At 44.6% G+C, this 72,089-nt stretch overlaps 4 protein-coding genes across 4 annotated transcripts in view; 2 read left to right on the forward strand and 2 right to left on the reverse strand.

Annotated features, from left to right (window-relative positions):
* The window catches only part of LOC139380098 (filamin A-interacting protein 1-like), a 9,851-nt gene extending 9,827 nt beyond the window's left edge, over positions 1–24 (reverse strand). The window contains exon 1 of the mRNA XM_071122556.1: positions 1–24. This exon is cut by the window's left edge and continues 147 nt beyond it. Coding sequence (XP_070978657.1) covers positions 1–24 — 24 coding nt within the window.
* Positions 25–19,672: 19,648 nt separating this feature from the next.
* Positions 19,673–24,865, forward strand: LOC139380099 (protein CMSS1-like). The gene is made up of 7 exons (XM_071122557.1): positions 19,673–19,730; positions 21,886–21,960; positions 23,800–23,923; positions 24,018–24,078; positions 24,200–24,297; positions 24,390–24,474; positions 24,617–24,865. The coding sequence occupies exons 1-7, from the start codon at positions 19,673–19,675 to the stop codon at positions 24,698–24,700; spliced, it is 585 nt and encodes a 194-aa protein (XP_070978658.1). The 3' UTR covers positions 24,701–24,865.
* Positions 24,866–27,500: 2,635 nt separating this feature from the next.
* On the forward strand, positions 27,501–30,426 carry LOC139380100 (transmembrane protein 30C). Its single transcript, XM_071122558.1, has 5 exons — positions 27,501–27,608; positions 27,947–28,159; positions 28,476–28,690; positions 29,071–29,224; positions 29,378–30,426. Exons 1-3 carry the CDS (start codon positions 27,501–27,503, stop codon positions 28,530–28,532), a joined length of 378 nt encoding a protein of 125 aa, XP_070978659.1. The 3' UTR covers positions 28,533–28,690; positions 29,071–29,224; positions 29,378–30,426.
* An 871-nt stretch (positions 30,427–31,297) lies between these two features.
* Positions 31,298–57,301, reverse strand: LOC139380622 (discoidin, CUB and LCCL domain containing 2). The gene is made up of 13 exons (XM_071123505.1): positions 56,679–57,301; positions 54,986–55,210; positions 54,687–54,824; positions 45,641–45,765; positions 36,190–36,323; positions 36,067–36,107; positions 35,571–35,911; positions 34,789–34,936; positions 34,513–34,638; positions 34,322–34,415; positions 33,892–33,941; positions 33,669–33,803; positions 31,298–33,561 (listed from the first exon to the last, which is right to left on the reverse strand). The coding sequence occupies exons 1-13, from the start codon at positions 56,782–56,784 to the stop codon at positions 33,143–33,145; spliced, it is 2,082 nt and encodes a 693-aa protein (XP_070979606.1). The 5' UTR covers positions 56,785–57,301; the 3' UTR covers positions 31,298–33,142.
* Between the last annotated feature and the right edge of the window lie 14,788 nt (positions 57,302–72,089).

Below are 72,089 nucleotides of genomic sequence, written 5' to 3' on the forward strand. Positions count from 1 at the left end.
GCCATTACTGTTCCAGGCAGCCATGTTGGGGCTGTTGCTACGGGAATGTATCTGTGGATCCACCTGGGAAGAAGAGTGAGGGAGAGATTTATGGACAGGTAGTACAAGAGTGGGGAAGGAGAATAGGGAGGCAGTAAAGGGAGGTTAGTGCCGTGACAATAGATGGTGATATAATTTGAAGCTGAGCACTCAAGTAAGCCTATTTCTTGTTTGAATCAATGAACGAGTGCTTTGTGTGTATCAGTTACATGTTTGATGACTCTATTACAACTAATGTAAAGTGTTAGGCACCTTGTCATAACCAGCCGCCCAGGGCAAAAAAAAATAGCTTTAGCATGTTTGCTTATGTTGCTTATGTCACCCTTATGTCATCTCATAGTTTCTCTGTTAGCACATAATTGACTGGGAGGTCTGGCTGACGGCTTGGCAGGCATAAGGAGTGTGCCAGAGACCAAGGGCTTAATTACTGACCATATGAGGAGATGAACCATGTGTGTGTGCGTCTATGTGTAGTGTGTATGTGTTCTCAACGCTGACTCCCAACAGGTTACAGCAACAGCAAACAATGCTGGTCCAACCGCAAATTATATTAAGTCGTATATCCAGGCCTAATAGTATCTCTGCAGATCCCAATCTATAAGAGAATAATTTGAATACCCAGCCAAAGCGTTAACTATATTCAGGATTTTAAAGGCTCACACACACACAGCTGTGTGTCCCAAACCTAGCCAGTAGGTGGGCGCATACACAGAAAGCACACGTATGCATTATGCACACATGATAGGCCTGCTAACACACATGCATGTACACAAACAAAAATTACACTAGAAACAGGACAGGTTTTTTCAAAGTTCTACAACAGTGAGAGATGAGTCAGATGTTCCAACACAAGAGTGGGGGAGTGAGGATTTAGGCAACAGCTGGATGTTGTCATCAAAACAGCCCATCTTTCTAAACAAGAGAAACAAACAGAATGGCTTATAGGAAAAGTGGATTATAGGTTATAGGAAAGGTGATTGTGCATGTGTGTGTGTGTGTGTGTGCGAGAGCTGTCTGCCTATCTGAGTTGTGATCCTCTCCGTATCAATTACTAAGACAGATGGTGCTATCTGGACAGAAAAGTCTAAATGGAATCTTTGGAACGTCCCAAGTCTGACATCACCCCATTGAAATTGAAATGTAAAAGGTTTAGGGTTAGATAAGGGTTATGGTTAAGGTTAGGGTTATGGTTAAGGTTAGGTAAGGGTTATGGTTAAGGTTAGGGTTAGGTAAGGGTTATGCTTAAAGTTAGGGTAAGGGTTAGGGTTAGGGCTATGGTTTATGGCAGGGACGTCCCAAGGATCTCGGATAGCAGAAGCTCAATCTGGACTCCCTTTCCTTTCTGGCATTCATCCCTCCACTCGTTTACTGGGATGGAAGGAATGATAAAGTAACACAGAGGCCTTTTATGAGGTCCCATTCTTACAGCAGGTACTTCCAACCTACGACTCACAGCCACACAGGTATCATCTTGGAGGACACACACAGCTGAGGTCTACACACACACACACACACACACACACACACACACACACACACACACACACACACACACACACACACACACACACACACACACACACACACACACACACCACACATGCCTACATTGTGAGCAGACATATTTTGAGGTTTTGAGCTGAACACTTTTACAGGGTATGATGATATTATATTATATCTTTAGTTTGGCTGATATTTTCTACTGACTTGATTTTTGTTTCCTTTGGACTAGATCATGCTCTCTTGCCCCGTCCATCCTGCTAGCCCACTACGTGCACTTCTCTGTTCCCTATGCCTATTGATGTCTGCATGCACACACAGCACTTAAGCTAGGCCTAAGTGCTTATCTGGACACACTCACAGATATGCACTCATGCTTATACACGTATGGACATAGGCTTAATCTCTGCAGACAAATGCAGACTAATTTGCGCATACACAACACACACCTAATTGTAAGTGCCCAGTTGAGGGCTTTCCCCTTGCAGACAGACTGGCAACGCCCATTGGCTCCTTGGTTTATTTTCTTAACCATGGAGTGCTACCCGCGTCTCGCCTGTCTGCCCCGTCTCCACGGAAGGCCACCGGCTGCACCGGGATAAAAAATAATGAACACTTTGGAATGAAAACATGGTCACAAGTGTGTACACACACCCTTTCACCACCCACCCATTAAATAGCTCCTATATTTTACATGGTGATACACTCACACACACTTTCACCGCTCGCTTGCCCTCTTATTAAATATCGCCTCAAACCCAGATGCCATTTTAAAGCTTGATTAATGTAAACATGACTTCAGTCTATGAATGCACATTTATTCACTGACATTCTGAGTCATGTTATGTAACCATTAACGCTAATAAACCATAGAGAGGATTAGTACATGTTTAATAAACCATTAATAAATGTCTGAGAAAGTGCCTGACTTGTCCAACCTGTGTCTACCCATTCACTCCCGATAGCCCGATAATATCCACCTGTTGTGGGAGGCCTAGGTTCAGATTAAGGTTCCCTCCTACTCAGGTTAGGTGGCTAGGTGCCATGGTCATTAAGGTTATGTCCTACGGTGGTCACTTCTTAGGGAGGGTGACTGGGTAGTGGGTGATTCTCAAGAAACTGGCACTAGACAAAAAACACTTTGTGAGAAAAAAAGCAACACATTTTTCACCATAATTCCTTTTGGATCACTAAGATCTGTATTGATATCTTTCCTAATTATGTTTATTTATAAGGTATTATGCAATTTCCACAACTACCAATGCAAAAATTCTCATTACCCCAAAAGTTTTCAAAGTACCAAAAAGTTATGAACAAATCAATTTATAATATTTTAACATCGCTCATTTAATGAAAAGGCCTCAGTTAAAAATAACACTGAAAACAAATATATTTTAAAGTAAACTATTCAAATGTTTTTGTAATTTCTCATTACCGCAACACACAACCTTTTCTGAATCTTGTTTTTTGTCAATTACTTGTGTATACAAGTACAGTCCAAAAAGTTGAGAATGACACAAATATTAATTTTCACAAAGTCTGCTGCCTCAGTTTGAATGATGGCAATTTGCATATACTCCAGAATGTTATGAAGAGTGATCAGATTAATTGAAATTAATTGTAAAGTTCCTCTTTGCCATGCAAATGAACTGAATCCCCAGAAAACATTTCCACTGCATTTCAGCCCTGCCACAACAGGACCAGCTTACATCATGTCAGTGAAGTGATTCTCTTGTTAACACAGGTGTGAGTGTTGACGAGAACAAGGCTGGAGATCACTCTGTCATGCTGATTGAGTTTGAATAACAGACTGGAAGCTTCAAAAGGAGGGTGGTTCTTGGAATCATTGTTCTTCCTCTGTCAATCATGGTTACCTGCAAGGAAACACGTGCCGTCATCATTGCTTTGCACAAAAAGGGCTTTACAGGCAAGGATATTGCTGCCAGTAAGATTGCACCTTAATCAACCATTTATCGGATCATCAACAACTTAAAGGAGAGCGGTTCAATTGTTGTGAAGAAGGCTTCAGGGCGCCCAAGAAAGTCAAGCAAGCACCAGGACCATCTCCTAAAGTTGATTCAGCTGCGTGATCGGGGCACCACCAGTACAGAGCTTGCTCGGAATGGCAGCAGGTAGGTGTGAGTGCATCTTCACACACAGTGAGACAAAGACCTTTGGAGGATGGCCTGGTGTCAAGAAGGGCAGCAAAGAAGCCACTTCTCTCCAGGAAAAACATCAGGGACAGACTGATATTCTGCAAAAGGTACAGGGATTGGACTGCTGAGGACTGGGGTAAAGTCATTTTCTCTGATGAATCCCCTTTCCGATTGTTTGGGGCATCTGGAAAAAAGCTTGTCCGGAGAAGACAAGGTGAGCGCTACCATCAGTCCTGTGCCATGCCAACAGTAAAGCATCCTGAGACCATTCATGTGTGGGGTTGCTTCTCAGCCAAGGGAGTGGGCTCACTCACAATTTTGCCTAACATAGCCATGAATAAAGAATGGTACCAACACATCCTCTGAGAGCAACTTCTCCCAACCATCCAGAAACAGTTTGGTGACAAAGTGGCTCGGGGAACAAAACATCAATATTTTGGGTCCATGGCCAGGAAACTCCCCAGACCTTAATCCCATTGAGAACTTGTGGTCAATCCTCAAGAGGCGGGTGGACAAACAAAAACCCACAAATTCTGACAAACGCCAAGCATTGATTATGCAAGAATGGGCTGCCATCAGTCAGGGTGTGGCCCAGAAGTTAATTGACAGCATGCCAGGGCGGATTGAAGACTTCATGTAATTGTCAATAAAAGCCTTTGACACTTATGAAATGCTTGTAATTGTCACGTTCGTCATAACGAGGAGACCAAGGCACAGTGTGATATGAATACATTCTTCTTTATTTAAACAAAGAACACTTAACAAAACGAATGTGACACTATAACACGAGTGCTGACATGAAACTACACATAGACAATAACCCACAAAACCAAAATGGAAAATGGCAACCTAAATAGGATCCCCAATCAGAGACAACGACAAACAGCTGTCTCTGATTGGGAACCAATTCAGGCCACCATAGACCTACATTTACCTAGACAAACTAAAACCCCATAGATATACAAAAAACTCTAGACAATACAAAAACACCTAGACAATACAAAAACTAAACCAACCACCCTTGTCACACCCTGACCTAACCAAAATAATAAAGAAAACAAAGATAACTAAGGTCAGGGCATGACAGTAATTATACTTCAGTATTCCATAGTAACATCTGACTAAATATCTAAAGACACTGAAGCAGCAAACTTTGTGGAAATTAATATTTGTGTCATTCTCAAAACTTTGATCCACAACTGTAATATGTACATATATTTGGATAAAGATTAAAAGGCACCCTATCAGGTTAATCTCAAATTACTTTTTTCCTAATATTTCCTAAATGTCGGTGTATTGCGGTAATGATAATTAGTGTTGCATAGTTTGTCATTGAAAAACTACTGAGCTCTATTAGAGATTTAGTAACCCAATAAATCATCAAACAGTGTCATTGGTTAATCCCAAATGCCTTGCATAAAGGCACTAACAGACAGCTTGTGGTGGGCAGGGTGGCTCATATTCAATGTGCCAGTGAAGGCCGCTCAAGCGAGGTGGAGAAAATATAAATCTGTTCTATTTCTGAAGCGGTACCGTCGTTGTTGACCAATCACCGTAGAAAGTGTAGCCAGAGTTATGATACGTCAGCACGTACTGTATGTCCATTGCCCACTCTAGCTAGCTAGCTAGACACACTCAGTTTAAAGAGCCACGTTTAACAATGTAAATAATTGTTTTCTAATCTATTTTGTGATTCATCATTTCTGTTGCATGTAAACACATTTTTATGCATGCTTATGGTGTTATGACAATTCACGTTTCAAGTGTTGATAACGTTTCTTTATTTGATCATAATGCAATTTATTAAAATAGTAAAATGCTATTTTAGCATAAGTATAAGTACTGTAATTATGTATTAACATTGTTTTGTATTAGGACATGGATATGTGTGGTTCTAATGTATTTTAGATGGTTTCTAAATTGAATGGGATCCTATGGGCAAATGGCATAACATGATATTCCTATAGAATATCTAAATATGTAGGATATGGACCAAAAACTTTCTTAGGATATCAAACGACAATATTGTTATATTCTAAAACAGGTACACATTTAAAAAATGGGGGATATCCTCCTTTACGTTCAGTGGTTGCTCCTTGCTGAAACACAAACTACAGATTGTGGTTTTAAGTAAATTAAATGGGTTTTATACACCCATATTTCTTGACAATCTCTAATTTATTTAAAAAAAACAGATGTTTTACAAAATCTAAACAATATGTGTAAGCAGTAAATATTTAACGATACCAGCACAGCACACCCATTGACTATACATTAGTATTATCTTAGTATTATTACAGAAATGAAGCTTCTCATTACCAAAACGGACTTAAAAATAATGAGAAATTGTAACGCTTGTCGTCTGGGGAAGGAGAGGAGGACCAAGGTGCAGCGTGGTAAGTGTTCATATTTTACCAACGAACAGTCCTGTAAGGTGCAACACAACACTAAACAGAAAATAACCACCCACAAAACACAATGGAAAACAGGCTACCTAAATATGGTTCTCAATCAGGGACAACGATTGACAGCTGCCTCTGATTGAGAACCATACCAGGCCCAAACACAGAAATAGAAAATCATAGTCAAACTAACATAGACAACCCACCCAACTCACACCCTGATCATACTAAACAAAAGACAAAACAAAGGAACTAAGGTCAGAACGTGACAGGACCCCTCCCCCCCAAAGGCGCGGACTCCGGCCGCAAAACCTGAACCTATAGGGGAGGGTCTGGGTGGTTGTCTGTCCACGGTGGCGGCTCTGGCGCGGGACGTGGACCCCACTCCACCATAGTCTTTCTCCGCCTCCTTAACCGCCTCCGTGGCCTCTTAAGAGCGGCGACCCTTGCCGCCGACCTCGGACTGGGGACCCTAGCCACGGGTCCCGAATGGACAGGAGATTCCGGCAGCGCCGGACAGGTGGAGCTCCGAAGTGAAGGGTGATTCCGGCATCGCCGGCATGACAGGTGGCTCTGGCAGCTCAGGACAGACGGGAGACTCTGGCAGCTCAGGACAAACGGGAAACTCTGGCAGCTCAGGACAGACGGGAGACTCTGGCAGCTCAGGACAGACGGGAGACTCTGGCAGCCCTGGGCAGGAGGAAGGCTCTGGCAGCGCTGGACAGGCGGGAGCACCTGTAGGGAGAAGACGGAGAGACAGCCTGGTGCGGGGGGCTGCCACCGGAGGGCTGGTGCGTGGAGGTGGCACCAGATAGACCGGACCGTGAAGGCGCACTGGAGCTCTTGAGCACAGAGCCTGCCCAACCTTACCTGGTTTAATGCGAACCGGGGACACCATGCATAAGGCTGGTGCCATGTACACCGGCCCGAGGAGACGCACTGGAGACCAGATGCGCTGAGCAGGCTTCATGGCACCTGGCTCGATGCCCACTCTAGCCCGGCCGATACGAGGCGCTGCAATGTACCGCACCGGGCTCCGGTAAGCACGGGGAGTTGGCTCAGGTCTCCTACCTGACTTAGCCACACTCCCCCGTGTTCCCACTCCCAATATATTTTTGGGGCTACCTCTCGGGCTTCCAACCGCGACGCCGTGTTGCCTCGTTATACCACCGCCTCTCAGCTTTCGCTGCCTCCAGCTCAGCCTTGGGGCGGTGATATTCCCCAGGCCAAACACAGAAAAATCATAGACAAACTAACATAGACAACCCACCCAACTCATGCCCTGACCATACTAAACAAAAGACAAAACAAAGGAACTAAGGTCAGAACGTGACAGAAATGTTAAAGCCCATTCATGCCTCAATATTGGTAAAGTAAAGGTTCTCTAAGTTTTTCCCAATTTGAGCTTTTTCATCATTTTGGTAATGAGAAGGTCAAGTGTAGTAAAGAGGGTGTTTCAGAATAAGTTCCTCATTCTGAAGACATATAAGTGAAGAAATTAAAGGAACTAAGGAATACTCTTCCAGATGATGCATCATGGTTGACTTGAAAACTTTTTTATTATTTATAGACAAAATATAGCAACATATTTTGTGTTTTATTCAAATAAGTTAGGTTTTTCTAAAGTAAAATGTTCTAAAATTATCTGAGAATTTAATCCGGACGCATTTCGGTAATGAGAATTTAAGGAGAACATTTTTTAAATTTAGGTGGAAATTTAGAATTTATTTCAAATAAGAAACTGTGCCATAAACTAGGTATGCGATGGCCAAGCAGCATAGGAGGTATACATGTGATATGAGTAATGTAAGATATGTAAACATTATTAAAGTGGCATTATTTAGAGTGCATTGTATAACGTGACTAGTGATCCATTTATTTAAGTGGAAGTGATTGGGTCTCAATGTAGGCAGCAGCCTCTCTCAGTTAGTGATTTCTGTTTAGCAGTCTGATGTCCTGATGGCCTGCTGAAGATACATCTTGGTTTTCTAACTCAATTTTCTACTGCCATGGTTAAACTGGTTTCATGAGAATCACCCAGGGTCCCTCTGGCAGTTTTCTGATCAACTCCTCGCGAAATGGAACAAAACTATCATCACCACCCATTCTCTTCACCTCTCTTCTGTTAGAAAATGGCTCAGTTACCTCTTTCTCAGCAGGAGAGTTCATTACTTTTTTTCTCTCTCTCTTTCTGCTTCTATGGAGAGCTAGTAAATGTGCCAGACATATTGGAACGGGTGTCCAGTAGGGCAGGGGTTCCCAATTTTTTTTACTTGGGCTCCCCTTCCAGGATTGGAGAAGAGGTTTTCTGCTGATTGTAAAACACTTATATTAGTGACACGAGTCCGAGTTACGTTTCAGACAGCGAACCATTACCACAGAGATCAAAGGCTCAAAGCAAATCTCAGCGCTGCTTTATACGCCGTGGCCTACTGAGTCAGCTCTGATGGGAAAACAAAGTAAAAGGAATTAGCTGAACCGTCGTGACCCTTATGAAGTCATATGTTTATGCCTATTAATGTGGTTTAATATTCTGATCCCGGGTCGTCTCAGGTTGAATCTCTAATACTCTATGCACATTCACTCAAGTTAGCTGACATCAAGTTAGGATTCTGCGGCCCTCAGAGAAGCAGGGTTTTATGGAATCTTGGGGGTGAGGCAGTTTTCACAGATATGACGTTTTATTGTATCCTGTTCATGGTATGGCACCAGAGGAAAAAGTCATGCGCAATGAAGTGAAAAAAAAAACATGTCCACAATCCAGGAAATGTCTATGGTGAACAGTGTGAACCTTCTCCTACCTTTGAAACTGTACGAGAGAAAATCACAATTCATAGGACTTAACAAGCTGGCTGCCATTGTGATGAGTCACCCTGCACAAGAGGTTTGCTTTGTAGGTTTTACTAGTCTAATACTGTTATATGGATCATTTGATACAATGGTTAGAGATTCTAAAGACTTTTTACCGCTTATGAATCAGTTATATGTGTAGTTTGTCTCTCTCTGTTTCTTGTCTTTGGAGAGTTCCCACTTCTGGCCTCTGGAGTTTCACACATGCGTGGTTAGTGCTTCGTTCTCCCACACTAATATAACTGATGCATATGACCTGATGCAATGTCCCTTATTTATTGTTATTATTTTGGCTAAACTGCCCTGTCAGAGGGTAATATATCTCTATACGATTCCCAATAATTTTACTGGTTATTTTCTTGGCTGGATGCAGTCTCTTGGCTTTAAACATACTTAAAATCACTCTTTCCAACTGTAGACCTCTCTTTTTCCAAGCAGAGTATGCCTGTCAATCACAACGGCGTAACATGGACTCAAGTGTGGAAAGCAAAGCAGAGTCCATTTGGATGTCAGTCTGATGTAATGAAATGTGGAGTGAGGATATAAGATGGTGTGTGAGTCCTCTCCTGCAAAATTAAGATTGTACTAAATTCTCTTGACGGAAGGTCAATCTCTGGATAGGGGGAAGCATTTGAAATTACACTGGTGTGTCTTTTTGCCTGTGTGTTTGCACGCTCACATGTGAGACTGATGTGTATTTCTGTGGGATGGATACAGTATGCTTGCAAGGTAGAGAGAAGTTTGAAGTTTACGCATATCACATTCACGTACACACACACACACCTGTGTTTGCCATCCATCCACAGCCATCAGATCCTACATTCTTCTGGCATTGCTTCAGAGTGCTACAGAGATGATTGATAGAGAGAGGATGGAGTGATCCTAAACATCAGACACACACTACCTGTCAGGGGGAGAGAGGGAAAGTTTAAAGATGCGCTTTGGCCCTCAAAGACACATGGATCTCACATGCAACCGTTCTGACATCACAGGTCAATGGTTTTATGACTCTGTACCCCTGCATTGTGAAAAACCCAAAGCTTCTTATTCTGGATGTTACCACGAGAGAGTGGAAGAGAACCAGCTGGGAAATGACAGTCCACACACACACACACACACACACACACACACACACACACACACACACACACACACACATTATTTTTTATTTAAGTAAGACATATTGGCAGTTACACAACACACACTCACGTGCACAGGAAGGGGTGAGGAAAGAATGTGATGTTCTTGTCCCAGTGGATGTTAACCTCTGTCTTTGTTTAGAGAACATTGTGTCAAGTACAGTACAGTCACCCAGGGTTGATGAATATAAAGCCTTTAATGGGACGTCAGCTTCATGCCTTTTATCTTTGGCCCTTTAAAAAAAAATATGGAATTATTGATAATGATAGTTGTAATTGTCAAATAGCTGGAGTATTTCATCTGTAAGTTCCGTTTTAATTTCTCCATCACTGTCTGGGCTATGAGGTTATGTACATGAGGAACTAGACTGGCCAGTAAGTTTTTGCTGTGTTTATATGCAGACTGTTTCTCTCCGATCCTAATGGAAAACTTTCTATACTATAATACTGTAGACCCCCAGAGTGCACTGTGGTCTTGTGTGACATGCTTGTGGCTTTGGATCAGGAAATGTAGACATTAGCGAATCGCTCCCCGGGGCAAGCACACACACACTACCACACTGGAGAGAAAGGGTCAAATTTAACAGCACTTTAGAATTATATGTGCTGGCTTAGTGGCCCTGAATTGTGCTCACTCTGCTGCCAAAATAAATGTCAATACTCTAAACTCACAAGAGTCTTATTCAGTATAATACATTGAAGTGTTTTGACACTTGCTTGAATAAAAATGCTTGGTTATTCATTACCACCTCTCTGCTTAGCATGTGAAAGCTGAAATGTGTTGGTCAATCCAATAGGGGGCAGTATTTAGCCAAATATTCTGCCGTGGTGACACCAGTGACTTGATAACTCTATCACCACAGATCTAAATAGACCATAGGCTAGTGGTTGATCCATGTCAGAGTTTGCAACCTGCGCTCCCTGCCCTTTCCTGAAACTGCTTCATTTCCTAACCCCCCATAAAATGTATTACTGCCTTTAAACCAAAGGAAAACAATCAACAAATGTGTTACCCCTTTCTACGGAAAGGAGGACGGAAATGTTCCTTGACCTCATTCTATGAGCAGAACATCTCCCCAGACACGTTTCATCAATCTGACTTCTCCCACCGACTCAGACACTAAAGTGGTCGTTAACTTTGTGCTTGTAGGAGGCTAAATTTACTATTGATTTAACAATAACATATCTTCAATAGTGGCTTTAGGAGGAAGAAACTGCAGGCCTCAACATCACCAATATATCCTTGGACTGCAAAATAGGCGGTTGCTACTTGACCTGGGATGAAGTATAGATTTTTGTACCACTTCAAGTTGATTAAAAAGTCGGCTAGAATTTCTGAAACACAGAAACATGTTATTTTGCTGACCCAAAAGGTCAAAATGAACAACAACCATAATGAAAGAAAAGATGAGAAACACAGTCTGGTCAAAATGGGCCTGAGGGGATATCATATTGGTCAGTTTTAGCCTTCATAACTATCCCTATACTAAGCTACTGACACACTAGTATCCAGGGGCGCAACTTTAGTTTTAGAAGTGGGGGGGAATAACTTTTTGTTTTTTAATCCAGTGGGATAAACACTCCAAACAGCCTACCCGACCGCTTGGAGGCGTTCGAATGGTCCTAAAGCCCACTGTTACCTCGTTTTGTATCACATTCCAATGATAAAACTGGGGGGGACAAAAATGCTATTTCAGAATGTGTGTTGGGGGGGCATGTCCCCCCTGTCCCCAGTGAAAGTTGCGCCCCTGCTAGTATCCAAGTAAGCCAGGAGAGTGGAAGACGGAATTGTGTTGATGATATGGATATTGGATACTGAATATTGGATATTGCTGTCGGACTCTTTTTTGAATGGAGACCTCGGGTGTTGTACTGTAACATCATAACATTTTGTATCTCCCTATGTTACGGTGTGAAAACAGTTTTCATGGGCACACATATCCAAAATAAAGTATGGATTGCAAAATCGTATGCTTCTAACTGAAAGAGTAACTTTAACAAGATGAATCAAGCAAAATATACTGTCATTAACAGAGTTCTTCAATAATGATGCATTATAGTTGTTTGATACACATTTGATGTTTAACTGTTTAGTTAAGTGGGGAAATTATCACACAACATCAGCTCATTCAGGAAATAACTTTTTTGAATGACAGTCAATAGATGAAAAGCTGGTGTGATACTGCACGTGACAGAACAACAGCCAAAGTACGGGAATTAATGTTGATCTGGACAATTGACAAAACATTTTGGTGTCTATGTTGTCACAGCAGTCAAGATAATTAGCCTATGTTGTGGACAACATTATGTCAAGATTCCTGAGGTAAGATTACAGTCTGTGGATGTTTTCACTGTTTGTTTTCAAATGGACCAACCAGGAACCTGAAAATGGCTTGTTCGTTTTTGAATAGAAATAGAAAAATAAAAAGTGGGTTGGTTTTAATTTTTGCATTTAAACCAAAAACAACTGCTTAATATTTAGATTTTCACATGGGGTGGGGTTAAATTTGGAATGCCTGTCATTGGTTAAGTGCACAGCCTACACTTCCTATCCGTTCAAATTAGGAGTTCACCCTTCTAACGCCATTCCATGAATCTATGAATCTATTATCAATTAATTAATCTATTAATAGCTCCCCATATTGTGCCACACTGCCAAGATAAAGTAAGATTTCGTGTGAATTGACTTAGTAATGAACTGCGGTTACTGTAAATGGTTAGCTGACTGATATATAAAACAATAGTATTTATTGCTAGACTAGAGATATGCTTGCTAGCTATAGTTAGTCAGTGGTTGCACATCTAACGAGCTGGAATAAAGCATGGGTGTGAATAGTAGACGTGTAAATATATCCTTTCATTGTTTACAGAAGGTCTTCAACTACTCAGAACTGTCTGATCAGCCTGATAGGGTGCTGTGGGTGTGTCCAGTTTACACCTGTGCAAATCCATTTGTGTATAGAAATCGAATGAAACATCCAACCAACGCCTCGAGGGTTGTGGAGTCCTGTCCAGAAGCAACCCCTAGCCCCTGCCCCTAGACACTTGTGGAGGTCTGAGAGGATTGGACAGGAGTAAACAATACCACCAAATTTCCACCAAGCCTTTTCGGTGGGGAAGGTGGAGCTCTCACCATGTCACCACCCATCAATCCCTCGCAGATCTCCACAAGTGTCTAGACTCTGGGCAGTAGGGGCTAGGGGTTGTTTCTGGACAGCCATGGGTATTATGGTAGCACAGTCAATTAGTCAGTCTGGCACTGTCTAAAAATGTTAAATGGTCAGTGCAGTTAAAAACTTGATTTCCTGTTTTTTTTATATATATTTCCACACACACACTATGAGATAGGGCCGGGATGATATCAGTGTTTTTTCCATGGCAAAAAATGTAAACACAAAGCAGACCAAACTCTTTGGTCCTTTAAAAACCTGCTGTATGTAAAATATTGTGTGCTATATCTAAATGTGACTCTGGATGACAACATAATGATGTTTGTTTCCAACATTAGGGCTGTTTTCCTAAAGAAGTTAAATCTGCTAAGTGTTTTGTTTCAGCCTGTTCAGATGTGATGGAACTTTTGGTGCACATCATGACGTCACACAATGTGACCTGATTATAATAGACCAATGACTGTTCTTCTGGGTAAGGGGGTGAGCTCCAGACAAATACTTGCTTCCTCTGTCCTTGAGAGAATCTCAATTGCATTTCCTTGATTCGTCGCAACCTCTCTTCTCGTCTCCTTCACCTCTCACCTTCTTATCCAATGGGTTTTGAGAAGGGGGCGAGGGGGGAGGATGTGAGGAATCAAGTAAATGCAATTGAGATTATCCCCTTGTTTCCCACATTCCTCACCTCCCTCTCAAAGCACATTGGGGGAGAGGAGTAAAGCCAAGTCACATAATTAGTTAAATAAAGTCCAACTGTGTGCAATCTAAGTGTCACATGATCTGTCACATGATCGCAGTATATATACATCTGTTCTGAAAGGCCCCAGAGTCTACAACACCACTAAGCAAGGGGCACCACCAAGCAAGTGGCACCATGAAGTCCAAGGAGCTCTCCAAACAGGTCAGGGACAAAGTTGTGGAGAAGTACAGATCAGGGTTGGGCTATAAAAAAATATCCAAAACTTTGAACATCCCACGGAGCAAATTCATTATTTAAACATTTAAAGAATATGGCACCACAACAAACTTGCCAATTGAGAGCCGCCCACCAAAACTCACAAACCAGGCGAGGAGGGCATTAATGAGAGAGGCAACAAAGATACCAAGATAACCCGGAAGGAGCTGCAAAGCTCCACAGCGGATATTGGAGTATCTGTCCATAGGACCACTTTAAACCGTACACGCCACAGAGCTGGGTTTAACGGAAAAGTAGCCAGAAAAAAGCCACTGCTAAAGAAAAAAATAAGCAAACACGTTTGGTGTTCGTCAAAAGGCATGTGGGAGACTCCGCAAACATATGGAAGAAGGTACTTTAGTCAGATGAGACTAAAATTGAGCTTTTTGGCCATCAAGGAAAACGCTGTCTGGCACAATCGCAACACCTCTCATCACCCCGAGAAAACCATGTTTTTCATCTGCACTGACTGGGAAACTGGTCAGAATTGAAGGAATGATGGATGGTGCTAAATACAGGGAAATTCTTGAGGGAAAACTGTTTCAGTTTCAGTCCAGAGATTTGAGACTGGGATGGAGGTTCACCTTCCAGCAGGACAATGATTCTAAGCATACTGCTAAAGCAACACTTGAGTGGTTTAATAGGAAACATTTAAATTTCTTGGCCTAGTCAAAGCCCAGACCTTAATCCGATTGGGGGGGGGGGGGGGTGAATAGTCATGAACACTTAAGTTTTCAGTTTTTTTTGTCTTATTTCTTGTTTGTTTCACCCCAACAAAATTGCATCTTCAAACTTGTAGGCATGTTGTGAAAATCAAATGAAACAACCCCCCAAAACATCTATTTTAATTCCAGGTTGTAAGGCAACAAAATAGTAAAAATGCCAGAGGGATGAATACTTTCGCAAACCATTGTATCTCAAGGCCTGTTAAACAGCCATCACTAACACAGAGAGGCTGCTGCCTACATACAGACTTCAAGCCATTGGCCACTTTAATACATTGATCAATAGTAACTTTAATAATGCCACTTTAATAGTGTTTACATATCTTGCATTACTCATCTCATATGTATATAGTGTATTTTGTACCATCTATGCCGCTCTGTTAGATACTACTGCACTGTCGGAACTAGAAGTACAAGCATTTCGCTACACTCACAATAACATCTGCTAACCCTGTGTATGTGAACAATAAAATGTGATTTGATTTGATCTTGAATCGTATTGCAATGTCTGCATCTGATTCCAAATCTGCCAGCTGAGAAACGCATTTTCTCATTCCGCTAAGGAATAATTTCTTAATTTGATCCTTGTTGGCTTTTGTAGGTATGGGTGTCATGGCAACTAGCTCAACAAATACTAGCCTCAATGACCTAAATGGAGAGAGATTTTCCAGGTGACAAGTGAAGAGCTGTCGTCGCAAGTTAACCATTTAAGAGCGTAAACTGTACATTATGTTACATGTACAGTTGAGGCCATCTTTTTATCACTAAATTGATTCGTGAAATGTAGTTTTTGTACTCTTGAATATGTTACAATGTATGAGATCTACTTTTTTTTGCCTGGCCGGTTTAAACCGTTACGGGAAATATGTCCCGTTTGTCATGTCCAGGTTGGCATGTCCAGGTTGGCATGTCCAGGTTGGCATGTCCAATCATTGAAGATGACACGCCAACTTGCGCGAGTCCACTCCCTCCATATCAGACACCCCGGTCCCTGCTCCTCTCGTGTCCCTCCTCCACCTGCCTGTGCTGAAACAACAAGTAGAGCGCCTCTCCTGAGTCACACGAGCAAGTCCCCATTGAAGTAAAAAAAATATCAAGTGTATTTCGACTATCCGCATATCCCCAAAAATGCATGATATTATTTGAATAGTGAAGTCATTTCAAATGCCCATTCCTAATTAGGGGTAATTTACCTCATCCACTACCAATGGATGTTGAACGTATGCATACACCATATATCTCAAGTAAGGATTCAGTAAGTGAGGATACGGTCTTGAGTGATTAAAAGTGAGATTAATCGTGATGAAGCAGCACACAAGCACAAACAAACAAACACACACACGGGTTGATGCTATCCTGCAGGGCTGAGTGGTATCTTTAATCAGACTAATAGAGTTAGCCCTGTTAGTGATAAAGAGCTTTTCTCAGGGCACTTAGAGCTATCTGCCCCGCAGTGATAATCACCAAGAGTGTGTGTGTGTGTGTGTGTGTGTGTGTGTGTGTGTGTGTGTGTGTGTGTGTGTGTGTGTGTGTGTGTGTGTGTGTGTGTGTGTGTGTGTGCGTGTGTGTTTTGAAAAGAGTCTACCTGGTTTTTATACGGTACTCAAAACCATTCCATGATTTTATCGTAAATTTACAACAGCAACAGGGTATGTTGTACCACAGAGACAATTTCAGTGGGTGTGTGTCAGTGACAACATGGTGCCTGTCTGAGGCAGAATCAGCTCTATCCGGAAACCAGTCAATTGATCTCCAAAACCAATCACCTCTAGATTCCCATTAAAACCAGTCATCTCCATTGATCTTAATTAAAACCAGTCATCTCCATTGATCTTAATTAAAACCAGTCAGTCACCACAATGTATTTTAGTATTGGCCCCCTCTAAGGCCATTCACTTCCATTGATCCCTGTGTCTCTCTCCTGTGAACTCATTCACCCATAAGCCTTATCTGTGTCCAGAGCAGTTTCTAACCATCTGGACTGGATGAGGGGTCAGGGGTTAGGGGTCAGAAAAAGAATGTGTCTTGTGGCAAAATTTCACCCCCCTCTGACCTTTCACCTTTTCAGGCTGTGGGCCTGCTCAGATGGAGCAAGACCAGGAGTGTGTGTGTGCGTGTTTGGTACGACTGGCTGGCCCAGTGTGTGTGGCGTACTCGTGATGTGTGTGTAGCAGGACTGGCCCAGATGTATTGTGCGTGCGGTATATACGATGTGTGTGTAGCCGAACGGACCCAAAATGTCAGTGACTTTTAGGAGTGACCTCTGTGTGATGCGTCATGGGGGGTATTTTTACTTTTCACACGTCACACATGTATAAATCAGGGATTCATGTGCAAGTACTTTGACAAGAACAGGACAGGTCAGTACATAGCAATACAGTACATAACACAGCCTAGCCTAGCAGTGTTCCGACACACAAACTAGAACACTTGTGCTGTTATGTAGGCCTACATGTGAATGTGTTTAGCATCTTTCCTTACTTTCTAGGCTACAGTAGTTGTGTGTCACGCCCTGACCATAGAGAGCTTTTTATTCTCTATATTGGTTAGGTCGGGGTGTGACTAGGGTGGGTCATCTAGGTGATTTATATGTCTATGTTGGCCTGGTATGGTTCCCAGTCAGAGACAGCTGATTATCATTGTCTCGGATTGGGGATCATATTTAGGCAGCCATTTCCCCATTGTGCTTGGTGGGATGTTGTCTATGGATAGTTGCCTGTTAGCACTATTGTTAGCGGCACGTTTTGTTTTTGAGATTTATTGTTTTTGTTTTGCTGAGAGTTTCACTTAAATAAAAAAGATGTGGAACCCAGATCACTCTGCGCTTTGGTCCAGTTATTATAACGATTGTGACATTGTGTAGGGTACTGCATGTATTTGATCATTGATAGCATTCTTGCTAGTGGCTTAAATGTAATTAGCATTAGCCTTTCCTCCCAGCGGTCCAGCTGCTCTGAGGGGGTTTCATGCTAGTATTAGCATAGTGTGTTCTTGTTCTAGCATTAGAACATTATATTAATAGAGCTCTTTTCCTAGAGTCACCTCCAGGGAAATGTGATCCATCTGCTGTTCCATGGGGGGAAACCATATCCCTTGTACCCGATGCCCTCAGTAACCCTGTGCCCATACTACACACGCACGCACCATATACACACACATACTTATACTTGTATTAGAGACCCCCACCTGACTGTTATAGTCGTTGTTCACTCAATGTAAACCCGGGCCCTGCATAATCCTAAAATCAGTCAGACACTTGCTGAATCAACTCCACACACACACACAGCTTGACAGTGGTATTTTTTCATTTGATTTAACTAGGCAAGTCAGTTAAGAACAAATTCTTATTTACAATGACGGTCTACCACAGCCAAACCCTAACCCGGACAATGCTGGGCCTATTGTGCGCCGCCCTATGAGACTCCCAATCATTGCCAGTTGTGATACAGCCTGGAATCGAACCAGTGTCTGTAGTGATGCCTTTACCACTGAGATGCACTGCCTTAGACCGCTGTGCCACTCAGGAACAAAATACTCTGGAGTATTTGTGGTCATTCATTGCACAGCATTAGTCATACAGTGCTTGGCACATCATTATACTACATATTACTGAGCGATTGATGTAGTCAACCAGGAACTGGTGTTTGGTGATTAGGTCACTGTTTCCCAGCACCAGACTGTACAGAAGAGAGGGCGTTGTTTCAGTCTCACACAGTGAGTCACACACTCAGATCCTCACGCATCTACAGTGTAGATGGAGTATGAAGTGAGTCAAACGTAAGAAGCAGAGAAACTCAATCGTACAATTTAGAATAGAACAGCAGCTAAAACTGGCTCATCCAAACCAGTCCAAAGCAACCACAGAACTGGAATTAGTTGTTATTTCTAATAGAGCAACTCCCAGTTTACAAAGCCAATGTTTACGCAGCCAGACAGGTTAACAGGCAGACAGACAGGCAGGCAGGCAGGCAAATGTACCTGCAGGACTGATGGAGCAGACAAGTGATTCTGTCCGGCTGTGCTGCTCCGTCTGAGTCTGGTACTCCTTCCCCTTATCTGTCATCCAATAAAGTCCTCCCCTACTCTTCTTCTTCTTCTGCTCTCCTCTTGTCCCCTGTTTGTCTATTCCTTGATACGCTTTTCTCTCTCTTCCCTATTTCCCCCACTTTTGTGTCCTTACATTTTCTCCAAGTGGTCCAGATAGAAGGAAAGAGAAGGGAATGTGTGTGTGAGAGAGAGTGTGTGGTTTGATCCTTATGGAAGGGATGGAGTGGGGCTTAGAGTGGAGGATGGACGGATGGAGAGAGGGAGCGATTGCCCTGACAGATGACTGTAAAGTATAGAGTGAAGGGGTGGGGCCAGGGAGTAGTGGTTGGATCAGACCTACCATGCAGAAATGAGTCGGTGCTAATTAAATGTAACATGCACCCTCTCTCACACTAGACACACACACACACACTTTCCTGCTACAACCCCCTGTGCCTAAACACACTAACCTCCTCTTTCCCCTGGACAGATGGTCATGACTGAAAAGTGTCAGAGCAGGAAAAAGAGAGGGACAGATCAAGATAGAAAAGGGATAGATGGAGAGAGATCGGTGAGATGGGAACAGAGAGGGTGACCAAGATGGAGAACAACGGGAAAGGAGATGGCTGATAACCATGCATGCACAGACACACACTCTGGTTGGTTGGCGTTGTGTTGAGTGCAGTTTGTCATTGAGGTATATTGAGCGGCTAATGTACGTCATTGTCAGCTATGCCGGACACTCAGAGAATGACCCAACCATCCTGCAAAGTATCCTGTGAGTGTACTAAGCCTAAAAAGATCAGTGGACACCCTTGTGTTATCTCCAAATATACTCCTTCATTACTCTAAATATACTCTGTAGCCACATTGATGTTACTCCACAAGTGCTTGGCAACCATAGTGATATCTACATCTCCAAGTGATTTCCAGCAACTCTTAAAGTCACAGTCTGTAAGATTTTCTCAATTAATTTCAGTTGTGCCAATTGATTAATGCATTGCGAATATAGTCTAGTGTGAATGAATGCCTACGCATACATACACTAATGTGTAAGCTCTGTCACTGTCTGGGCAGACAGACACTCATCTGTATTTTAGAAGGAGAGTTATTATCACTCCTTCACCTCATAGGCCTATGGATCCATGGGAATTGGGAATGACCTATTGCTGTTCCTATTGGTGGTATTTATGAGGATCACATGAAGAGGGAATCAGGCAATGGTGTCTTAAAAACATATTATAAATATATGAACTCCTCAGCCTACACATTCAGTCAAACACCACAGCTCGGGTTGATCTCGTAAAACCTGGTGCCACATGCCACCAGGTCCCCAATAAGCCCTGGTCACATTGCGATCATTATACACCTGGGACCGACAGACAGACAAGCAATGGAACATACATGGGCTTTAATAAGGACGTGCCACAAGGCAGCCTCAGGGGTAGATAATGTTCTCTGGGACAAGTGAGGTTCTACCACAGATATGGAATATATAGAATGAACACTATCATTAAAAGGCAGACTTGTACTGTATGACAGACAGGATGTCAATATCTCAACGTAGCCGTTCAATTCTATCACCATGTGGGTGGGTCCATGACATGATAACCTGTGGAATAGAGACCTGTGTCAGTCTGGTCTTTACAGTCTATATCTATGGTTACTTTGGCATTAGCCTGTTTAAATTAAACCAGAGGTATTTCTGAGCAGCATTCTCCTCTGTCTTCTTTTCCCATGGGACCTGAACATGATTTCACAGCATGGGGATAAGAGGTGAGGGGTGAGAGAGATGAGGGGGGAGATGGGTGGGAAGTGGTATAGAGGGGAGAGAGGGTTGTTAAAGATAGCCAGGCATTTGGTTTGGCTCTATGTTACAACATTGATATCCATGGTGACTATAATGTAGTGTTCTTGTTGACAATGCACCTTGTTGTTATGGTAACTATGCCTGTCCAGTGAGCAGAGGTTGAGGTTGCGCAAAGTCAAAATATAACAGACACTTTTTTCCTGCTTTTTCAGATGCCTCGGGGGGAGAGGAGGAGAGAGAACCGGAGAAAGGAGAAACAGCCCACAGGAGAAGAAAGGAAAGAAGAGGAAACAGGAACCCGTTCCGGCTAAGAAGAAGACTGCACTGGTATGTAAAAGTTTGTTTTAAACTTCATTGCGTTTCATTTGGTGTACGACTGTACTACTACTTTCTCAATTATTTTATTTGTCTACACAGAAATCCCAGGAGTGATTTATGGCTCAGGAGAAGAAAGTTGATGAGGGCGAGAAAAAGACCAAGAACAAGAGATAGGTAAGACTAAGGATGGAGGGGATTGAAGAGACACCTGCTGTCCTAAAAGGGAACTGCAGTTAAAATGTGCCTTAATTCAACCACATTGGTGTTAGAAGTGGGAATTATATCTCTGTTTGTATTCAGAAGAAGACGATCACAGACATCCTGGCCACGACGGAACCCAAACCGGTCTCTCTAGGCGACCTGCAGAATCTGGTTCTAAAGCACTTCAAAGATGGGGCGGCCAGGTAGCCTAGTGGTTAGAGCGTTGGACTAGTAACCAGAAGGTTGCAAATTCAAATCCCCAAGCTGACAAGGTACAAATCTGTCGTTCTGCCCCTGAACAGGCAGTTAACCCACTGTTCCTAGGCTGTCACTGAAAATAAGAATTTGTTCTTAACTGACTTGCCTGGTTAAATAAAGGTTAAAGAAAAAAAAAGATGACCACTCCGTCATCAAGCTGGAATAGTTTAAACTGCAGGGTGAGTCACCTGACCTCTGTATTCTTTTACCAGCAGGTCTAAGGCTGTCAGCCTTTCTGTCAGTCTCTCTCTCTCTCTCTTCTTTCTCTCCCTCTCACTCCCCCTCTCTCTCTTTCTCTCTCTCTCTTACTCACTCACTTTCCCTGAATAACGTAATAAGACTTTTTTTTCTCTGGTTCCTGCTTCCTGACGAGTAATGACCTCACACACAGCCTCTCCTCCTACCTGAAAGAAAGTGAGAACAGTGGGGCAAAAAAAGTGGGGAGAGTCAGCCACCAATTGTAAGTTTTCATCGAGAGGTAAACTATGACAGACAAAATTAGGAAAAAAAATCCAGAAAATCACATTGTAGGATTTTTAATGAATTTATTTGCAAATTATGGTGGAAAATAAGTATTTGGTCACCTACAAACAAGGAAGATTTCTGGTTCTCACAGATCTGTAACTTCTTCTTTAAGAGGCTCCTCTGTCCTCCACTCATTACCTGTATTAATGGCACCTGAACTTGTTATCAGTATAAAAGACACCTGTCCACAACCTCAGACAGTCACACTTCAAACTCCACTATGGCCAAGACCAAAGAGCTGTCAAAGGACACCAGAAACAAAATTGTACACCTGCACCAGGCTGGGAAGACTGAATCTGCAATAGGTAAGCAGCTTGGTTTGAAGAAATCAACTGTGGGAGCAATTATTAGGAAATGGAAGACATACAAGACCACTGATAATCTCCCCCGATCTGGGGCTCCACGCAAGATCTCACCCCGTGGGGTCAAAATGATCACAAGAACGGTGAGAAAAAATCCCAGAACCACACGGTGGGACCTAATGAATGACCTGCAGAGAGCTGGGACCAAAGTAACAAAGCCTACCATCAGTAACACACTACGCCGCCAGGGACTCAAATCCTGCAGTGCCAGACGTGTCCCCCTGCTTAAGCCATGTCCAGGCCCGTCTGAAGTTTGCTAGAGAGCATTTGGATGATCCAGAAGAAGATTGGGAGAATGTCATATGGTCAGATGAAACCAAAATAGAACTTTTTGGTACAAACTCAACTTGTCGTGTTTGGAGGACAAAGAATGCCGAGTTGCATCCAAAGAACACCTTACCTACTGTGAAGCATGGGGGTGGAAACATCATGCTTTGGGGCTGTTTTTCTGCAAAGGATGACTGATCCGTGTAAAGGAAAGAATGAATGGGGCCATGTATCATGAGATTTTGAGTGAAAACTTCCTTCCATCAGCAAAGGCATTGAAGATGAAACGTGGCTGGGTCTTTCAGCATGACAATGATCCCAAACACACCGCCCGGGCAACGAATGAGTTGCTTCGTAAGAAGCATTTCAAGGTCCTGGAGTGGCCTAGCCAGTCTCCAGATCTCAACCCCATAGAAAATCTTTGGAGAGATTTGAAAATCCGTGTTGCCCAGCAACAGCCCCAAAACATCACTGCTCTAGAGGAGATCTGCATGGAGGAATGGGCCAAAATACCAGCAACAGTGTGTGAAAACCTTGTGAAGACTTACAGAAAACATTTGACCTCTGTCATTGCCAACAAAGGGTATATAACAAAGTATAACATAGTATTGAGATAAACTTTTGTTGTTGACCATATACTTATTTTCACCCATAATTTGCAAATAAATTCATTACAAATCCTACAATGTGATTTTCTGGATTTTTTTTTCCATTTTGTATTATGTCATAGTTGAAGTGTACCTATGATGAAAATTACAGGCCTCTCTCATCGTTTTAAGTGGGAGAACTTGCACAATTGGTGGCTGACTAAATACTTTTTTGCCCCACTGTACCTACATCCCTCACCAAACCATCCCTCATTTTTAACCTCAATGTTAAACTAATTGAACTTCTGTCCCATTTGTGCTTTAAGTCTTCTGTCATGTTGCTAGACGTGTACTTGGGTATAACTTAATAGTCTGGTGTTGGCTTCCTCTCCTCATCTCCTCTTCTTCATCTGACTGATCTGTGGAGGAAGTTAAAAGAGGAAGCCACTTTAGATTATTGACATCTGTCCCTTGTATCACAGTATATGTTTTCCCTTTCTCTTTTCGCTCAGTGTGTCCCAAACGGGCTGAGGTCCAGACGCAGCACACAGAGAATAGTTCTGTAATTTTGTTCATTGTCTGTAACTCCACCCTCAGACTCATCAAGCGCAACAACTCACATCTCCTTCTTTTAAAGTTATTAATCTGATTTGTATTTCCTTTCATTTTGTATACTTTATGGTACTTCTCAGCTCAGTATAATGCTCCCTTGTTTTTATGTCTTCACCAGACAGTTGACAACATTTGAGAGAGAGGCTAAAGTGCTGAAGCTGTTTGTAAAGCACATCAATGTAACATACTTTATTGTAGAATAGATTCCTACGAATGTTTGTGTATACAGATGAGCTGTTCTGTGAGTGAGTAAAGCCAAGTGTGACTGTCCTCTGTATGTCTGTCTGTCTCTGTCCCCAGGTAGAAGAGCAGCTGAAGCTTGAGGTGACATACATTGGGGAGGGAACACCAGGGAGACTGAAAGCCCTCCTAGGGAAAGGTAAGGGCTTGTCCTTAGTGTGGCTTAATTTACATGATACTTTGTTCTGATCGTCTACGCTTCACCCTGAGGTGGGCACTCATTTACTCCCCCTCAGGGTTTTAACCCCAGTTTGGCCTTGCCAGCGCTGTGCTTCCTGCTTCTGGACTGGAATTGGAGGGACCAGAAGCTTCGCATGATGGTGGACATCCCTGATGTGAGACTATAATTCCCCCTGCTGGGCAAAGAACACAGTCACACTTTACACAGCACTGAAAATATTATCTGGTAGTACATGGGCTTTCTGTCACAGACAATATGGTGTTTCTTAATAATATAGCCCTCTTTTTCACTTCCAGGTCCAAACTGATTTGCTGAAGCTGCTGGATACGGACATCTTGAAAGGCTGTAGAGAAGGAAAAGTCCAATTGGGACTCTTCTGACACACAAACACACACCCAACCATTTCGAACTGGACCTCTTCTGCTCTCACACAAACACACACACCACATTTATTGTAGTAAACAAAAACTGAAACAAAAATTGGGGATTCAATTGCAAAACAAACTGCAAAACACACTAAAATAAACTAAAATAAATAAAAATTATTTATGTTTTGTTTAATTTTTTTATTCTGAAGTTTGAGAAAAAATCAAATGTTTTTGTTGTTGTTGACGTTTAGTTTTGATTTAAATTTGGTTGAGATGTCAACTAAAGTGATTTCAACGTGAAATCAATAACAAATGTCACCATGTCATTGGAGTTCAGTAAAAGTTGGTGAAAAAAGATGAAATGCCCTTTCTAATTCCATTTTGCAAATCCAATCAGTTTTCACCTTGATTCAACGTCATCAGATAGATTTTTGGGGTTGAAATGACGTGGAAACAATGCTGATTCAACCAGTTTTTGCCTAGTGGGTAGCATGTGCACCACTATCACTAGCTAATGTATCACTAGCTAACAGGGAAGAAATCAGAGGGCGAGCGAGGAGCGTGACTGGGCCAAGCTAGAACGTCTTGTGAAGTTGCTGGAGCCATTCGCAATCCACACAACCAACTTGCTGACCAGTGACTGGGCCAAGCTAGAGCAACTTCAAACTGTCTGATGTGGTGCCGTGTCTTCTCAACCTTGAGGCACACTTGCAGTCATCTACTGTGGCAAAACAGTTGGCACAGGTCCTCCTGAAGTCACTGTTTGAGCTCTTTGCATGCATACTGAATTCTCTGGCTGCCAACTTCCATCCATCACCTGCAGCAGCTTGCCTGATAGACCCATGTATATCTCCGGCACTTCGCTCTACAGAGATGGAGCCACTGATGAGGGAAGCGGAGTCATTTGTACTTCAACAAATCAGAGAGTACAGCTGTGGAGCAGCAGGACCCCAAGGAAAAGGAAAAGGGAAAGGGGGATACCTAGTCAGTCAACTAAATGTATTGTGCGTCTTCCGCATTTAACCCAACACTCTGAATCATAGATGTGCAGGGCCTTACTTGACATCCACGTCATAGAAGATGCCAGCACGATGAATCCAGTAAAGATTTCGACCACAGTTCTTCAGAAATATAGCCTTGCATCAAAGATTGTGTCTGAGGTCACTGTCCAGCTGGAGGGTCAACCTGGCAGGGCATTAAGTGCCCGGTGTCAGCTGCGGAAATACCTGAAGGAGATAAGGGGGGGGGGGGGGGGCATGTTTACAGAGTCACCTCTCCAGTTCTGGCAGACAAGGATGACTCTTTATCCAAAGCTGTGCCCTGTGGAGCTGGATCTGGTTTCTGTGCCCTGTGGAGCTGGATCTGGTTTCTGTGCCCTGTGGAGCTGGATCTGGTTTCTGTGCCCTGTGGAGCTGGATCTGGTTTCTGCCCTTGCATCCCAAGTGTTTGTGGAGAGAATATTCTCTGTCTGTGGACAACTGTCATCCGGCTTGAGAACCAGCTCTCTGGAACACAGTCTTATTGAAGATAAACCATCAAATCTTGTTTGATTGAACAGAAACAATCACACAAGCTGGCTGACTGGCTGGCTGTGAACTGATAGATCTGTGAATAAGTGTTGTATGGCTTATGTTTCTTCTGTTGTTGCATCTGTTTTTATTAACCTTATTTGAAGTCAGTGATACAATATTACAGAAACATAACAGGTCAAATATGCCATGACTTCATTTGTAATTTTTTCCTCTCTCTTTCTGTCAGATAAAGGGAAGGGTACTTGATTCTTCTTACATCTAAATTAAAGGATTGGATTGGTTTAAACATGAGTATTTCTCCCGAGTGGCGCAGCGGTCTCCTGCATATCAATGCAAGATGTGTCACTACAGTCCCTGGTTCTAATCCAGGCTGTATCACTTCCTGGCCGTGATTGGGAGTCCCATAGGGTGGCGCACAATTGGCCCAGTGTTGTCTGGGTTTGGCCGGGGTAGACCATCATTGTAAATAAGAATTTGTTTGTAACTCACTTGCCTAGATAAAAAGGTTACACATCCTTCCACCATATTTATTGCACCAGTCTAGGTGCTTATCCTTCAAATTCAAGTCACATTAGGATTGTTTTATAATTAAACCTAACCAAACCTTTATCCTGGCTACGGAGTTGTATGGATTCCTCTAGTGTTTATCCAGTTCTATGGTCCTGGCCCAGAACTGTACGTATTACTGCCCCCTAGTGGCAAGAAGTGACTTCCCAAAAACAAAAAAAAACTATAGGCACATAATGGCTCCTAGCCTCCTACGCATTCTGTCCCCAACACTAGAACTGAAGCTAAATAATATAAAAACAAAATAGAAATGTTTTTATCAAACTGAAATTAAATCAAAAAATGAGCAAATCAAGTCTGAACTAACTGAAACTGAACTGAATTTCCAATAAAAATGTAAAAACGAATAGAAACAAATATTAAATCACAAACCTATAATAACCTTGACACACACACACACACACACACACACACACACACACACACACCAAACTTAAGTGGGGCTTCTCAATCCAATCTCCAGAGACTGCTGGACACTTCAACCCTCTTCCCTATCCTGTTCTTACCTTCTCTGTGTGACACTTTGGATGTTATTGTTATATTTTAAGTGACCATGTAACATGTCTGATATTGTTTATACAGTGTTGTAGTTCAACACCTCCACCCCTCCTGTGGGATGGTCCGAATAAAGACATTCTGAATGGAACCAGATTCTCTTTGTTTGGTCACCCACACCACCAGGAAGCCCATCCCACTGAGTCTGAGGTCATGAGATGTTTCACCCAGTAGGAAGTCTGATTTATCATAACATCCTGTTTGTGAAGTTGTTCTACAACGAGGCAGGCACAGACACAGTCAACTGCTTTGAAGGGGAACTGATTGTAAGTTACCGTCTAAAATAAACCTTTAGTATTTAGCTCGATGATCTGTTAGACTGTAAAACATCTGTATGTATGTAGGACTGAAGCGCTAAGGAAGAACTGAGAGAAGAACAGTAGAACAAGAATGAGAAAGAAGAGACGATGATTCTGGTTAAGTATTTCTCCCAGTAGCCTGCTGGGAAAAAATCTCTTGGTAAGGAGGGGAGCGAGAACAAGGGAGAGAAACAAAGAAATTAGACCGTGTTAAAAAAGACCGGAAGAGAAGAGAGACAAGACTCACATTTCTTGCTTTGTTCTCTGGTTGTCTGACCCTATCTGTGCTCCTCTCCCTGCCACAGCCGGAGCTCTCTGTCATGGGAAAGGCGAAGGCCAATGCTGGGCTCCTGGCCCGGAGGCCTGACAACTTGGCTTTCAAACATCAGAGACTGCCTGTCTGGTCCCCCATGCTCACTGCTCACACTGTCCTGCCTTCCTTTTATTGTATGGCCACTATACCTGTGAAACTGGGAGTGTGCCTACTTGCCACCGTGCAGAATACACATGAACTGAAGGTGCGTAATCAATCCCTTCAAATGAATCAAATCTTTTTGCCTTTTTTTTCTCTACTTCCAACGTTTACACACACATAATCACTTGAAATGGAGCAGGTAACACCCTCCACAATGCATAGCTTATCTAACCATGAACACAGAGATAGAGATAGACAATGAGAAGAGTTTAAAGGTATTCTGAGAATGAGTGTACAGTATAACAGGAGGAGTGGCGGTGGAGAACGAACATGTATCTAAAGATCCAATGGGTTTTTAATGTTTGCTATCTATTACTGTCACTCCCTCTCTCACCATCTCTTCTCCTCTCTCTCCACAGGTGGACTACACACACGCAGGGTCATGTGATAAGTGTTTTGAGACCACAAGCTGTTGAACCAAATCCAAGTCCTTTGAGAAGCACAGTGATTATGTTTCCTATTTCCTGTCCCAGAGAGATGTGTTCTTCTACTTTGGGCTGATCAACTTCCACCAGAACATGCATGGACTCCAGGGATGATGGACAGATGGTCAGGAGAAAATAAAAGCCTGCAGGTAGCTACTGTTTCTGTCTACTTCTATCTATCCCTGTCTGTCTGCCTCTATCCAACTTTATGCTGGTTCATTCTGAGCTTTTACAACTTATTCTCTGTCAAACTCTTCCTGTCTGTCTGCTCTACATAACCCCAGCGCCTACTGTGAGCCCTTCATAAAGGAAAATAATGGCCATGACCAACAGCATGTTCAACGGTATTACACCATTACCCACACTATCTTCTGAGTCTCTGCTAATGATGTGACAGCATTATAAGATTTTTTGGGGAAACACCTTTTAATATCCAGTGATATGATCAAATCAATCTGACATGAGACCTGGTTTTGATTAATTTATTGACTGACTGATTTCTTGATGTGTTTTCTTTTGTTTGTCCCAGACTCCTTCACTCCGACGTACTACTCAGGAGAGGGGGGTCCAGTGGTCCATGTTCATCTGTTCAGGAAGGGCATCCCCTGGTACACCGACAAGAACGTCAAGTTCCGCAACCCACCAGACGAGAACAAGACACTAACGTTAGCAAGTGATTGAAGGTGTGTCTCACAATACACCCACACAGTGTGTTCATGGCCATCTCGATTATGAATAGTCATGGTGTAATGTCACATTCTTATTTAATATTAATAGCCATATGTATTGTTGCTCCCTCTTACTCTACTTTCCAAATGTTGTCTATGTGTTGGCAGGCACGGCCCGGCCTCTGTACTGGTAGAAGCCCGCGTTTGACCTGGACCCCTGGGACCACAACAACGGCTTCATCAACGAGGACTTGATAGTGTGGATGAGGGAGGCTGCCTTCCCCAACTTCAAGGAGCTCTACGGGGTCCCGAGCTAGAGAACCCTTCACTGAAGGGCTGCCGACTGGGAACTACTGCATCCATATCTCCTACAGTAGCCATTATTATTCATCTGCTTATTAATGCTTTATTCTATCAGATTGATCATTTTGAGATTTAAATCAATTTAATTAAAACGATTTCCAATTGGCAGATTACTATTTCCGACCTTGAGGCAGATTGGGGTTAGCTAGTTTCTCATTGGGTGGAAGTGAAACAGTAGGTTGTGGCTTGACATTTTGGATTTGTTTATTTGGTCAGTTATAAAAACAATGTGGGCCACAGCACATGAAGCCCTGCGTTAGACTACAGTGGATTCCTTCTAGGGCAGAAAGGAAGTGGTACTGTCCACAGTCAGCTGGTTCGGGAGTCAGAACAACTTCCTGCCCGTAGCCTACTTGATCACTGGCTGTCTCATCCTGCTCCTCGCTGTTATCCTCACCGCCATTTGGTGGAAGTTTGGTAAGAACAGACAGAATATGGAGGAGTGATGTAAAAGGACCAATGTGTAAAAGGGGTGAGGAAGAAAATAAATATTGAGTGAATCATGAGAAAGAGAAGTCTGATATTTCATTCTAAATACTGTGAATGTGACCAATTGATTTACTGAAATGGTCAACGATCCAAATGCACGTAGTTCACATTTGAGATGTGGTTTGTGTTATTAGCGTTTGATTATCATGAATGCTTGTGCTTGGTTTAATTTCCCTACATCGCCATGTGGTGGCAGAAGTGATGTTAAAATGAAATGAGGTGGGATACATTCGGAAATTGTTTTCAGATTATTACAGTGCAGTCGGGAAATATTCAGACATTTTAATACTTTCCAGTCGTATTCTAAAATTGATTAAATGTTTTGTTCCCCTCATCTACGCACAATAAATAATGACAAAGCGAAAGCCGTTTTGAAATGTATTACAAATAAAAAAAACATACCTTATTTACATGACCCTTTGCTATGAGACTCAAAATTGAGTTCAGGTGCATCCTGTTCCATTGATCATCCTGAGATGTTTCTACAGCTTGATTGGAGTCCACCTGTGGTAAATTCAATAGTTTGGACATGATTTGGAAAGGCACACACCGGTCTTTCTAAAGGTCCCACAGTCAACAATGCAGGTCAGAGTAAAAACCAAGCCAAGGTCGAAGAAATTGTCCGTAGAGCTCAGAGGCAGGATTGTGTCGAGGCACAGATCTGGGAAAGGGTAACAAAACATTTCTGCAGCATTGAAGATCCCCAAGAACACAGTGGCCTCCGTCATTCTTAAATGGAGGAAGTTTTAAATCACCAAGACTCTTCCTAGAGCTGGTCGCCCGGCCAAACTGAGCAATCTGGAGAAAAGGGCCTTGGTCAGGGAGGTGACCAAGAACCCAATGATCACTCTGACAGAGCTCCAGAGTTTATTTAACTAGGCAAGTCAGTTAAGAACAAATTCTTACTTACAATGACGGCCTACTCTAGCCAAATCCGGACAACGCTGGAGTTCCTCTGTAGACATTAGAGAACCTTCCAGGACAACAATCACACCCAAGAACTCAAGGTTGTAATCGCTACCAAAGGTGCTTCAACAAAGTAGAAAAGGGTCTGAATGTAAATGTCATGTTTTTGCACAAATGTAAAAAATAACACATTTTGGAAAAAGTCAAGGAATCTGAATACTTTGAATGCACTGTATAATTTATACCAGTGCTTGAATATCTATTAAGAAATGATCTTCAAGATATTGATATGAATTCATGTGAAATATAAAGGAATCATTTAAGATGACATTTTGTATTACTTATTTTCAAATGTCTTTATTTCTCTTTGTACAATCTGTGAACTCACAGAAACACGCACACTGACCTAGGGCCAGCCTTCCTTACTGATGTCCTAACCTTTAACAACACACAAGTTAAACTGGTCCAGGATCAGATTTGGTGTTCAGAACAGGGCTGACAAATGATCTCCTCACATCCATTACTATAGATATGACTAATTAAACACAGATACAGTACACTCATCGGGACAGACATACAGACATAGCTAGCTTCACACAGATGCTCTCTTTAGGACTGCCATACAAAGATACACACACACACCGATACAAAGGTTCAACAGACACAGCTACTCGCACAAAGACAATAAGGAAAGTCATCACGTACACACACACACACGAAACACAGCAATCACAGTAGAGACAAACAATGTCCAAGAAATACACAGAGGAGAGTAATTCAGACACAGATGCACATTCACACACATACTGTATATTGGAATTTGAAGTGTTTCTGTACATATTGATACATATTCAGTATGCTGACCAGTCACTAGTGTTGTTTCCTCTCCGGACCATCTTTGACAGGATCCATGACCTACACACAGCTCTTTAAGGCTGACGAGGTGACCTACACCAGGGTTTCCCCAAACTTATTTCAACCCGCTGTGTGGTGCAAGGGAAAAAAAATAAAAACTTGCACCCAGGGTGGGCCCCGGGACAGGGTTTGGCTGGAGTGGACTCTAGCTTCTTCTAACTAGCACACACAGACATCCTACAACCTCTGGATTCTGTGTGAACTTACAGACAGTGGCCATATTTGCATGCATGGCTATATGATGCATAATAGTAAAACACAAGGAAACATTTAGTCTCACTGACATACTGTGGAGAACTCAGCCCTTCAGTTGGGCAGCTCCTCTCTTGGCTCACCATGACAGCGGATTCTGCCTCAAGTCACTGGCCCTAATCTGGCAGTGTGTGAATCCAATCAGGCGAACACAAATGGCACCTAAACTTTGTGTATGGGGTCTTTTTTTGACCTGTCACCAACCAGTGTCACGTGAGGCAAGGTGTCCATGACAACAGTGCAACCATCATTATTTGATGCCTTCCTCGTGGCAGCGGATTCGTCACCGCTGTCCATAATGGTTGGGAACATTCAAGTGAGAGTATGTCCTTTTCAGCAGGAATTATGAAAGAAAAATAAATAAAATAAAATAATTTTGAGTAACTTGAGCACAGGTTTTTGGTGTGGATTTCACTCTAGATTTATGTACAAAGGTGATTGGTTAAATTCAAAAGTTAAGAGATCTGATTGAGAACGAACAGATCTAAAAGCCTCCAATCAAAGCGTACCGTAGTAAAAATGACATAGTGTTTTCATAAAGGACAAAGGTCACCTATTAGAACACATTAGTGGTAGAAACATGGCCTTTCTATCGAAGGCAACCATTTCAGAGAACCTAACTTTTAAAATGACACATGAAAGGAATATAAACTCACAGTTTGACTAAACATAAAATGAAGACACACTGACAGAGTGGATTAAGCCTGGCTGAAACAGTAGTGAGCTCTCCATCTCTCCTCTTTCATGTAGACATTCATCTTTGTGGTTTCAGTGATAAGACTGATATGGCACTATGCTAGCACTCTCCGGCCACGCATGTATATGTAAACACACACATACTGTTCATACAGACTCCTGTGTAGACACACTCACATACCAAGTGAACTAACTTGAAGGCAGTGTGTTTTTTACAGACTCAGACCCAGGTTTTACATCCCCCTCTCTCTGTCCATGGGGGATGTGGATTATGGTTACGGCCCCGTCAATCACAGTCCTCACTCCACCCCTTCAGCTCTGCCCCGCTGGCTTCTGAGAGCTGCTCTGAGGCACCTGATAGGCTAGATCCTCAGTGGGCGTGGCCTGTCCTGTACTCTTAGGCGTGTCGTACATTGACCTACCCGATTGCCCACTGTCTGTCCGCGTGAGTAGGGAGGCAGGGCCACGGCCCATGAAGCTGGAGACTGTGGGTGGCTGGCTCAGCAAGGAGCTCCCTGATAGGTGGCTTGCTATGTCAATCACGATGGGTGTGGCGTACTCAGCACCGGAGGCGGGCAGGGGTTCAGCATAGGCGTGGTAGATGTCTGTTGCCATAGGAGCACCGTAGAGGTCAGGGTCAGTGTAGCAGTGGTCAGAACCTTCCTCTGGCTTGAAGGTTGATCTCTGACCTAGTGATGTCACCACACCGCTCACCAGGGGCTGGGCATATTCTAATGGAGGAGATGAGGGTGTGTTACACATATAAACACTCAGTTCGGTGTGTGTGTGTGTGTGTGTGTGTGTGTGTGTGTGTGTGTGTGTGTGTGTGTGTGTATACCTGCAGGTTTGGCCTGTAGTCTGGGGGCGATCCCTCTTCCTCTGAGCCGGCCCACTTCACTGCTGCAGTAGCGGACTGACTGCTCGCCCTCCGCCATCTTGGACGGCAGGAACTGCTTCATACTCTTCCACCAGTCTGGACACACACACACACATTAAACACACACACACATTAAACACACACACACACACACACACACACACACAGAGAGTGTTGTGTTTACCTGTACGGTCCCAATGAGGTAAATCATAAGCCCCCTCTGAACTCTTCTTCCTGAGGAGAGAGAAAAAGAGAACAGAGGAAGAAATCAAAGAGTGTGATATTCTGCCCTGATGCTAGGACAGCAGAGTTCCTGCCCATTTTCTGAAAACATCAAAACGTCTTCAAAGACTATCTTAAATAAGACAACTGTCACCCCCCCCACAATAAATTGCGCTTTCCTACACGCAGACTGCTGATAACTTCTTTACTCTGGAAAAATGTACTTCCTACAGCTGTGATATGTAGTTGTCTCACCAAGCTATCTGAAGATGAATGCACTAACTGTACGTCGCTCTAGATAAGAGTGTCTGCTAAATGACTCAAATGTAAATGTGCTTTGTTCGGAGCTACTGAGTGCAAGGGTATTCAGTTGTTACTAGTTAATTCATCACCTGTTTCTCCAGTGCCAGGCACAGACCATGGTCAAGACGAGGGCGGTCAGAACCATGACCAACACTGGCACCAACACTGCTGCCAATGCCACATCTATGACCACAACACAACCAGTGTGAACCAATCACGATCATCAACACAACTAGATACTGTAACTATTTCCCCTCTATCTGTTCCCTTCCTCCCTCACCGTTACTGGTGCGTGGGGGCATGGTGGTGTTTCTGATTTCAGGGGTGTGGGTGGTCAAGCCGTACAGTGAGGGGGTGTCTGTGGTCACTGGGGGAGGACGAGGGGGGTGGTTTATCCGTGGCCTAGCTGTCCAATGGGAGAATTGGCAGAACAGTTATAATCACTCTATGCCAAAAGAAAACCTTTGACTGCCCACAAGAAAATCTAATTTACTAATGGGGAAAAAAATAAAACATCTAAACACCTGACTTGCATCTGATTGGCTGGTTTGGTTACCTTGATGGAACTGGCATCCGAGCAGCTCAAACTTAAGGGCAATTCGCTGGTGCCACTGGGTGGGGCTCATCCTCACATATCGCGCCTCGATTGGTGGGATGAAGTTATTGCGCACTTCCTGGAGATAGTTGGTGTTTCCTTGAAAACTCTGAGTTAGGAAAGAGAAACAGTCTTCAGTACACACGGACATTGAAGCTACAGTATGTTTCCAAATGATATCATGTTATCTTGCCTTTGCCTACTGTATTGTTAATATTATATATGGTTTGTAACAAATGTTTGATTGCTTGGGGCAGGTTTCTCTCGTAAAATAGATTTTTAACCTTAGTGAGATCATCTCCTGTATAAATATAGGATAAAAAGCAGATCCTGACTAACACAGCCACTCAATCAATCTCCATCCATCTTTAATGAGATGCTGTCCTGCGTGACCACAGGACTTAACAACCACAGTCAGCTCTCCTGTTTCCTGCTATAAACAACCGCAATCAATCACTGTTGCCATAGAAACAACTCACAACCCCTCCCTACTCTTGTCTAAAGTGGCTTCCTCTCTCCTTAAAGGGAAAATTCACTCAAAACTATATTTTGGTATTTCTTTCATTAGTCCACTGTTGATACAGTCCCAAAATGTTTGGCATGTCAGCAGTCAAGGTTTCAAGATATTGGACTAATATCGAAGATATCACCTGCCACATCATCATGATGATGCAAAATGCCAAAAATATCATTTGAGTGGAGTTTCCCTTGAATGTTATTGATAAGAGCAGTGTTTAGTTCACCTTGTCCTGGGTAGCATCTGCCTCCCGATAGGTGCTCCAGTACTGTCCATCATTACTATAGAGGACCCGATAGGCTGACACGTAGAACTGATACTCCAGGAGGGTGGAACCTGTAGTGGTGATGCCTGTAATCCTCTTCTCCTTCTTCAGGTCCACCTGTAGCCACTGCTGCTGGTCGCTGTGAGCCGACGCCCAGGGAAGCCCCACCCTTTTAAGCCGGGCCCCAGATGGGGCCCACTCACTGGGCTGGCCAATCACGTCACTCCATTCCCACACAGAGGAAGCAGAAAGCTGGGAGTCCCTAACAACGCCCGACTCTAGACCCAGTGTCCCATAGCAACCTGAGAGAGCGAGAGCAAGCGAGAGAAACTGAGTGTATTTTAAGTGGGAGGACACATGGCTGTCTTGGTGATTGTGGTGGCAAGTATAGTTGAAAAGGTTACAGAAGCATGTGTGGCTGTGGTATCATGGTCTGTTGTATTGTAGCTTAACTCACCACTGGTCTTGAAAGTGAAGAGGCTGTTGGACAAGGGACCACTGGAGAAAGATAGACATAATGATGGAGAGAGATGGAAAGGGAAGAGAATGCAGATGTATTCTCCCAGACAGGAGTACTTACACAGTGGAGGAGACGTTGTTAGCCAGCGAGCCATCGTAGTGAGGGATGCCCTTACTGCTGACCACACTGATCTGACCGCCCACAGAGTTAGACACTACACCTGCATGGATGGCTGCTAGACACACTGGAGATGACTAGAGGGAGAATGAGATATTCATTATGATCCAAGTGTTTAGAAATGTGCATTTTTATGTATGAGCATCTTCATCAAATGACTTCTATGTCAATTGAATCCTCACTGCTGTAAGAAAAGGGTTCAAACACTGCAGGGAGAAAGAGGGATGATGAGAGGGAGCGTGACATCGAGAGAGGAGAGAGACAGATGGAGAGAGAGAGGGAGCGGTCAGTCGGTGGTTAGGATTGTTCCACTGTCAACTGAGAGGCCATATATCCCAGTGAGTGACAGTAATGGCTTGTGTAAGATTTTACAGTGAGATAGATCAAAGAACAGCTCTCAGTTCCCAGACCTCAGCTCCACGGATAACAGGAGATGAGTTGGCACGATGATGCCACTTCCCGGCAGGGGGAACCCTGAGTGGCATGAAAAAAAAAAAAAAACTCTGATCCAAGGCCTGTTTTAATAGCTATCTATGAAGTGAAGGTGGTAAATTACCTTTTAATGGCCAGCAGCTGGCCTGCATCTGTCCTCATGCTCCTAGGCCTTAGTGCTGCTTCTGACACCACATTCTTTTGGAGAGATTGGAAACCCTAATTGGTCGACACTAGAGGTCGACCGATTATGATTTTTCAACCGATTACAGATTATTGGAAGACCAAAAAAGCCGATACCGATTAAAAATAGGTCGATTTTTAGAAATATATTTGAAATAATGACAATGCTGAATGAACAATGAACACTTTTATTGTTAATATAATACATAAATAGAATCTATTTAGTCTCAAATAAATAATGAAACATGTTCAATTTGGTTTAAATAATGCAAACACACAGTTGTTGGAGAAGAAAGTAGAAGTGCAATATGTGCCATGTAAAAAAGCTAACGTTTAAGTTCCTTGCTAAGAACATATGAAAGCTGGTGGTTCAATATTCCCAGGTCTTTAATATTCCCAGTTAAGTTATATGTTGTAGTTATTAAAGGAATTATGACACGACAACTATTTCTCTCTATACCATTTGTATTTCATATACCTTTGACTATTGGATGTTCTTATAGGCACTTTAGTATTGCCAGCCTAATCTCGGGAGTTGATAGGGTTGAAGTCATAAACAACGATGTGCATTCAAGCATTGCTAATTGCTGCTGGCAAACGGAGTAAAGTGCTGTTTGAATGAATGCTTATGAGCCTGCTGCTGCCTACCACCGCTCAGCCAGACTGCTCTATCAAATATCAAGTCATAGACTTAATTATAATAAACACAGAAATACGAGCCTTTGGTCATTAACATGGTCAAATACAGAAACTATCATTTCGAAAACAAAATGTTTATCAGTGAAATACATAACCATTACGTATTTTATCAAAAGTCTAAATATTTCTGTTACATTGCACATCCTTCAATATGTCATAATTATGTAAAATTCTGGCAAATTAGTTCACAGTTCGCAAACAAGCCCGGCGGCCCAACCTGTTGCATATACCCGGACTCTGCTTGCACTGAACGCAAGAGAAGTGACAATTTCCCTAGTTAATATTGCCTGCTAACATTAATTTATTTTAACTAAATATGCAGGTTTAAAAATATATACTTCTATGTACTATTTTAAGAAAGGCATGCTGATGGTTTATGGTTAGGTAAATATGTACAACGATTGTGCTTTTTTTGCAAATGCGCTTTTGTTAAATCATTACCTGTTTGGCGAAGTTGAAGTAGACTGTGATTTGTTGATAAATTAACAGGCACCGCATTGATTATATGCAACGCAGGACATGCTAGTTAACCTAGTAATATCATCAACCATGTGTAGTTAACTAGTGATTATGTGAAGATTGATTGTTTTTTATGAGATAAGTTCAATGCTAGCTAGCAACTTACCTTGGCTCCTTGCAAGCCTCAAGGTCCTTTTGACGCTGCACTCGCGTAACAGGTGGTCAGCCTGCCATGCAGTTTCCTCGTAGATTGCAATGTAATCGTCCATAAGCGGCATCAAAAAGGCTGATTACCAAGGGTTATGAAAACTTCCAAATCGGCCCTAACTAAATCGACCACGCCGATTAATCGGTCGACCTCTAGTCTACATGGACAAGTTCTTAGATTTTAGAAGTTCTTAGATTTTAGAAGATTTACAAGTTTAGATCTTATCTGTCACAAAGATATTAGTTTGTATCTGTGAATGGTTTATTCTCTGACAAATGTTCCTCAAGGTTCCGTTTCAGGACCACTATTGTTTTCACTATATATTCTACCTCTTGGTGATGTCATTCGGAAACACAATGTCAACTTTCACTGCTATGCGGACGATACAGAGCTGGGTAGCATTCCAGAGGGACATCAGAGACTGTAACGTTCTTTGCTTCATGGAAACATGGCTCACTGGAGAGACGCTATCGGAGGCGGTGCAGCCAGCGGGTTTCTCCACGCATCGCGCCGACAGAAACAAACATCTTTCTGGTAAGAAGAGGGGCGGGGGCGTATGCCTTATGGCTAACGAGACATGGTGTGATGAAAGAAACATACAGGAACTCAAATCCTTCTGTTCACCTGATTTAGAACTCCTCACAATCAAATGTAGACCGCATTATCTACCAAGAGAATTCTCTTCGATTATAATCACAGCCGTATATATCCCCCCCCCAAGCAGACACATCGATTTGACTCTTTGCAAACTGGAATCCATTTATCCGGAGGCTGCATTCATTGTAGCTGGGGATTTTAACAAGGCTAATCTGAAAACAAGACTCCCTACATTTTATCAGCATATCGATTGCGCAACCAGGGGTGGAAAAACCTTGGATCATTGTTACTCTAACTTCCGCGACACATATAAGGCCCCGCCCCGCCCTCCTTTCGGAAAAGCTGACCACGACTCCATTTTGTTGATCCTTGCCTACAGACAGAAACAAGAGGCTCCCACGCTGAGGTCTGTCCAACGCTGGTCCGACCAAGATGACTCCACACTCCAAGACTGCTTCCATCACGTGGACTGGGACATGTTTTGTATTGCGTCAGATAATAATATTGACGAATACGCTGATTCGGTGTGCGAGTTCATTAGAACGTGCGTTGAAGATGTCATTCCCATAGCAACGATTAAAACATTCCCTAACCAGAAACCGTGGATTGATGGCAGCATTCGCGTGAAACTGAAAGCGCGAACCACTGCTTTTAATCAGGGCAAGGTGACTGGTAACATAAACGAATACAAACAGTGTAGCTATTCCCTCCGCAAGGCTATCAAACAAGCTAAGCGTCAGTACAGAGACAAAGTAGAATCTCAATTCAACGGCTCAGACACAAGAGGCATGTGGCAGGGTCTACAGTCAATCACGGACTACAAGAAGAAATCCAGCCCAGTCACGGACCAGGATGTCCTGCTCCCAGGCAGACTAAATAACTTTTTTGCCAGCTTTGAGGACAATACAGTGCCACTGACACGGCCTGCAACGAAAACATGCGGACTCTCCTTCACTGCAGCCGAGGTGAGTAAACGTGTTAAACCTCGCAAGGCTGCAGGCCCAGACGGCATCCCCAGCCGCGCCCTCAGAGCATGCGCAGACCAGCTGGCCGGTGTGTTTACGGACATATTCAATCAATCCCTATACCAGTCTGCTGTTCCCACATGCTTCAAGAGGGCCACCATTGTTCCTGTTCCCAAGAAAGCTAAGGTAACTGAGCTAGCACTCACTTCCGTCATCATGAAGTGCTTTGAGAGACTAGTCAAGGACCATATCACCTCCACCCTACCCGACACCCTAGACCCACTCCAATTTGCTTACCGCCCAAATAGGTCCACAGACGATGCAATCTCAACCACACTGCACACTGCCCTAACCCATCTGGACAAGAGGAATACCTATGTGAGAATGCTGTTCATCGACTACAGCTCGGCATTCAACACCATAGTACCCTCCAAGCTCGTCATCAAGCTTGAGACCCTGGGTCTCGACCTCGCCCTGTGCAACTGGGTACTGGACTTCCTGACGGGCCGCCCCCAGGTGGTGAGGGTAGGCAACAACATCTCCACCCCGCTGATCCTCAACACTGGGGCCCCACAAGGGTGCGTTCTGAGCCCTCTCCTGTACTCCCTGTTCACCCACGACTGCGTGGCCTCGCACGCCTCCAACTCGATCATCAAGTTTGCGGACGACACAACAGTGGTAGGCTTGATTACCAACAACGACGAGACGGCCTACAGGGAGGAGGTGAGGGCCCTCGGAGTGTGGTGTCAGGAAAATAACCTCACACTCAACGTCAACAAAACTAAGGAGATTATTGTGGACTTTAGGAAACAGCAGAGGGAACACCCCCCTATCCACATTGATGGAACAGTAGTGGAGAGGGTAGCAAGTTTTAAGTTCCTCGGCATACACATCACAGACAAACTGAATTGGTCCACTCACACAGACAGCATCATGAAGAAGGCGCAGCAGCGCCTCTTCAACCTCAGGAGGCTGAAGAAATTCGGTTTGTCACCAAAAGCACTCACAAACTTCTACAGATGCACAATCGAGAGCATCCTGGCGGGCCTGGTACGGCAACTGCTCCGCCCACAACCGTAAGGCTCTCCAGAGGGTAGTGAGGTCTGCACAACGCATCACCGGGGGTAAACTACCTGCCCTCCAGGACACCTACACCACCCGATGTTACAGGAAGGCCATAAAGATCATCAAGGACATCAACCACCCGAGCCACTGCCTGTTCACCCCGCTATCATCCAGAAGGCGAGGTCAGTACAGGTGCATCAAAGCTGGGACCGAGAGACTGAAAAACAACTTCTATCTCAAGGCCATCAGACTGTTAAACAGCCACCACTAACATTGAGTGGCTGCTGCCAACACACTGACACTGACACTGACTCAACTCCAGCCACTTTAATAATGGGAATTGATGGGAAATTATGTAAATATATCACTAGCCACTTTAAACAATGCTACCTTATATAATGTTACTTACCCTACATTATTCATCTCATATGCATACGTATATACTGTACTCTATATCATCGACTGCATCCTTATGTAATACATGTATCACTAGCCACTTTAACTATGCCACTTTGTTTACATACTCACCTCATGTATATACTGTACTCGATACCATCTACTGTATCCTGCCTATGTTGCTCTGTACCATCACTCATTCATATATCCTTATGTACATATTCTTTATCCCCTTACACTGTGTATAAGACAGTAGTTTTGGAATTGTTAGTTAGATTACTTGTTGGTTATTACTGCATTGTCGGAACTAGAAGCACAAGCATTTTGCTACACTCGCATTAACATCTGCTAACCATGTGTATGTGACAAATAAAATTTGATTTGATTTGTACATTTCGATGAAACATGGTGAAGCTCCAAAATTGCCTACCCTGGAAGCCTGTATTTCAGACATAAAGAAGAGGATGGTGGCAATTTTTTTAACTTTTAAACTGAGAAAAAACAGAGACGCTAGTTCTATGTCCCAAAAAACAAAGAGATCTGCTGTTGGATCTGACCATCTTGATGGTTGTATAGTCGTCTCAAATAAAACTGTGTAGGACCTCTGCGTTACTCTGTACCCTGACATATCAAGACTATTTCAAGGACAGCTTTTTTCCATCTTCGTAATGCAAAAATCCGAAACTTTTTGGCGATAAATTAAGCAGCCTTCAAGGTTTTACTGCTAACCTACAAAGCATTACATGGGTTTGCTCCTACCTAGGTCTCCGATTTGGTCATGCCGTACATACTTACACAAGACACAGGCCTCCTTATTGTCCCTAGAATTTTTAAGCAAACAGCTGGAGGCAGGGATTTCTCCTATAGAGCTACATTTTATGGAATGGTCTGTTGATCTATGTGAGAGACACAGACTCGGTCGAGACCTTTAAGTCTTTACTGAAGACTCATCTCTTCAGTAGGTCCTATGATTGAGTGTAGTCTGGCCCAGGGGTGCGAAGCTGAAAGGTAAGGCACTGGGGAGAAGAAGCACCCTTGCTGTATCTGCTTAGCCGGCTCCCCTCTCTCCACTGGGATTCTCTGCCTCTGATCCTATTACGGTGGCTGAGTCACTGGCTTGCTAGTGCTCTTCCATGCCGTCGCTAGGAGGGATGCGTCACTGACGTGATCTTCCTGTCCGGTTTTGCACCCCCTTGGGTTTGTGTGGTGGAGGAGATATTTGTGGGCTATACTCAGCTTTGCCTCAGGGTAGTAAGTTGGTGGTATGTTGACATCCTTCTAGTGGTGTGAAAGCTGTGCTTTGGCAAACTCTCTCTACCGCACCTGCCGTCTTGTCCTCTGAATGCTCAGCTAAGATTTACTTCTGAGTTACTGACCTGTTGCACTCTCCACAACCACTCTGGTCATCTATGAACATTTGAACATCTTGAAGAACAATCTGGCCTTACTTACTTTATGCTTATAATCTCCACCCGGCACATTCAGAAGAGGACTGGCCACCACTCAGAGTCTGGTTCCTCTCTAGGCTTCTTCCTTTCTAGGGAGTTTTTCCTAGCCTCTGTGCTTCTACACCTGCACTGCTTGCTGTTTGGGGTTTGAGGCTGGGTTTCTGTACAGCACTTGGTGACATCAGCTGATGTAAGAAGGGCTTCATAAAAATGTTTTATTTGACTTTGATATACATCCTTCCTTAACTCCTTCCCTCCTTCCGTGAGTTAATACCATATAAAGATCACTAAAAAAAAGGATTGTTTAAACATTTCTCTCTCTTCTTCAAGCATTCCCTTAGCTTTCAAGTAACTAACGCAGTCATTTGCTGATGTCATAAAATGTATCTATTCATTCATGTATTGGCAAAACACGTACACACACTACTGAACACACATTTAGTGAGACCACAGTTCCCAGCAGTGGGCAGCTGCGTGAGTGAAGTGGGATGGTTTTCCTGGTAAGGCCCCACATGGGGTTTCACAGCTGACAGGACAGTGGGTAACACCAAAGGCACTGTGTTGTGACACATACTATGCAATCATAGACACGTTCTACACATTCACACACACACTATGCAATCATAGACACGTTCTACACATTCACACACACACACTATGCAATCATAGACACGTTCTACACATTCACACACACACACACTATGCAATCATTTGATTTGATTTTGATTTAGACACGTTCTACACATTCACACACACACACTATGCAATCATAGACACGTTCTACACATTCACACACACACACACACACACTATGCAATCAGACACGTTCTACACATTCACACACACACACTATGCAATCATACACACACAAACACACTATGCAATCATAGACACGTTCTACACATTCACACACACATTCACACACACACACACTATGCAATCATAGACACGTTCTACACATTCACACACACACTATGCAATCAGACACGTTCTACACATTCATACACACACACTATGCAATCATACACACACACACACTATGCAATCATAGACACGTTCTACACATTCACACACGCATAGACTTTAACCACATAGTCGAGGTACCCACAGGCACTGAACACTTGCCCTCACAGCTCTACAACATCCCAGTAACACACCACATCCGAAGCAACACCCCACCAAACCACTAACACAAACACACTGCACTGCTCCAAACCACCACACCCAGCAACTCAGCGCACTGACCGCTTTCACACACACACTCACATAATGCAGGCACACATACACAAACCTTCTCACTCGTTACAACACCTCACACACCAATCCAAAGCTATGGGAGAAGGTACCAGAGAACTGTTAGAGCAAGAGAGAGAAACAAATTCCTACTGAAAAGTTGACAGTGTGAGAGAGTAAAGTAGAGGTTCAGAGATGGGTGGGGTGCACTGACCCCCATGTGACTTTTGGTGTGGTCCAATGAGCAGCAGATGGCAACGCGCCATAGAAACCAAAGTCAGATTGACTCGGGTTGTAACCCCGTACAGCTCTGTCTGGCTGAACATGGAGAACCAGGAATCCTGTTCTGCTATGCAATCTGCAACACCGCTTACACAAGCTCAGAAACATACACACAAAGCACACCACCAGGTACAAACGTACGCCTGCACACACCACAAAGGCACGCTCACATGCACACCAGTCCGCTCAGCACTCTCCTCCAGATGGACTGGATTAGAAGCTGTTCCTTCGGCCAAACAATTAGCTCACCACCCCCAAACCCCCGTCTCCTCCCCTATGACTCAGAGACACCCCCTGACACGCATACATACACACACACACTCCTGCTCTCCACTGTGCCTCGGAGCGCCAAGTCTAGGACCAAAAGGCTCCTTAACAGCTTCTGCCCCCAAGCCATAAGACTGAACAATTAATAATTAATCAAATGGCCACCGGACTATTTACATTGACCCCCCCCATTTGTTTTTACACTGCTGCCGCTCGCTGTTTATTATCTATGCATGGTCACTTTATCCCTACCTACATGTACAAATTACCTCGACTAACCTGTACCCCAGTACATTGTATATAGCCTCGTTATTGTGTTACTGCGTTACTTTGTTTATTTGGTAAATATTTTCTTAACTATTTTTTGAACTGCATTGTTGGTTAGGGCTTGTAAGTAAGCATTTCACGGTAAGGTCTGCACCTATATTCTGCGCATGTGACAAATAAAGTTGGATTTGATTTGAGCCACCCCTGGGCCCCCATCTTCGATAACACCCACAACCCCAAATCTAGCCCTCCCGCCCTCCCATGGCCCCCGACCCGCCCAGGCATGAGGCCATCATCCGCAGACTCACTCAGCCCACATGACCTCAGACACAGCCGGGGTATTGTGAGGTCATCAGCCTGGGATGTGCATACGCTGAGAGAGGCTCTGTTTACAAAGAACTTTGTGAAGGGGGGGGGGGGGGGGGGGTTTAGGACAGACAAGGTCCAGCAGGGGAAAGAGAGAGTGAATGAGATAGGAAAACGAGAGATTGGAAGAGAGAGTAAAAGAGATATAGAATGAGAGAGAGAGAGAGAGAGGGGAACATAGCCATGAAGTGAGTCATGACTGTGTGTGTGGCCAGTTAGTTCCTGTGGGGTAGTGGCAGTGGTGGTGGGTACTACTGAGTGGTGAGCAGGACAAAGACAGACTGAGTTGGTGGAGGGGGGTATAGGGCAGTGTGAATCACCTGGGAACTTTGTGCCCTCCACAATGACTAACACTGACACACAAATACCACACAAATGCACACACAAAGATGCACACACCCACACACGTGCACAGTTCCCACCCAGCCTGTTTCTATTTTATTGACTTGCTCATCACTCATTACCCAGCACCACTCATGCACATCCAAAAACACACACCATTCCCTGAGTACTCCGCATATACTCACGTCTCTGTAGCCGTGGGGAACGGTCCCAGCAATCTCCCCAACAGAGGTCATACATCCTGCAGGACAGTATCTTGTGAACTCTGCCTCAGTGAAGTGGATTCCTTTGTCGAGACAGGTGATCAAATCTAAAAACAGGGATGCAAACTGGTGAAGGTCCAAAACATGCAAAGAAATCTGTAAGAAAGTGTGCCTATTTTCAGAGAACGTGATACCAGGCCAAGTATCACGATACCAAGCAGTATCGTGACACCACACGGTTTGCCCCAAAAAGTTAGGCACCAAACTGAATTTAAGGAACGCCAGAAAATTACATAGATTTTTTAAATTCATATTTATTACATTGATTAGGTATACGCATCCTACCATTGAAGAATATTTTTCAACAGGCTATCTTAGTGGTTCCCAACCTTTTTTATATATATTTTTTATTTTATTTTACCCCCTTTTCTCCCCAATTTCATGGTATTCAATTGTTAGTAGTTACTATCTTGTCTCATCGCTACAACTCCCGTACAGGCTCGGGAGAGACGAAGGTCAAAAGCCATGCGTCCTCCGAAACACAACCCAACCCAACCCAACCAAGCGGCACTGCTCCTTAACACAGCGCGCATCAACCCGGAAGACAGCCACACCAATGTGTCAGAGGAAACACCGTGCCCCCGGCGACCTGGTTAGCACACACTGCGCGATGAGACAAGGATATCCCTACCGGCCAAACCCTCCCTAACCCGGAAGACGCTAGGCCAATTGTGCGTCGCCCCACGGAAGGCCCCGGTTCCCAACCTTTTTTGAAGGGTCGCACACCTTGACGGGATAACAAATTCTGTGGCACACCAAAAAATGTCCCTCATAATATATTCAGTGGTAATTACCTCCATCTCATCCATACTGTAAATCATCCATTTTCTGTGACAAAGACATATATAGATTAAGGGCGTTTTCTTACATCCCCATATGATCTGGATCCTGGAGTGTTTGGCACCCTGATCCTCCCTATAAAGCATTTGTGAAACGCAAACAAACCCTGGCTGAAACTAATCCTGGACCCGAGTTGGTAGCTTTCCAAGATCCTGGACAAGAGTAAATCAAATTGTATTGGTCACATAAACATGGTTATCAGATGTTAATGCGAGTGTCGCAAAATGCTTGCGCTTCTTGTTCCAACAGTGCAGTAATATCTAACAAGTAATCTGACAATTCCACAACAACTACCTTACACACAAATGTAAAGGGATGAAATAAGAATATGTACATATAAATATATGGATGAGCGATGGCCGAGCGGCATTGGCAAGGTGCGATAGATGGTATAAAATACAGTATATATGAGTACACCGATCAGTCGTCCTGGTCCCTTTGCAGAAAAACAGCCCCAAAGCATGATGTTTCCACCCCCAGGAGGTATGGTGTTCTTTGGATGCAACTCAGCATTCTTTGTCCTCCAAACACGACGAGTTGAGTTTTTACCAAAAAGTTATATTTTGGTTTCATCTGACCAGATGACATTCTCCCAATCTTCTTCTGGATCATCCAAATGCTCTCTAGCAAACTTCAGACAGGCCTGGACATGTACTGGCTTAAGCAGGGGGACACGTCTGGCACTGCAGGATTTGAGTCCCTGGTGGCGTAGTGTGTTACTGATGGTAGGCTTTGTTACTTTGGCCCCAGCTCTCTGCAGGTCATTCACTAGGTCCCCCCGTGTGGTTCTGGGATTTTTGCTCACCGTTCTTGTGATAATTTTGACCCCACAGGTTGAGATCTTGCGTGGAGCCCCAGATCGAGGGAGATTATCAGTGGTCTTGTATGTCTTCCATTTCCTAATAATTGCTCCCACAGTTGATTTCTTCCAAGCTGCTTACCTATTGCAGATTCAGTCTTCCCAGCCTGGTGCAGGTCTACCATTTTGTTTCTGGTGTCCTTTGACAGCTCTTTGGTCTTGGCCATAGTGGAGTGTGAATGTCTGAGGTTGTGGACAGGTGTCTTTTATACTGATAACAAGTTCAAACAGGTGCCATTAATACAGGTAACGAGTGGAGGACAGAGGAGCCTCTTAAAGAAGAAGTTACAGGTCTGTGAGAGCCAGAAATCGTGCTTGTTTGTAAGTGACCAAATACTTATTTTCCACCATAATTTGCAAATAAATTCATTAAAAAAATCCTACAATGTGATTTTCTGGATTTTTTTTCTCATTTTGTCTGTCATAGTTGAAGTGTACCTATGATGAAAATTACAGGCCTCATCTTTTTAAGTGGGAGAACTTGCACAATTGGTGGTTGACTAAATATTTTTTTGCCCCACTGTATCTAGCTATCAGTCAGTAGTCAGCTAACCAATGCTAGCGGTCATCAGCTAACCTTTTGCTCGGAAAGCTCTCACAGGCCATAGCCAGTTCGTACAACGCATTTCAAACCAGAGCATGCCGGACTTATTTTTCTCTCTCCATATCCCTGGATTCCTACCGCAAACTCTGAACCTTTTCAGCTGGATCATCACAGGTAGCTAACCGCAACCCCGGGTTGACTACTCTTGGCTAAGGTTTCCGTCCCGGAGCTAGCACCAACTAGCCTGGAGCTAGCCCATGCTAGACCCATCTCCTGGCTAGGGCTCCTGGTCTACTCCTGAAGCCCACTCCTCGGCTACAATATACGGACCCCTTCTACTGCCGGTACGGGGCATGGAACCCCGCCGATACTTCACGACTGGAATACCGACATAATCTGCCGGAGGATACCAACTGGCCCCTCAGGCGCGACGTCCCCTGAAGGCCCATTCTGCTAACAGCGGCTATCTAGAGCATATTGGACTGTTAGCTGATCCATCGGCCAGTTTCTTGGACCACTATACCCATTTTGCCAATTGGACTTGGACCCCTCTGATACTTGGAACCCTACTAATTCCACGACGTCACCGCACGAGGAGGCAAAAACAGACTTCCCCCCGTTGCAACGTCCATCTAAGGCCCTTATGGTAGCTTGCTAGCTCCGGCCTGCTAACTGCCTGAATCGCCGTGTCCCCAGTCAGCCCAACCACCCACTGGCCCCACATGATCATTTGGCTATGCATGCCTCTTCCTAATATCAATATGCCTTGTCCATTACTGTCTTGGTTAGTAATTACTGTCTTATTTCACTGTAGAGCCTCTAGCCCTGCTCAATATGCCTTAACCAACCATGTTGTTCCACCTCCCACATATGCGATGACATCACCTGGTTTAAACGTCTGTAGAGACTATATCTCTCTCATCATTACTCAGTGCCTAGGTTTACCTCCAATGTACTCACATCCTACCTTACTTTGTCTGTACACTATGCCTTGAATCTATGCTATCGTGCCCAGAAACCTGCTCCCTTTACTCTCTGTTCCAAACGTGCTAGACGGCCAGTTCTTATAGCCTTTAGCCGTACCCTTATCCTACTTCTCCTCTGTGATGTAGAGGTTAATTCTGGACCTGCAGTGCCTAGCTCCACTCCTACTCCCCAGGTGCTCTCATTTGTTGACTTCTGTAACCATAAAAGCCTTGGTTTCATGCATGTTAACATTAGAAGCCTACTCCCTAAGTTTACTTTATTCACTGCTTTAGCACATTCTGCCAGCCCAAATGTCTTAGCCGTGTCTGAATCCTGGCTTAGGAAAACCAACAAAAACTCTGAAATTTCCATCACCAACTATAACATTTTCCGCCAAGATAGAACTGCCAAAGGGGGCAGTGTTGCAATCTACTACAGAGATAGGTCTTACTATCCTGGTCTGTCCCAAAACAATTTGAGCTTCTACTTCTAAAAATTCACCTTTCAAGAAACAAGTCTTTCACCGTTGCCGCTTGCTACTGATAAATTGAGAATTTCAATAAGCATTTTACTATGGCTGGCCATTCTTTCCACCTGGCTACACCTACCCCAGTCAACAGCCCTCCGCTCCCCACAGCAACTCGCACAAACCTCCCCCACTTTTCATTCACCCAAATAGCTGATGTTCTGAAAGAGCTGTAAAATCTGGACCCCTATAAATCAGCCGGGCTAGACGATCAGGACCCTCTCTTTCTAAAATTATCTGCAGAAATTGTTGCAACCCCTTTTACTAGCCTGTTCAACCTCTCTTTCATATCGTATGAGATTCCCAGATTGGAAAGCTGCTGTAGTCATCCCCCTCTTCAAAGGGGGAGACATTCTAGACCCAAACTGCTACAGACCTATATCTATTCTACCCTGCCTTTCTAAGGTCTTTGAAAGCCAAGTTAAACAGATTTGAATCTCACCATACCTTCTCCGCTATGCAATCTGGTTTCAGAGCTGGTCATGGGTGCACCTCAGGCACACTCAAGGTCCTAAACGATATCATAACCGCCATCGATAAGAGACAACACTATTTAGCTGTATTCATCGACCTGGCCAAGGCTTTCGACTCTGTCAATCACAACATTCAAATGATTGCCTCGCTTGGTTCACCAATTACTTCTCAGATAGAGCTTAGTATGTCAAATCGGAGGGCCTGTTGTCCGGATCTCTGGCAGTCTCTATGGGGGTGCCACAGGGTTCAATTCTCGGGACGGCTCTATTCTCTGTATACACTAATGATGTCACTCTCACTGCTGGTGATTCCCTGATCCACCTCTACGCAGACGACACCATTCTGTATACCTCTGGCCCTTCGTTGGACTCTGTGTTAACTAACCTCCAGATGAACTTCAATGCCATACAACTGTCCTTCCGTGGCCTCCAACTGCTCTTAAATGCAAGTAAAACTAAATGCATGCTCTTCAACCGATCACTGCCCGCACCTCCAGCATCACTACTCTGGACGGTTCTGACTTAGAATATGTGGACAACTACCTAGTTGTCTGGTTAGACTGTAAACTCTCCTTCCAGACTCACATTAAACATCTCAAATCCAAAATTAAATCTAGAATCAGCTTCCTATTTCGCAACAAAGCATCCTTCACTCATGCTGCCAAACATACCCTCGTAAAACTGACCATCCTACCGATCCTCGATTTCGGTGATGTCATTTACAAAATAGCCTCCAACACTCTACTCAACAATGCAGTCTATCACAGTGCCATCCGTTTTGTCACCAAAGCCCCATATACTACCCACTACTGCGACCTGTATGCTCTCGTTGGCTGGCCCTCGCTTCATTCTCGTCGCCAAACCCACTGGCTCCAGGTCATCTATAAGTCTTTGCTAGGTAAAGCCCCGCCTTATCTCAGCTCACTGGTCACCATAGCAGCCCCCACTCGTAGCACGCGCTCCAGCAGGTATATCTTACTTGTCACCCCCAAGGCCAATTCTTCCTTTGGCCGCCTCTCCTTCCAGTTCTCTGCTGCCAATGACTGGAACGAACTGCAAAGATCTCTGAAGCTGGAGACTCTTACCTCCATCACTAGCTTTAAGCACCAGCTGCCAGAGCAGCTCACAGATCACTGCACCTGTACATAGCTCATCTGTAATAGCCCATCCAATCTACCTCATCCCCATACGGTATTTATTTATTTGTCTTACTCAGTATCTCAACTTGCACATTCATCCTCTGCACATCCTACCATTCCAGTGTTGAATTACTATATTGTAATTATTTTGCCACTATGGCCTGTTATCCTACCTCATTTGCACATGCTGTGTATAGATTTTCCTACTGTATTATTGATTGTATGTTTGTTTATTCCATGTGTAACTGTGTTGCTGTATGTGTCGAACTGCTTTGCTTTATCTTGGCCAGGTCACAGTTGCAAATGAGAACTTGTTTTTAACTAGCCTACCTGGTTAAATATAGGTTAAATTAAAAAATGTAAGTGTCATTATTTAAAGTGACTAGTGATCCAATTATTAAAGTGGCCAATGATTTGAGACTGTATGTAGACAGCAGCCTCTCTGTGTTAGTGATGGCAGTCTGATGGCCTTGAGATAGAAGCTGTTTTCAGTCTCTCGGACCCAGCTTTGTTGCACCTGTACTGACCTCGACTTCTGGATGGAGCGGGGTGAACAGATAGTGGCTTGGTTGGTTGTTGTCCTTGATTATCTTTTTGGCCTTACTGTGCCTTACTTTTTCATCAGGTGTTGTAGGTGTTCTGGAGGGCAGGTAGCTTGTCCCCGGTGATGCGTTGTGTAGACCACACCACCCTCTGGAGAGCCTTGCGCTTGAAGGCGGTGCAGTTGCCGTACAGGGCAGTGAAACAGCCCGACAGGATGCTCTCAATTGTGCATCTGTAAGAGTTTGTGAGGGTTTTAGGTGACAAGACAAATTTCATCAGCCTCCTGAGGTTGAAGAGGCGCTGTTGCGCCTTCTTCACCACACTGTCTGTGTGGGTGGATTATTTCAGTTTGTCCGTCCGTGATGTGTACATCGAGGAACTTAACTTTCCACCATCTCCACTACTGTCCCGTTGATGTGGATAGGGGGTTGCTCCCTCTGCTGTTTCCTGAAGTCCATGATCATCTCCTTTGTTTTGTTGACGTTGAGTGAGAGGTTGTTTTCCTGACACCACACTCAGAGTGCCCTCGCCTCCTTCCTGTAGGCCGTCTCGTCGTTGTAGGTAATCAAACCCACTACTGCTGTGTTGTCTGCAAATGTGATGATTGAGTTAGAGGCGTGCATGGCCACGCAGTCATTGGTGAACAGGGAGTACAGGAGGGTCTGAGCACGCACCCTTGTGGGGCCCCAGTGTTGAGGATCAGCGAAGTGGAGATGTTGTTTCCTACCTTCACCCACTGGGGGCAGCCCGTCAGAAAGTCCAGGACCCAATTGCACAGGGTGGGGTTGAGACCCAGGGCAAGCTTAATGATGAGCTTGGCGGGTACTATGGTGTTGAATGCTGAGCTGTAGTCAATGAACTGCATTCTTACATATGTATTCGTCTTGTCCAGATGGGACAAGCGGCATAGGCAAGAGTACCAGGTATTGTGACGCTACAGCGCAAGTCACGTGGAACTTTTTTTCCCGTTGTAAACAAGCTAGCTCACTCACGTAATGTAGAATATGTGTCTTGCTTATCGTACCCTGAAACTGTTATTTTCAGGTCTTGTGAAAGCAAAATGTATTCTGTAGAATTCTCACAAAATGCTATTTAAAAAAAATAAAATAAAAAAAAAAGACTTGTTTGTACAAAGGCAAACAAAAACCGATCACATTAACGCAGCTCTCTCTGTCCTGATTCCACCCTGTCTAGGTACACATGCACACAAGCAGAACAGACACGCACAGACGGACCCACACACACACAAACACACACACACACAGTGTGCTGTAACGGGAGACATGGTCATTTTTTTCAAAGAAAAAACACTGAGGGGATGCCCACAAGGTTAGAAATCCCCATCCAGTCACTGAGGATGATAACGCTCTCCAACATATGAATGTGTAATAACATATCCATCTGTCTTTCACCCCATCTCTTCCTCTCTCCTCAGTAATTTGATTTCCTTCTTTCAGAGGATGTAGATAAAAGCTTTGTTGTATCTCCCTCATCTCTCTCTCCACCCCCCCCCCTGCATCCCCCTTTAGTTTCCTCCATCTTCCTTTCCCATCTATCTCTCCTTCTCCTCCATCTCTTCCCTCCCCACAGTACTCCAGGGAGACTGCCAATGTAAACAGACTCCTGACACAACAGAAGTGTGACCACACACTGGATCTGCTGTGGACAGCGCTAATGGCTCTCAGCGCACGCACGCGCACACACACACACACACACACACACAGTCTGTGCCACTCTAGTCTGCAGAGATGTACAGCTCTTTGGAGTGCTGTGTGACGAAGCCCAGCCACACTGGGACAGGTTGGGCTTCATCTAAGGGTTCTGGACACACTGTTCCCGACACTCTCACTGCAACAGCACACCTCATCATTAAGGCCGGGATTCAATCCGATCACGCTTACAGACAATGCTTACAGACAATGGTCCACGGGACCGAGCAGCTTACAAAACTGAGCCATCAGCACCGTCCACGGGACCGAGCAGCTTACAAAACTGAGCCATCAGCACCGTCCACGGGACTGAGCAGCTTACAAAACAGCTGACATTTTGTCGCTCACCGCCCTACTCCCATTGAAGTCTATGCGATCATTGCGTTTACTTGATAGCTACCTACACAAATAGCTAGCTAGAACAGAGTTAATAAGATAAATTCATTAAAAAGATTAAAAGCAATACAAATAAGTTATCCAGTAGGCCCGTCTGTAAACGCCTTAAAGGCAATGTTACCCCGTTCGCAGGAGATCGCATTCAAGGTAAACGATGCAGATGTCGCCTCAGTTGGAAATTACCTTTAAATGTGAAGCGCACTATATACAGTTGTTTCAGATTGAACCTCCCTGTCCTTCCATCTGCCCTCGACCAAAACGCTCCTTTAACTTCCTTCTCTATTCACATCCCATCTCACCTTTTCTTATACCCTCTCTCTATTTCTCTCTCACACACATTCACATAAAGACACACAAAACACATCCACACATGCAAGCTCACATGTACACATGCATGATGAACACACACACAGAGCTGCAGTATGTCTAGATATAGAACTCCAGTATTAAAACACACACACACACACACACACACACACGGTTATGTGGAGATAAATGCCAGCTGTAATACTCCAAAGGCATTCTCCATGTCTGTCATGTTATAGCAGATCACATCTCCCTGTAACGGAATTCACTCCATACATCTCACACACACTGACAGAGAGAGCAGCATGAGATACCACTTACAGACAACACAGTCAGTCTCATACATTTAAAATAGTTATTTATCCAGTAAGGAAAAGGAGCTAAAGGGAGAGAGTAGACGAGGAGAAATGGGAAAAAAAGAGAGAGCAGAGAAGCATTTATAATAGGACTCACATGAGACCCTGCGACTCCCAATCATGCAAACACACACTGCTACCTAGGCAACTCCCTCGGCCATGGGGGCACAATGTTACTGTAAAACAATCTATTGTAATCTCAACTAAGAGTTAACACAGGAGTCTATAATGGGGGACATTGTCATATCTGAGGATTGGATGTAGTTAGGATGTAGTTCAGACCCCAACCCCTGACCCTTGACCCATTGTACCTGTGTGTTCTATGGTGGAGTAGGACAGGGAGAAGCCCCGCCCACTGCGGTGAGTTCCACTCATGAACTGGATGGTGACCCGGTTCCCATCGGACTGGATGAGCTCAGGAACCTTCAGACCCAGACCACAGAACTTCACTGGAGGTCAGGAGGAGAGGGGTAAGTTACTTAATCTTATACTCTGATGTAGTGGTTATTATCTACATTCAGATAGTGGTACAGACAGTTATATTGATTGATGATGTACATTTCAGCCATTCCCCATCCCCTCCACCTTCCCATCTCCATCCCTCTCTCACCTATCTGGGTCCTCTGGGGTCCTACACCGTCGTAGATTCTGAGGTAGTTGACCTGACAGTTGTTGTCCTCTATGTCCAGGTCAGCGAAGCGGAAGTGTAGCCTCCGGCCCTGCGGCACGCTGATCTCCCACTCACACACCGTGTGGTTGGGGTAAGTCCCGGGGTAACCCAGAGAGGACAAGGTCCCACTGCTAGGGCCCAACACACTGGGGCCACAACCATCACCTGTACACACACACACCGAGTGACTTAGGGGAGACATACATGTACTGTGTTACACAACTACACATTATGGATAAATCTAGAGTTAGAAATATCAGTGGGATAGACATGTTCAAACTTTGACACACCAGTAGTTTGGACAGGAGAGGGTGAGTATAAGGATTTTACCATCACTGTTTAGTTTAGAGGATTCCAAAGGAGTTCTAGTGAACAAATCCATTGCAGCCGATTTAAGTCAATCCTGACCGTGGTTTTTGGCTTGACCCTGGCCTATACTGTCAGAGGCCTATACCAGTCAGAGGCCTCATTCGAAAACATGACCAAGTAGATGTCCGTCCTTTAATCCATTTAAAGTCAAGCTAGGTGGAGTCCACCCCATATTGGTACACTTTACAGATGTGCGAAAACTGAGAGGTAAAGACTAGAGCTATAGTGGAATAGGCTAGGGCTAGTTTTCGGAAAAGAGATATCAGTGGACAGTTGTGCGTCATGGGCTGAGTGGATCCGCGGCTGGGCTGGTGTCATGTAACGTAACTGATATATTATTCAGATGAACTTGACAACAACTAGACTCCCTTCGATACATGTGTTTTTACGTAGCAGCTTAGGATAATACTTTCGCTAACCCTAAACATTTTTTCCTAACCTCGAACTAAATTATCCTACCTGCTATGTTAATTATCATAACCTTCTGCGTAAATTCTCATAACCTGCTAACCCCCCCCCCCCCCCCCAAAAAAATCGTAGTTGTATCGAAGTGGCGTGTTTTCTGTGGATCTAAACACAGCGACCTCCCCACCCCTCCTGACCTAGAGAAGCAGCTTTTTGATTAGTTTACATCAACCAAATGCCGTACTCTGCCACCAATGTTTCCAAAAAACGTTTAAAAAAATGTCCCAAACGTCCAAGGGAAATTGGAGAAGAGATCTACGTTTCTGAACCAAGGTTGTGGGGTTAGATAGACTGTTGTTATTTAACTCGTTACTAGCCTACCGCCAAGAGACGCTGAGGCTGTTTACCTCTCTACCACTTCAACCCATCCCCCTCCGTTAGAATTGGACCAAATGGTGTATTCTCTTTTATCAGCTGAAATCCTGCCCACAAATTACTATTGTTTATTTTGCACTGTCTGTCCTTTATATCTAGGCTAAACACTTAACCAATTCTAATGACTACCAAACTACTACAGAGAAGAGAGCAACTTTTGCAGTCTGTGATTCTGGCTACATATTTGGGATAGGGGAGAGAAAGAAGCAGTCGGGCCATGTAAGGTAGGCTATCTAGCGATCGGCTCTTTTCAACCTTGCTGAGGCGCAGCAGCATAATCTCTGCCGCTGGCTATCCGGAATGCAACAAAGCAGAACCACCTCATACTAACACTGCGTCAAAGCGAATGTGGTACTATCTATATGTATCTAGTGTACACTTGTATTACACATGGTTACATTAAGTGGCACCGACTGACACCAACCTTTCTGCGCTCGACTGCTTCTGGTGGTGAGGAGGATGATGAGAGTCGACAGGAAGAAAAGCCCGGCCTCTGTCGGTCCCCTGCCCACCATTACCGCTCTGCCCATAGCAGCCTGCAGTCCGAATGCATACTGCTCGCTTTCACACCGGTGAACTCAGAGTTTAGTCTGTATAGGCAGTTTAAAACGCTGCTCCGCAAAACCTCCGTCCTCAGTCAACCCGCTACTTCTTCTTTCTGCGCTCGGAAACGTCCGACGCTCTCTCTCTGAAAACACAGCGCGGGTCGCGGTCAGATTCGTTTTCACAACTGAATCTGAAGGAACATTACCCAAACTGCTGTAGAGCGACTTCCTCCACTTCAGCTCCTCCCACACTGCAATATGATTCAATAGGAATCCGAAATCCACCAAGTGGTATGACGGAAGAAATTAAGAAATATTAAGTATCCTGCAACGACTGTTCCCCGTTGAACGCGATATGGATGAACCAGATAATCAGCATTCACTGGAGGACAAAGTGTTATAGGTCTACAACCTATTGCCCATACAGCCATATACTATACCTGCCCAATGCCATGGCCAATGACCCAACCACAGTGTCAGTGTCAGTACTTAGTTGTTGTGTACAGATAGAAGGGTTACTTTTTCTCTCCAATATCACTGAGTGGTCTAGTTATTGACTGTCTGTTGTAATTAGTAGATTGTATGCCAGTAAACATCTATAATTAATGAACACATTTTGGCCAGTGTCCAGATGTTCCTGAGTCCCAGAGGTGCATTAGTTTCTTTCTACATTTATGTCCCACACACATCATGTGGTTATTATGTCTCAGGCACACTTGGCAGAGAGGGAATAACAAGATAGCTTGCTTTGGATTTTGATGCAACTAACTGAGTATCCATTAGTAACCCGTAGCAACAAACAGTGTTTTCGCCAGTGAGGAGCCTAATGTAGGTGTGTGTGTGTAGGTCTACAGTTGAGGAATCTGAATGCATACAGATGTTTTCTACAGGGACATGATTTCTGCTGTGTAGAGGAGTGGCCGAAAATTGTCTCGTTATTGAATATTATGTCCTCTCTTTCTATCTCTCTAGTGTGTAAAGATTGGGGAATTCCAGTAATGTGTGTTATTGGAGTGTTCTTATCAGTAGATGCCCTGGGAAAAGGCTGGGCTACGCCGGTTACGCAGCAGACAGCAAAACAGTTATCCTGCAGAAATTTCTAGGCAGTGGATAGTGGCTGGAATCCTCCTCTCTTACCAGCTAACTTCTCACATTGACCAAATGTGTTGTCTAAAAGTAATACAACATGTGATTCAAATGATCTAAATAGCAGAAATATGTTTCTGATTAGGAGGTTGACCTCTGCCCCTGGATAGAAATAAAGGATGGCATTGAGGAGTACACCACATCAGTCACTGGCTTCATCAATAAGTGCATCGATGACGTCGTCCCCACTGTGACTGTACGTACATACCTCAACCAGAAGCCATGGATTACAGGCAACATCCGCACTGAGTTAAAGGGTAGAGTTCCCTCTTTCAAGGAGTGGGACTTTAACCCGGAAGCTTATAAGAAATCACGCTATGCCCTCCGACAAACCATCAAACAGGCAAAGCATCAATACAGGACTAAGATCGAATCGTACTAAATCGGCTCCAATGCTTGTCGGATGTGGCAGGGCTTGCAAACTATTACAGACTATAAAGGGAAGCACAGCCGAGAGCTGCCCAGTGACACGAGCCTACCAGACGAGCTAAATTACTTCTATGCTCGCTTCGAGACAAGTAATACTGAAACATGCATGAGAACTTCACTGGAACTAAGGGGCCTCGCCCGAACCATGAAAAACAGACCCAAACCTTTATTTTTCCTCCATCAAACTTTACAGGCACTATGCATTGGGCCCAGTAGCATTCTAGTGGTATCTGCCAAACCCAGATTCGTCCATCGGACTATCAGATGGTGAAGCGTGATTCATCACTCCAGAGAACGCGTTTCGACTGCTTCAGAGTCCGATGACGGAGAGCTTTACACCACTCCAGCCGACACTTGGCATTGGGAATCTTAGGCTGTTCGGCCATTGAAACCACTTTCATGAAGCTCCCGACAAAGAGTTCTTGTGCTGATGTTGCTTCCAGAGGCAGTTTGGAACTTGGCAGTGCGTGTTGCAACCGAGGACAGAAGATTTGTATGCGCTATGTGCTTCAGCACTCTGCGCTCCCATTCTGTGAACTTGTGTGGCCTAGCACTTCGCGGCTGAACCATTGTTGCTCCTAGACTTGTCCACTTCACACTAACAGGACTTACAGTTGACCAGGGAAGCTCTAGCAGCACAGAAATTTGACGAACTGACTTGTTCGAAAGGTGGCATCCTATGACAGTGCCACACTGAAAGTCACTGAGCTCTTCAATAAGACCATTCTACTGCTAATGTTTGTCTATGGAGATTGCATGGCTGTGTGCTCGATTTTATACACCTGTCAGCAACGGTGTTGCAGAAATAGCCGAATACACTAATTTGAAGGGATGTCCACATACCTTTGTATATACAGTATAATGTACCTCCATAGTATTACACTCATCCTGTTTTTTTAATAAAAACAAATATTTAACCTTTATTTAACTTGGCAAGTCAGTTAAGAACAAATTTTTATTTACAATGACGGCCTACCCCGGCCAAACCCAGACAACGCTGGGCCAATTGTGCGCCGCCCTATGGTTACCATGGCAGCCACACAGTGTGATGGATACAGCCAGCAGGCTGGGAGAACGACACCATGGTTACAGGGCTCTGAGTGTTTGCAGGGCTCTGAGATGTTGAAGGATATCGGTGTCTGTCCGTGTGCTCCTCAGATGAGTAACCCCCGCCTCCCCCTGTCCCCCCCCTCCCCCTCTCTCTCTCTCTCTCTCTTTTAGTCAGTCTAGACAGGAACCAACACGACACAACTGCACCCTTTCTCTGCCTCACACTTCAAAAGACAACTATAATAACCCCAGAGTTTACACCTCAATCCCCTACTCCTCCTTGGTTAAGATTCTGAGGGAAAGGAGGAAGATGGAATGGAATCTGTCAACACACGCTTTGAGCTCATGTTTGATTGGCAGTGTCCCTGTTTGATGACGTCACTGTTAAGATGACTTTTTGGTATGAAGGAGAAGTCCCATCTGGACAACAGGCCAGGCTCATTACTGGGAGATGGAGACAGACACCCAGCAGCAGTAGCCAGAGCTCAGAGACATGTAAACATAGTCCATGTTACTGCACACATATGCATTAGACATGTTACATGGGAGTGAGCGCAGGGGTGCACCGATCAATTTGTTGAGAGCCACATCACATTTAATTAATCACTAGTGCTCATATTGTAGGCCATAGGCTACTCATGTAAGTTGAATAATATGAGAATTGGGTAATAAAGTACTTAAACATCTCTGACCAATTAGATTAATGTCCCAGAATCCTCCGACATTAGAATGTTCTGAGCAGAATGTTCCAGAGAAGTCAGTGGACTTGACAATTCTCTCTCTACAGGTCAGTGTGTTAGAATGTATGTGGAAGACACCAGTCTTCCACATACATTCTAACACACTGACCTGTAGAGAGATAATGTACCTTCTGGAAGGTCCTGACAGTGACCAGGCCAGGGGTCAAGGAGTTGCAGGTTCAGAGCTACAGGCTCTGACGACCTGGAAAATGTGTCTCCAATCCACTATTTGTGCTCAAAAGACCCAAGGCAATAACAAATACCATTCCATTGGATATACATCTATTTTTGGTTTATTAAATATGTGGTGAAATATGGTATTGAATAGATATCATATTGGTTTTACAGTAAAAGTAGGCTTACCTAGTCACTGTCTTTGGAATTCAAAGTTCAGCCTGCTGTACTGTTTACACCCACCTGGTGTCAGTATAGAGCTCTTTATATGGTCAGTCACTAGACCAATGTTGAGAGAGACAGGGTGAGGGTCAGAGTGTTGCCTCATTAGCATATGGCAGAGGCCACAGGTTCTGTCTGGTGATATCATTCTGTTTGATTTGGAGGGACAGCAGACTCAGGTCACTGTAGATTGACATATAGAACATACTGGGAGAGAAAATGTACAGTGGATTCAGAAAGTATTCAGACCCTTTGACTTTTTTCACATTTTGTTACGTTACAACCTTATTCTGAAATTGATTAAATAAAACATTTTCCTCATCAATCTACACACAATACCCTATAATGACAAAGCTAAAACAGGTTTTTTGAAATTTTGCAAATGTGTATACATGAAAAAAAAAATAATACCATAAGTATTCCGACCCTTTGCTATGACACTTGAAATGGAACTCAGTTGCATCCTGTTTCCTGTTTACATTAATCATCCTTGAGATGTTTCTACAACTTGATTGGAGTCCACCTGTGGTAAATTCAATTGATTGGACATGATTTGGAAAGACACACATCTGTCTATATAAGGCCCCACAGTTCACAGTGCATTTCAGAGCAAAAACCAAGCCATGAGGTCAAAAGAATTGTCCGTAGAGCTTCAAGCCAGGATTGTGTCGAGGCACAGATCTGGGGAAGGGTACCACAAAATGTCTGCAGCATTGAAGGTTCAAGAACACAGTGGCCTCCATAATTCTTAAATGGAAGAAGTTTGGAACCACCGAGACTCTTCCTGTAGCTGTCTTCCCAGCCAAACTGATCAACCAGGGGAGAAGGGCAGGAAGGTGACCAAGAACCCGATTATAGAGTTCCTCTGTGGAGATGGGAGAACCTTCCGGAAAGACAAACATCTATGCAGCACACCACCAATCAGTCCTTTATGGTAGAGTGGCCAGACGGAAGCCACTCCTCAGTAAAAGGCACATGACAGCCAGCTTAAAGTTTGCCAAAAAGGCACATTAAAGCAAGATTTTTTGGTCTGATGAAATCAAGATGAACTCTTTGCCCTGAATGCCAAGCGTCACATCTGGAGGAAACCTGGCACCATCCCTACAGTGAAGCATGGTGGGGGCAGCATCATGCTGTGGGGATGTTTTTCAGCAACAGGGACTATGAGACTAGTCAGGATCAAGGGAAAGATGAACGGAACAAAGTACACAGAGATCCTTGACAAAAACCTGCTCCAGAGCACTCAGGACGTCAGACTGGGGTGAAGGTTTACCTTCCAACAGGACAACTACCCTAAGCAGATAGCCAAGACAACGCAGTAGTGGCTTCAGGACAAGTCTCTGAATGTCCTTGAGTGGCCAAGCCAGAGCCTGAAAATAGCTGTGCAGCGAATTTCCCCATCCAACCTGACAGAGCTTGACAGGATCTGCAATGGGAGAAACTCCCCAAATACATGTGTGCCAAGCTTGCAGCATCATACCCAAGAAGACTCAAGACCGTAATCGCTGCCAAAGGTGCTTCAACAAAGTACTGATTAAAGGATCTGAATTCTTATGCAAATATGATGTTTCATATTTTAATACTGTTGCAAACATTTCTAAAAATGTTATTGGTATTGTGTGTAGATTGATGTGGAAAACACTATTTAGAATAAGGCTGTAACGTAACAAAAAATGAAAAAAATCAAGGGGTCTGAATACTTTGCAGAATGCACTGTATAAAGCTACAGATGTCTGGTCCAGATTGACTATTGAATAACAAACTTTTTTCCTTCAGCACATTCAGCGATTCCTCGAATCTCGTTTGTCTGTCTGTCTGTCTGTCTGTCTGTCTGTCTGTCTGTCTGTCTGTCTGTCTGTCTGTCTGTGTAAGGAAAGGCCAATGGTCCAATTCTAACAGGGTTTGGTTTAAAGAGAGAGCTTGAAAAATCATAGAAGGAAAAAGCACAGTGGAGGCAGGAACAGTAGGGGCATTACTTTGATAGGTTTGCAGGTGAATGGTGAAGCTTTTATCATAGGTCCATAGAAGGGTGTGCGTGCTCACGCAAGCCTTCCAGACCATCGTCACAGTGACTCATTGGGGTTATAGAGGTTATGGTGGGGGTTTTGGGGGTGGGGTTACAGCTACCTCCAGCTACATGTATGTAACATTTTTGTTCCATAAATAAACGTCTGCTCCATGCTGAGTCAGTCTTAGTGAAGCCACCCAGCTTCTAATAGTGGATCGTGGCCGGTGGTCTGATGCACTTCGCCCGTTAACCACCTCGTCCATAACGTACCGTGCTCTGCTGGGATGTTTGGGGCTCACAGAGACACACACACACACACACACACAGAGACACACACACACACACACACACACACACACACACACACACACACACACACACACACACACACACACACACACACACACATATGGCCACATGGGGAACCTTAAAACACAGACACACACATTGCACATGAAAGACACTCAAAATACACTCAAACTGCACAAGAAGGAGACACACACAAATAAACACTGCACATGGAGGACACACATACACACACACTGACAAATGTTTGTCTGTTTCTTTGGAGCCCCCATGTGGCCCGGAACCTTAGGAGATGCAGCCTTTTCTTTCCTGGGGACTGAAAAACAAGCAGCAGATCTCCAAATCTGGGACTTTAAATGAGGGTACCATTCTACCTCAGCTGGCCTCCCACCTGCACAGGGGAACACACACAGCTAAACAACAGGACAAAGGGACCATTCACTCACACATATACACACACACACACTATACATAGACACAGAGGGGGAACACTGCACACACACAAACCTTAATGAATGGGCAGACACGCATAACACATTCACACATGGACTTTGTGTAGACATACATGTTGAGACAGAAACACTAACATTAGACAGACATGTTTTTTCTGTACAGTATGTACATGGTCATGGAAGGAACTCTAGGAATATTTGTTCCATCTGTGTGTGAAGCGTATGAAGCTACGGGTCCCGTGTCCTGCGGTCTACTGCACCGTCTGTCCATTGTGGTAAACCATGGGGTGTTGGGTTGAGCGTGCAGAGATTAACACAGAGACAGGGAAGTTATAGTCAGAAAACACGGCTTCCTGTCCTTACAGAATTGCTGTAAGGACAGGAACCAGCGGGTGACGCGGCGAGACACTCCTTCTCGACAATCCAGTACTTCTTCTCCCTCCGGAGGAGCTTCCTGCTGACATACATGATGGTGTGCTCCTCGCCTTCCTGCTCTTGGGACAAGACGGCCCCTACCCCTGTGTCAAACACTAATGGAGAAGGCTGTCTTCTCCTGAGAGGCCGCTGCCAGTTGCACCTGACAATACCCCTTCGTCAGGTTCAGGGTGCTGATGTATCTTGCCTTCCCCAAGCGGTCGATCAGTTAGTCCACATGTGGTGGGCATCGAATTTACTGACCTCGTTCAAGCCCAGGAGGTCATTGCAGAAGTGGATGGCTCCGTCCGATTTCGGTACTAGCACTATAGGGCTAGACCACTCACTGTGGGACTCCTCCAGTACCCCCATCACTAGCATTGTCGTCACTACCTGCTGGACCGCCGCCCTCCCGGCTTCTGGTATCCGGTATGGTCGTTTACACACTTTTTCTCCCAGACAAGTGTGGATATGATGTTCCACGAGATGTTCTCGTGCATGCCACTTCTTCAGTAAGTTCACATGGCAAAGCTGGAGGGGTTTTCTCCGCTACGGTTGGCGGACCTTATAATTGACGTTGCCTACCCGCTTAATGATGTCGTAGGGCCCATGCCACGTAGCCAGAAATTTGCTCTCCGTTGTGGGGATCAGCACCAAGACCTTTTCACCCTGGTGGAACTCTGGTGGATGGCCCCCACGGTTGCACCTAGGCCATGTGCTCCCTCACAACTGGCCAAATCACAGTTATCCTGTCCCTCATCTCCTCCACATGTTTCACTACGCTGCAAAGGGGGGTTGGTTGCTCCTCTCAGACCTCCTTGGCTAGGTCCAGCAGTCCACGGGGCCGACGGCCATGCCAGAGCTCAAACGGTGAGAAACCAGTGCACGCTTGGGGTACCTCATGCACCGAGAACATCAGGTGGGGCAGCAGCTGGTCCCAGTTCCTCCCATCTTTCTTGATTATCTTCTTCAGCATCTGCTTTAGGGTCATATTGAAGCGTTTGACTAGCCCGTCCGTTTGTGGATGGTACACACTGGTCCTCACTTGTTTGATTCGTAACAGATTGCAGACATCTTTCATTACTCAAGACATGAATGCAGTGCCATGGTCCATCAGGATTTCCCCTGGAATACCCACCCGGCTGAATAAATGGAAGAGCTCCCATGCGATACCTTTCACCTGTCACTGTGCGTAACAGGATCGCCTCAGGATACCGGGTGGCGTAATCCACAATGACCAGGATGTATTGGTGTCCCCTCATGGTCTTCACCAACGGACCCACCAGATCCATCGCAACTCACTCACTCATAATGTGCCCTCGGAGCTGTAATCTGGCACTCCGGGCAGGTACGGCAGTAGTCCTCCACGGTGCGCTTGACTCCGTGCCAGTGGAACTGATTTTTGGTTATCTCCATCCCCGGGTGTGCCCCAAGCAGGTGGGTGTCGGCGAGCTGCAAGACAGTCCTAACATTCTGGGTGGGTATGAGTAACAAGTCTTTCGTCTCACCATTGTACTTTACTATCTGATACAATAAATTATGCTTGATGGCGAAGTGGGGGTAGCTCCACTCACTTATCCCAGGTAATAGCAAGCCATCCAGCGCGTTCACCTGGCCCCTTGCATTGTGGTGGTTGGTGTCTTCTAACTGGGCCGTCCCGAACTGGCCCATGATTATTCCCGTGTCGGTAAGTCCGTCTGGCTCCTCCTTCTCCATAAAGGGGAGCCTGAGGTCCTCCTCGGACAATGGCTTGCTTCCCAGCGCAGGGTCGTCTCCCTCCTCCTGGTTAAACTCGGGCCCAGTAGACACCTCTTGCCACAGGGCATGGGTTGCACAGGCGACTGTCCTTTTTCCTCTCCTTCCTACCTCGCATGCGCTCCTCCCCAGGTCCTTCCATAGTGCCTGGAAGAGAGTGCAATCTCTACCGAGGAGAATGAGCACGGGCAGGTTATGAACAGCCCCCACACGCATCTGGCACTCTCCCCTTGAGGTGGTTATCCACACCGGCACGGTTGGGTACCTCATTGTGTCCCCGTGTACACAGGGCACTGTCACCTCCTCGTCCCCCGGTTCATCTTTCCCCTCTCATGTGAGCCACTGCGGTTGGGCCAGTGTCACCATGCTGCCAGAGTCCAGCAGAGCACTGGTGTTGACGCCATCGAATCCTACAGGAATCACTGGAGGGGCCATCTCAGTGTGCGCCCAACAGGAGATGACATAACTCACCATCTAATTTACCCCAGAGCTGGGGGATGCAGAGGGTATGGACTCCTCCCGGCCGGGGCAGCTCCATGCAATGTGTCCCGGCTAGCCGCACTCATAGCAGCGCCTCTGATCTAGGTCCAGTAGCGGACGTCGTCATTTGTTTTGGTACTTCTTCCTCCTTCTGAACCTCGGCTGGTTCCGTCCGGGTCCCCTTCAGCCCCTCGCCTCTCTCTGTGCTTTTCTTCCCCCTCCCCATGTCCACTCCCTCTGCCCGGGACCCTTTCAGCAGGTCATGGGTGTTCTGGTGGGTTTCCACCGTGGTCAGAAATTCCTCCAGGCTCTGGGGGCTAGACCCCACGGCACCCAAAGCTACTGAGATGCCCGCATTCTCCACCATATGTGGTATCCGTAGGATGTTGGGTTGAGTGTGCAGATATTAACACAGAGACAGGGAGGTTCTAGTCAGAAAACACAGCTTTACTAGGCAACAAAATAAACACAACAACAAAATAACGTAGGTTTGGTTCGGCCCTTCTTCTCAGGTTCTGCTCTGTATCTGTCTCTCTGGTCCCACTCGTGGTGTGCCACGGTGCTCCCTTTATGTGACCTGCACAGCTGGCTGGCACTCTCCCCTAATTACCTCTACTTGGAGTCATCATCGGGGGTGGCCCGTCAGGAAGTCCAGGACCCAGTTGCACAGGGCGTGGTTCAGACCAAGGCCTCGAGCTTAATCATGAGCTTGGAGGGTACTATGGTGTTGAATGCTGAGCTTTAGTCATAGAACAGCCTTCTTACATGTGTATTTCTCTTGTCCAGATGGGATAGGGCAATGAGATGGCGATTGCATCGTCTGTGGATCAATTGGGGCGGTACGCAAATTGAAGTGGGTCTAGGGTGTCAGGTAAGATAGAGGTGATATGATCCTTGACTCATCTCTCAAAGCACTTCATGATGGAAGAAGTGAGTCCTACTCTATAGTCATTTAGTTCAGTTACCTTTGCTTTCTTGGGTACAGGAACAATGATGGACATCTTGAAGCATGTCGAGACAACAGACTGGGATAGGGAGAGATTGAATATGTCCATAAACACTCCAGCCAGCTGGTCTGCGCATGCTCTAAGGGATGCCATCTGGGCCATCAGCCTTGCGAGGGTTAACACGCTTAAATGTCTTACTCACGTCAGCCACCGAGAAGGAGAGCTCACAGTCCTTGGTAGCGGGCCGCATCGGTGGCACTGTGTTAACCTCAAAGCGGGCGAAGAAGGTGTTTAGCTTGTACGGAAAAAAGACGTCCGTGTCCCTGACGTGGTTGGTTTTCTCTTTGTAGTCCGTGATTGTCTGTAGAGCCTGCCACATACGTCTCGTGTGTGAGCTGTTGAATTGCGACCCCACTTTGTCTCTATACTGACGTTTTGCCCATTTGATTGCTAAACATAGGGAATAACTACACTGTTTGTATTTGGACATATTCCCTGTCACCTTGCCTTGGGGAATTACGATGGTTCGCGCTTTCAGTTTTGCGTGAATGTTGCCATCTATCCACAGTTTCTGGTTAGGGTAGGTTTTAATAGTCACAGTGTCTACAACATCTCCTATACACTTCTTGATAAACTCAGTCACCGTATCAGTGTATTCGTCTATGTTGTTCTTAGAGGCTACCTGGAACATATCCCAGTCCACTTGATCAAAATATTCTTGAAGTGTGAATTCTGATTGGTCAGACCAGCGTTGAATAGTCCTTAGGACGGGTACTTCCTGTTTTAGTTTCTGCCTATAGGAAGATAGGAGCAAAATGGAGTCGTGATCAGATTTGCCAAAGGGAGGGCGGGAGAGGGCCTTGTAGGCATCCTGGAAATTGGAGGTTGAGTGTTTTAGCAGCGCGAGTACTGCAGTCATTGTGTTGATAGATCTTCGGTAACGTTTTCCTCAAATTCGCTTTGTTAAAATCCCCAGCTACAATAAATGCTGCCTCAGGATATGTGGTTTCCAGTTTGCATAAAGTCCAGTGAAGTTCTTTGAGGGCCGTCGTGGTATCAGCTTGAGGGGGAATATACACGTCTGTGACTATAACCGAAGAGAATTCTCTTGGGAGGTAATACAGTCGGCATTTGATTGTGAGGTATTCTAGGTCGGGAGAACAAAAGGACTTGAGTACTTGTATGATCACAATCACACCATGAGTAGTTAATCATGAAACATACACCTGCACTTCTTCTTCCCAGAGAGATATTTATTCCTGTCTGCACGATAAACTGAGAACCCAACTGGCTGAACGGACTCAGACAGTATATCCCGAGAGGGCCATGTTTCCGTGAAACAGAGTACGTTACAATCCCTGATGTCTCTCTGGAAGGAAATCCTTGCCCTGAGATCGTCAACTTTATTATTCAGAGACTGAACATTAGCGAGTAATATACTCGGAAGTGGTGGGTGGTGTGCGGACTAAAAGTCTGCTCCGAGTACTTCTTTTCCGCCGGCGGAGCTTTGGAACAGCCTCTGGGATCAGTTCAATTGCCCTGGAGTTACGGACAGAATATCTGGTTCGGGAAAGTCGTATTCCTGGTCGTAATGCTGATAATGCTGGTGAGTTACCACCGCTCTGATATCCAAAAGTTCTCCCTGTATGTAATCACACCAAAAACAACTTGGGCTAATAATATAAGAAATAACAGAAAAAAAACTAAATACTGCAACGTTTCCTAAGAGCTTGAAGCACGGCAGCCATATCCCTCGGCACCATTTTTGGTATGTGAGTGCGGATATGGCATATCATTATCATCATCATAAGTTAGTTAGAGATGGACTCAATTCCACCTCAGTTGATATGTGATTTCGAATTGTTAGGGAGACTGTTGTGGTAAAGTAGTGAGGAGGCAGAAAAGATAATCCCAGTGCAATGCCCAGAATGGTGTACTACCGATCTACATAGAGGAGTTAGACAGCTAACTTCGGTCAACCCGGAGTTCACCTCGGGATAACCGGTAACACGAAAGTGGTTCACCTTTTAGCCAGGTCAATTTCTATGGCAACAAATCCTTCAGAACTAACCTGTTCCGGGGCAGGCTAACTCACGGCAAACTCCACTTATACTGAATTAAGTGTTGGAGCTGTGAATTGAGGACTAATCCAATTAGATTCCCTCCCTCTCGAAAAGAGCGTGTCATAAAAATAAATGCCCTAGTTATAACTCATGGTTTGGTCCGAGTCACATGATCAGAAAAACTGCTGTCCATAGCTATGAAATTAGCCCACAATATTAATTTTCTCTTTTGGTCAGACCTGTTCAGGAGGAAGCTTTATTTTCTCACCAGGTCTGTATAAAATCTGATCTCTACTCATATAGCATGTGACATTTGCGTAATATGAAGAACACACCCAGGTATGCACACACAGGCTCCAGTGTAACATTTTACGCCGTGGTTAAGAAATCCATATGTTTGTGTATGTATGTTTATATGTGCTTTGGCTAATATATATGAATAGTTTAGTGGTTTATTTTGGAGGAAAGAGTGTATGCTTGTTACCTAGAATGTTTTATAAATACCTTAGTGAGACACCAACAAATAGAGGAGAGGTGGTAAGGAAAGGTGACAAAAGATGTAACCATCTTCCCAAACTTGTCTAGGCCACACACGCAGACAGATGCGCGCGCACACACACACACACACACACACACACACACACACACACACACACACACACACACGTTATGGTTAATTATCTTTGGTATCACAAATGTTCTTAATTTGATGGAAGCTCCTATTATGGTGGAGTTTGTTGTTGATGAACTTTCCCTCTAAAAGATCAAAGACAGAATGACATCATAGGTGACAGTATGGATGGACAGATGCTACTGTCAGATGTCTGTGTTTGCTGATTCTCTCTCTCTCTCTCTCTCTCTCTGATTTGTGGTTATATTTATTCTCTGGTGGGTGGACGCTGTGTTGTTTATGTCTCTCCAGACACGGTGTTTGATCTCAGCAGTCTTACACACACATTGGTCCCTGTCAGTAATGGTGAGCTTCAGACATTGTGTGTGTAATCCAACAGTAGTAATACAGTATAACCCAGACATTTGGTGTGTAATCTAACAGTCTGTGTGTGTACTCCAGACCTTCTGTGTGTAATAAAGCAGTATTAGGGATGTGGGACATACTGAGTCCCTGAGATACTTTGACATGCCATTGGTTTGTAACAGTAGGAAGAGCAAAGATCCATCTACAGTATCAAAGATGGATCCCCCAACACTCTCTCTTTCCCCCTTTCTCTCACCCTCTCTGTCTCTCATTACAGTATGAAGCGTTTGTCTTATAAATGTCAGCCGACCGCAAGGCTCTGGTCGGGTACTTCTTGTGTGACCTCTGACCCCTCCCCTGGGTGGCATGTTTGCCCCGGGCTGGTTGAACTCTGTTCTGTTTGCTCCATCTGTGTCAGCGCTGACACATGTCCCTTTCACATATCCACTGTATGTGTGCCCACCTGCCAATCATTTTTGTATATGTCACTCAACTTATGAAGTGTATGTGTGCCTGCTTGTCAGTTATGTGTGTACCCTCTGAACCCTCTGAACCCTGGGGCTGAATCTCTGTATCAGTTGTTATGTAGTTATGTAGCTGTGTAGTTTTGATGTAGTTGTGTAACTGTTCAGCTTCTGAACCCTGGGGCTGGTTGCATATCTGGTGGTGCACTTGTAATTGTGATGAAGTTGTGTAGTTGTGTATTGGTAGAGTGGTGATGTAATTGTGTAGTGAGTAATATGTAATTGTGTAACTGTGTACTCTGAACTGTAGAGCTTGATGCGTGTATGTATCAGTTGTGGTGTAGATGTGTAGTTATGAGGAAGTTGTGTGGTTGTGATGCAGTTATTTAGTTGTAATGAAGTTGTGTAGTATGTAGTTGTATAACTGTGTACCCTCTGAACCCTGATGCTGGGTGTGTAACTGTCTGTCTAGGATCCTCTTTCACATTCCTGCTCCAGGTGCTGTGTATTTTCCTTTCCATCCTGCATAAATCCCCATGTAAACCCCACAAGCTGAATGCATACATTACCTAAATACTTCGTAAAATGTTTCATTTCTACCATCAACAGCAGAAGCATTTAAAGCAGGGGTGGGCAAATCCAGTCCTCGAGGGCCTGATTGCTGTCACAGTTTTTCCCCAGCCCAATAATGACCTAATCATGATCTTCAGTTTAGAATGACATTTGATTAATCAGCTGTGTTTGCTAGGGATGGAGAAGAAGTGTGACACCAATCAGGCCCTCGAGGACTGGAGTTGCCCATCCCTGATTTAAAGTGTAAAATTGAGATTTGGGATTTTGTCGCAGAATTACGTGGGAGTATTTTACCTATTCTGTCTCTTGTTGAAAAATAAGTTGTCTAAATTGTATGCCTACCACAGACAGAAAATGTGCAGAATAAGATGGAGTTAACAGAATTTCTTCTAGAGACCACTTGCGAGCCAGGACTCTCTTAATGGACTGAGCCAGGTACTCCCGAACCGGGGTACACAGTACGACACCGGCCAGAGGGAAGGTCCCGAGGACAAGGAGCGGGCTGATCCGGGTGGTGCAGATGGAAATCACAGATGATGTTGGGATCCAGAATGTCCTGCACTGGAACCCAACGCCACTCCTCTGGGCTGTACCCCTCCCAGTCCACCAGGTACTGGAGCCAACCCCCACGACGTCGGGAGTCGAGTAGGGATTTGACGGCATAGGCGGGACCTCCCTTGATGTCCTGGGGGACAGCTTCAGCCTGGGGACTAGGAAACACCGGCCTGAGCAGGAAGAAATAAAAAGGTGATATACGGTAGTCACTGGGAAGCTTTAACCTATACGTCACCTCGGTGACCCTCTGGAGAACCATGAATGGCCCCACTAACCGGGTGCTCAGCGGGAGGTTCCTGGTAGGGAGCCAGACACGATCCCCAGGATGGAACACGGGAGCCTCAATGCAGTGGTGGTCCGCCTGCTCCTTCTGAGAGTGGATGGCTGGAAAGGAGTCAGCACGGTGGAGGAGTGATGTAACAAATTCTGGGCGTACTCCGTCCATGGAAGGAATCGGGCCCACTCTCCCTGCCGGTCCTGGCAGTGACTCCTCAGGAACCGCCCCTGCTCCTGTTAAATCCTCTCCACCAAGGTAG

Source organism: Oncorhynchus clarkii, chromosome 22 (genome assembly GCF_045791955.1).
Source record: "Oncorhynchus clarkii lewisi isolate Uvic-CL-2024 chromosome 22, UVic_Ocla_1.0, whole genome shotgun sequence".
Classification (NCBI taxonomy): Eukaryota; Metazoa; Chordata; class Actinopteri; order Salmoniformes; family Salmonidae; genus Oncorhynchus; species Oncorhynchus clarkii.

Bases quoted from the DNA above. Each gene is read 5' to 3' on its own strand.
- LOC139380099 (XM_071122557.1), top strand. From the start codon at position 19,673: ATGTACGTCATTGTCAGCTATGCCGGACACTCAGAGAATGACCCAACC. The intron at 24,298-24,389 runs GTGGCTTAATTT...TTTTAACCCCAG, and splicing joins GGTAAGGGCTTGTCCTTAGT to TTTGGCCTTGCCAGCGCTGT. The intron at 24,475-24,616 runs GTGAGACTATAA...TTTCACTTCCAG, and splicing joins TGATGGTGGACATCCCTGAT to GTCCAAACTGATTTGCTGAA.
- LOC139380100 (XM_071122558.1), top strand. From the start codon at position 27,501: ATGTTTCACCCAGTAGGAAGTCTGATTTATCATAACATCCTGTTTGTG. The intron at 27,609-27,946 runs GTAAGTTACCGT...TCCCTGCCACAG, and splicing joins GCTTTGAAGGGGAACTGATT to CCGGAGCTCTCTGTCATGGG. The intron at 28,160-28,475 runs GTGCGTAATCAA...CTCTCTCCACAG, and splicing joins AGAATACACATGAACTGAAG to GTGGACTACACACACGCAGG.
- LOC139380622 (XM_071123505.1), bottom strand. From the start codon at position 56,784: ATGGGCAGAGCGGTAATGGTGGGCAGGGGACCGACAGAGGCCGGGCTT. The intron at 55,211-56,678 runs GTTGGTGTCAGT...GTGTGTGTACAG, and splicing joins AAGCAGTCGAGCGCAGAAAG to GTGATGGTTGTGGCCCCAGT. The intron at 34,639-34,788 runs GTAACCAAACCA...CCCATTGGACAG, and splicing joins CGGATGCCAGTTCCATCAAG to CTAGGCCACGGATAAACCAC.